Genomic DNA, 72089 nt, shown 5'->3' on the forward strand with positions numbered 1-72089 from the left:
TTGGATTACACTACACCACACGACAGCAATGATCATACTTTCTGTAGATACCTAAGAACACACTGTCAATCCACCTTGGCGCAGTCCGTACGATGTTTGTCGGTATTAGTATAAAACCAATGCGATTGCCGACATGTTTTGTATAGAGCAATTTCTACAAATTTGTAAAAACTGTCCATAGTACTCTGGTGTGGGATTGGGACTGAGTTATTTCCCGCCTCTTACCCAGAGAACTTGATTCCAAAATATAAAACAATCCAACAATACAGGGCTTTAACTTTTTACCTGCATGGCAAATTTCACCAGTTTACATGGCATTTGTTTAGCCAAAAAGGTGACAAGAGACAGACAGGATTACTTTCACCATTATAATAATAGTAAAGTTGTAATGTGATTTATAGACATAAAGCTGATTATTTTTGACCGGTATTGTTACTATTTGTCTTGGTACCGACTTCAAACATATCAGTTGGTAACGCATAATTATACTTAAATACGGATAATACTTATTTTATTTTATCCTTTTTGAAGTCGGTTTTCTTTTTTTTTGTAAAAGTTTTTATTTTTCCATTTTTAGTTTTAAGGCATTGTTAAAAGCTTATGAGTGACGTGTGACGCATGAATGAAAAGCATAATAATGCGTATCACTAAATTCGAAATAATTCCTGTCACTACACAAACACAAAATCCATCCTCCGCCCCGCCACTGACCCAATCCCTCAACCCCCCGATCACTCAACCTCACAGCACATCAACCCCTGATTACGGAACCCCTCGACCCTGAACCCTGAACCACCAACCTTTCAACCGCCATTTCCCGATTCCTCAGTAGCCATACCATAAGTCTAACACTGACATATTCGCTAGCGTGTGCGTAACATACTTTCTATGCGTCTGGCTCGTACTGGCATCCTATTAGTGCGAGCGAGATGTATAGAAAGTAAGTTACGAAGACGTTAGCGAATATTATGTAGTAGTGTCAAACTCGTGGTAGGGCTACAGTTGTACTTCATCAAATTGGTGATTTTCGGAGGGAAATGCTTAAGTTACTATAGAAAACAACAAGGTCGCCATCCTCGTGCCTTTAAAAATTGAGGAGTTCCCTCATTTCCTAATGAATTCCGTCATCAGATTAGAACCAACAATATTGTGGGAACACCTGTAACTTCGTTCAAACGAAAAAAGAATTACTCAAATCGGACCACGGGTTCCGGAGTAATCTACATTTATAAAATCACCATCAATCATCATCATCAGGTCAACTCCATCAAATTAGTGGTTTTCAAGAGGAAATGCTTGATTTGCTTAAGACAATACCCAAATCACCATACATGTGCCTTTAAAAATTGAGGAGTTTCCTCAATTCTTCATGGATTCCATCATCAGAACAGCGCCAGATTAATGTGGGACGCCCTTGGAGGCAGTTCCCTTCAAACAAAAAAAAATTTGCTCAAGTCGGACCACGGGTCTCGGAGTAATCGCTACGTCCTACATTTTAAGAAATCGTCATGACTATCATTAAAACAATCATCATCATCAGGTCCACTTCATAAAATTGGTGGTTTTCGAGAGAAAATGCTCGAGTTGCTTAAGAAAACACCCAAATCACCATACATGTGCTTTGAAAAATTGAGGAGTTCCCTCAATTCCTCATGGATCCCAACATCAGAACAGCACCAGATTAATGTGGGACCACCTTGAAAGTACCTTGTTTCGAACAAAAAAAGAATTACTAAAATCGGCCCACGGGTCTCGGTGAACATACATAAAAAAAAAGCAACATAGCCACAACCGAATACAGAACCTCCTCTTTCTCTGAAATTGAAGTCGGTTAAAAAAGGAGTTATAGCTGCATTCAACTTAAAGTGCAGATTCAGAAAACGGATTTAAAAAAGTCGTAGTGCTTTTTAGGGGCCCGTACCCAAAGCCTAAAAACGGGGCCCTATTACTAAGACTCGTCTGTCCGTCTGTCTGTCACCAGGCTGTATCTCATGAGGCGTTATAGCTAGACAGTTGAAATTTTCACAGATGGTGTATTTCTGTTGCCGCTATAACAATAAATACTAAAAACAGAATAAAATAAATATTTAAGTGGGGCTTCCATACAATAAACGTGATTTTTTTTGCCGTTTTTTGCGTAATGGTACGGAACCCTTCGTGCAGATTTTTAGATCACAATACGATTGCCTAAAATTTAATTAGCAATCTGGAGGCCTTTCTCTAGGGGCTTCCGCGATTCCAATCCTGAGTTTTTGACTTTCGCTCGACAGAAAAAAGCAAGAATGTAGGTATAAAATGCTCTTTAATAAATTATAATACATTCTGCACATATACTAAAAATATGAAAGTTATTTCTAAAAATGATCAATTTTATGCTTGAGGGAACACCGCGATTACTTTTTTATTATTAAAATAAACAAAAAAAATAAATTAAAAAACATGATAACCGCGGTCCCGAACACACACATCCATCTCCCTCACGCTTACGCTCAGTGCATGAGAGTGAGAGAAGAACACGAACCTACTGGGCCTTAAAAAACAGAAGTATGTAGTGTATTTTGCTTTATGAAAATGCATAGTAGATGTGTTTACATTGTGAGAAAAAAAAATATATTATCGTGAGACCACATGTATCGGAACAACGACACAAAATGCGGCAGGCAACAGAAAACCTTTTTCAGCAATAAAAGAGTTTTTTTACTGAACTAAGATGTATACCGAAATAGATGTCGTTGTTCCTAAGGGTAGTATTCCATCTGTACAATATCTTTGTCCAATGTGTATTTGCGTCTCACATTTTGCTTAATGAGAGAGTGAGATGCAATGCACATTGGACAGGTGGAATACCACCCTAAGATTGAAATTGCCTATCTCGTAGAGTTTTTCATTTATCCTCGCTGCTCCATTTGGATTGATCATTTTGTATCCTAGTTTCTTTTTTCCTTGTCATATTAAGGTACCTATGTACCTATGTCTATATGTTTGATCACTCATCTTATAACAAGTCGCATCTAACACTGTAATTTGTGTCTTTTGAACTGATTTACTTAATTAGAAGGAAGTAATAGTCTTCTTCGTTTTGAATTAATTCCTTCTCGATTTGTCTTAAAAATGCTTTACTAGAACAAACAGGACATTGATGTGAGTTGTCAAGATATGTGCGTACCGATAAAATGTACTATGTATTTACTGTTTGCTTGGCATTTGGAATAGGTTTTGGTGCATTTACCTTGTATTAGTGAAGTCTTGTACTTGTGTGAAATGATTACTGCATCATTCTTACAGCGTCATGCTGACTGGAATTAATAAGTTTTATCTCTAACAATAAGGCCCCAATTGAACACACCAGATATAAATCTACCTATTCATCCTTGATAAATAATTTACTTTTCATTTCTCATGCTCTGAAAGAGGGTAATTGTTGTTCTAAAAGGTATGCAGAAAATGATACGTTTCTGCACTAGAGCATTTATATATTTTTTTACGATAAGCAATTGAAATTTGGGTATAAATGAATTTGTTATACAATTTCCATTCTGTTATTTAACTCCCCATTCCATAAATAACGATACTTTTGCCTAAATTGTTAATTGAAAGTACCATCAAAAAATACTATAAAAATTTATACTTAGTCATGTTTAGTGTCCGGAGTAGCGGTGGCAAATTTGACACAGAGGGTAATGGAGTCGTTTTTACAATTTTTTTTAAGATTGAATAAATAAATTATTCATTTATCTAAAGTACTTAGTATGATACTCGTAAATTGGAAGTAAGTAATTAAAACTTAGTGTTACGAAATTATATCAGAATCGATAGAAAAATTAGAATGCACTAAAATTTCGATAAAAGAAGAAGTTTTCTGGTAATAGATATAGTTAGGAGTATTTTAAGCCTCCAAGGAAGTGAAACCGTGTGAAATAAACTCGAATTGGTTCTAGATAGAAACCCAGATGTTGACGAATTAAGGAATATGATTTCAATGGAAAATTATAAACAAGTCCTAAAACATGCAACTCGGTAGATGTAGAGCGATCATTTTCCACTCATAAATGGATCTTGAATAAATTAAGAAACCGATTCACTCCGAAAAACCAGGAACAAGTGGCCATAGTCCACTCATTTTATAACATGGATACGCACTTAACTGTTGACTGCTTAGAGGATATAACCAACGGAGACGCCATGTCTAAAATTTTCGGTACAAAATAGTCTGCCGTTTTTTGCGGGGGAGGGGCACATCAAATGTATAGGTACGTCATGTCAGATAAACGTCAGTCCATACATATGGTTGACATGTGGTTGACCATTGGCCGCCTATTTTCGACAGAGGGGAACGCCTGTTAATGGCGGCTCCATTGTTAATTACTCCGAGGTTGACGGTGAGGAGGACCTCGAACACATAATTCCAGTCCTCAATTGTAGTTCAATGGCCTAGAAAATAATATATCATATGAGTCATATAGTAACAAAGTCAGCAACATCCACTTCAACTAAATTTATTTATTAGACTTTATAAGTTATACATTAAGATTGTTATTTGTTCTTCAGTTTATGTGGATGTTGCTGACTTTGCTTCTATATGACTCATATGGCAGGTATTACTTCTTAGTCTAGTAATTAGTAGTGACTAATATTTTGATAAAAAAACGTATTATCTATGTATGCTCGCAAGATAATTTATAGCAATTATTATGCAAAATTAATCATTTAATCTATTCGTTTAATCATAAAAATACTTAGGTGACTCCATTACCTTCTGTGTGAAAGCCACCGCTACTCCGGACACTAGTCATGTTTTAAAAAAAACACATGCATTTTACTTTCCTCGTATTCGAAATGAAAAATAGTGTTTAACTCGGGTGAAAGGCATCATTTCAGCCTCGGACTATTGACCAAACTACCTCAGCAGAAATAAGTGTGCCTTTCATTTCATCCCTTGGTTAAAAATCTACTATTGATAAATGTACGAGTATCCTCTTAGAATTGTATTAAGATAAAATAATAACAGCCTTGATTAAGCAAGAACAAAGCAAAATGGACCGCCTTTGTTAATTAGGCAATTATGCATATCATAAAAAATAAGATCAATATTGTACTATTACGTCAAAACGTTTTAAAATTGAACGACTGTGTTATACTTATTCTTATACAATTCAACCTACAAATATACAAACTTTCAAATACGTGTATTTGCTTATACAAACAAGAAAGTTAGCGAACAATATAAAAGTAATGGGATAGAGTGAGACGGCGTGCAAGTCGTTGTGAGTGCGAGAGGGACGTAGTTATTCAAATTGAGGGTACATATTTCTACATAGGTAACAAATAGCTAGTAAAGATTTGTATGGACATTCTTGATTGAATATTTGAGATAAAATTTTCCATTATATTTATCGCATAATTATCTTTAGTTGTTACAATGCACAACTTAATGTTTAAAGAAGTGTCAGAACGTGGCGTAATAGGAGGATTCGTATGCATGATTTATTCGTATCCTTTGAGTGACCTTTTTACGTTTATAGGTATGTAATATTTGGGCCATTTTATTTAAAGTTGTCCCCTACACTTTTTTACAAAATTTGTATTTTTTATGTTATTTCTACTCAGAATCACGAGCTCTTTCTATCCTAAAAGGATAGGAGAAAAAAAGAGTCCCAAGGTTTTTTTTTCCACTCCGTTACCATTTTTTCATAGAATTTGTATGGCGGTTTCGGAATGGAAAGATCGAAAAATTTATGGAAATCTTGGGACACTTTTGTTCTCCTATTAGGATCAAAAGAGCTCATGATTCTGAGTAGAAATAACATAAAGAATCCCAATTTTGAAAAAAAAGTGTAGGGGACAACTTTAAATAAAATGGCCCATTTATGCATTTTTGGATTTAGCACTCTTGCAAGAAGTATCGTATTTATAAGAGGTTTTTAAGTAGGTAGCTTAATTATTATTAGGTATGATATGACTATACGACTAAATCACAGGGTAGGTACTATTTTATTTTATCAAAAAAACAATTATAAATGTTATACCTATACTTACTTGTATTTTTAAATTATAACCAAGATTTTTTTATGCTCATTTTCTATCAATTATTTAAAGATATAAGACCTGAAATGTCTAAATAAATCAATATGTTTCAAAATCCCTGTTAGGTAAAATCATACTTCTTCAACCTAGAGCGCTATTACATTTCGGCGTTGAGCGAGTTTAGGTATTTTACGTGCTGCGGCAGGCCGTGCGAGCTCAGTATGCCGATCCCTTCTACCACACTCGCACTACAATGATGGATTAAACATTCTTGATCCTTCGCGAAGCATATTGAAATCAACCATAACAACACTAACTGTGCTTAACTTTTAAAGTCCTAAAACTGTTATTTGGTAAGTACGAAAATACTAAATGCAGTGCAAATGTAAGTGTGTGCAGTGTTCATAAATTACGTCATCTATTTTTGACCCCCCCACCCCTCAAATCATCCAAAAATCATGCTTCGGATGACTCTGTTTCCTCCTACGTCATACTACCATCATCCGATGTCCAGACCCCCCCCCCTCCTTCCATTTGAACTCGTACTTATGAAGGTATAAGTATTACTCGAAATAAATTATAGGTACTCGCTTATTTACATGTTTCGTCATAGCATTTGGTACCTATAGGTTGTAAAGTTTGTATCAACGAGGGTTTAAAAACGAACTAGTATTGAGGATCTGATGATAATGATGATGATTAAGGTGGTCATGGATACCAATCAACCATGTAGTAACATGATTAGGCTCGTTTGATTCGTCTCAACAAGATCTTTGACACTGAAGATACACAGGGTCTGATGATGGAGCTGGAAGGTGGCCACGGGTACCAGTCTATCGTGTAACTAAACAACTTCGTGTTTGGGCTCGTTTGATTCGTCTCAACACGATCTTTGACACAAGACAGTACTCAGGGTCTGATGATGGAGCTGGAAGGTGGTCACCATTACCAATCAACCATGCAACTAAACCACATCGTGTTTAGGCTCGTTTGATTCGTCTCAACAAGATCTTTGACACTAGGTGATACACCAAACACGAAGCCCAAACACGATGCCCAAACACGAAGCCCAAACACGTAGCCCAAACACGAAGTGGTTCAGTTACGTGATAGACTGGTACCCGTCGCCACCTTCGAGCTCCATCATCAGACCCTGAGTAGTATCTTGTGTCAAAGATCTTGTTGCGACGAATCAAACGAGCCCAAACACGAAGTGGTTCAGTTACATGGTAGACTGGTACCCGTGGCCACAGTCCAGCTCCATCATCAGACCATGAGTACTATCTTGTGTCAAAGATCTTGTTGAGACGAATAAAACGAGCCTAAACACGAAGTGGTTTAGTTGCATGGTTGATTGGTACTGGTGACCACCTTCCGGCTCCATCATCAGACCCTGAGTACTATCTTAAGTCAAAGATCTTGTTGAGCCGAATCAAACGATCCCAAACACGAAGTGGTTTAGTTGCATGGTTGATTGGTACCGGTGACCACCTTCCGGCGCCATCATCAGACCCTGAGTACTATCTTGTGTCAAAGATCTTGTTGAGATGAATAAAACGAGCCTAAACACGAAGTGGTTTAGTTGCATGGTTGATTGGTACCGGTGACCACCTTCCGGCTCCATCATCAGACCCTGGGTACTATCTTGAGTCAAAATTAATACATATAGAATGTCAGGTCGCTTCAAATATTTTTAATCCTGTCCGGTAGTTTATTAAACTGTACCATTATAAATTATAATACTATAAAAACAGTGCTAGGATCAAAGTGTCTCGTTGCGGTTTACACGCACACAGTATAGCGTTTTACACGGCGCCCGCCGCACACAATGATAAAAAATCTCGTTGTCGCCGTTGAAAATGTGCGGAGCCGACCGACACACGTCCTGCCTCTACAAGCTCTGCCGCGGCACTGAGCTTAGCGATGTTACGATTCGACTTCACAAATCGGTTCAAACCGATTTAGGTCTGAAGTCGACTAAATCGACTTGAGTGTTCCGTAAATCGACTTAAGATACGATCACCCGCTCTAAGCGCACCCTTTCCGATTTGTTGCTGCGTCACTTTCGTCGGACATATTGAGGCATAAAATGTACACAAATCGACTTCAAACCACGAAGAAAAATGTTGGCATGCACTTTGCCGTCATTATTGAGTCGAGTCAAGTCAAAACTTGGTATCTACAGGTAAAGTAAAATGAAACTTATGGTTCAAGTAGTAAGGTTCAATTTCGCATAGGCTTAAAGAGATCAATTTGGCGGTTTACTTGGATCGGTTTGCCAGTTTTGCGCCGCGTCGATTTGCTAACTGAACGAATTCGCGGCAATGACTCACGGAATCGCACGAGACCGCACGCTCTTTCCAGCTTGCTCGTATAGTGCTTTCCCGTTTTATCTTTAGCAATTAATGACATTTTGATCTACCGCGTAACGGAAAGTAAAAAAATATTACAAAAGTTTTAAGTCAAAAGTTTTTGCTGTCGTGTTATTCTAAGAATTCTAAGGGTCGAACAAACCGTAAAATTTACAATTCGATTTCTTCAACTCAAAACCAAGCGACTACGGAGCGGTTAGAACTACTGATAATTAAAAAATAGAAGTTAAATCGACTTGGCCAAATCGGTTTGCAAACCGATTTGGGTTTAAATCGGAGTCGACTTATTCGGTTTGAAAATTTTTCGATTTGACCCATCACTAACTGAGCTGGCGCAGCGCGCGTCATCGGTAATATAGAGTAGTTTTCAAAAAATTGCCAAAAAATTATAGTAGAATTTCATAAACACTAATGTATACCAACAGTATAAGCAAACGTTGCAGATTGCTTGAGTATGAAAATGACTTCGATATTAAGTAGATTTTCGTAGGAATTGACACTTGTTTCGGAGAGAAAATTGAGTTCGTTTTACTTTGATTTTCTCTTTCTCAAAGGTGTGTAGGAAAAATATCGTTTGATATGCCTAAAGTACAGGGTATTAGTAATACAAAATAGCCAGGTTTAGCAGAGTAAACTTCTCAACATTTCCAAATAAGAGCTTGCCATTCAGTGCTTCACGGGGTTTTTCGGAAACGACCATCAGAAAAAAAATCATTACTAATTTAATAAGTCCTTTTTCTAATATTTACAACGATATTTAAAAAGATAAGAAGAGACTTTTACTGGAACAAGTACTCATTGTTTCTAATAATGAGCACAAAGTCCTGAATTTCGTCGACTAGTATCATCAATTTCGCGTTATTTCGACTTTTCTTGTAAGAGCGCTCTTAAGTGGTCGGGTAGACATATATGTACAGTTGTACACAAGTAAGGATATTATTTGTAACATACCTAATACTTTAGGTATACTTACAAATAATAGTACATTTCAATGCAAGTGTGGAAAGTGTGTTATTATTTACGAGTCTTGAGATGAGCCGTAGGCGAATAAAAGACACGGGACAAGTAAATAATAACACTTCCACACGTACATTGATCGACGTTTTTTAATACATTAGCGAAAAAATCAAAATAAAACAAATATTGGTTACATGAGTATTACACTTACAGTTACGAATTTTCCCTTGAACTTGAATGATATTATAATTATACAGCACTATAAACTACGTTCAGCGTTGATTTACATTGCAAAAATTAATTACATTAACTCATTTCATACAAAAACACTGTTACAGTTGCAATTAAAGTTAATTATTTTGATACAACAAAATTTTAAGTGAAAATGGCGGGCGCCGGTTTGACTTTTTAATTTTTCTTTTTTTCTATTAACGACAGCCAACGTGGCAATGATAGTTCCATTCAGCCAAATAATATAAAAGTTTTTTTGTGAAACATCGTATTATACAACGTTATATTTATATAATAACTAATAAATATTGACTTTATATCTTGTAATAATACTTTTTGTAAGTAATAAATGTTTAATAGCAAAATTTAAATTATACAAAGTTTTTGAACATTCAAACTCTTTGGTATGGACGTATCGATTACGGTCAGAATTAAATTTAAAAAAGCTGGAAAAGTAAAAAGCACTAGTTCGCAAAAAACAACTTTGGTAACGCTAAACAGCTACGAAAAGTAGCACTTTTTGAGCAACTGTATTAAAAATAAGTTTTTTATTCACACTTAAATGGCGCTGACGCAAAGAAAGGCATTCCCATGTTATGATTATTGAACAAAAAGTAGAAAAGTTGAAGAGAGTTGCTTGCAGGAGCAACTTCAAGAACAGGTATTTACACTGTTTGAATATGTAGGTTGTGCAGGTCGTTTTAGATTATTTTCTGTTAATTTAATGTATGTATGTCAGGAATGGGAAAAGCAAACCATTAATTATGAAACTTTGTGTCTATAGAGCTTTGTGTCGACAATTGTTACGCTTAATGGCTTCTTGTATTGGTAGTCTAGTTGTATACTAACTTCAAAGTTCCTCATTAGTTAAGGATACAGTACTATTATAAGCAAACATACTATAATTATTTTGGGCTAATTTACTAAAATAAATGCCTATACAAATTAATATATAGGTATTGTTTATTTTTTAGATTTCTTGTTCAATTATATTCATCTTTTCATCTTTAAAAAGTGTGTAAGCTGCGCCATCTATCGCTAGTGTCCTGAAATGTTTCATCCGCTCCGTAAGAAGGTGCCTCCTTTGTAACCTATCCTTGGTTCATTCGAACCCTGTTTTTGGGAACAGTGGTATCTTGATTTACCACTAGATGGGGTAGTAGGGTTATTAATAAATAAATTACATACAATGTTCGCATATGGGGATTAAGTTAATAATAAAATAGAAGTGATCATCATCATTGGCCCTTTCGTCTACTGCGGACGATTTTACACTAGTTATTGTCCCAAAACTTGTACCTACTATGTAGTAGAAAATGACGGCGCAATACAACTTTATCAACCGCTAAGTATATACGGTTATCACGCCATCACCACTTTGTTACAAGCTTTTATTTAACTTGCCCTGTTAGTATTGTAAGTTTGTTAGTTAGTGTGGGCCAAATCTTGGAAGCTAAATTAGACCCACTTCCCGATTTCCGATTGAGCTGAAACTTTGCTTTCATACATATGTAAATCGGGAGACAATGCAATATAATGGTACCATCGAGCTGATCTGATGATGCAGACAGGAGATGGCCGTAGAAACTCTGTGATGTAACAACGCAACCTACTTATGTCTGGGGTTTTTTAAATTGTCTCGATGAGTATTAGTTGCTTGTGGTAAGAAATAGTACAGTCAGCGAGAAAAGCTTGTACCAAAAATGAAATTTTTGCCAAAAACTTATTAGTTGTCCTCGCTGTATAAAAGCTAACTGTGAAACTTTCGAAACGTTTGATTGCTATTGTTTGTTTGCAGGCGCAGCTAATTGTAAGTCAGCACCTCTATGATCTATGAAGAACCATCTCTTTCGCCTGAGTGTTTACCAAGGTACAATTATTATTATCGCCTGTTATAGGAAATGCGTTAGATAGTGTAGAGTGCCATAGCCCCTTACCTACCGTATTTAAAATCATAAATAAGAATACCGTATTTAGGGAGGTACTTATACCGAAGCAGTTTAAATTACATTATATAGGAACACACACACATTACACATACTACTTGTAATAGTTTTCCTAAGTTTACCTATTGTCGTGATTATTTTTATTCCGTATGATACCGTTATTTATCTCCCATCGCAAGTTTCGCGCGCGCGGCGCGCTGTGTATTTTGTTCCCTTATTATTAACTGCTGTATTTTTTTGCTAGCTTTCCTCCCCTTAAGGTTATATTAAGACTATAGTAGACGGCCGCTTTTCCATACAAAAGTAGTCCCCATTTTCCTCCCTGGATATGGAGATTATGGAAAATATTTTTACACCATTTCACATGCGTACATAAATCAGACTGATGTATGTACCTCCCTAACTTAAATGCAACTTTTACTTGTTGTTATTTTAGTTGTTTTAATAAAATAAAAGAAATTTATTATTTATTGTATATTACCTAACAATATCTTTACGATTTTTTAGGGTTCCGTACCCAGAGGGTAAAACGGGACCCTATTGCTAAGACTCCGCTGTCCGTCCGTCCATCCGTCCGTCCGTCTGTCACCAGGCTGTATCTCACGAACCGTGATAGCTAGACCGTTGAAATCAGTGTTGCCAGATCTACTGATTAAGCAGTAGATCTATCTGATTTAAAAAATATCTACTGATCTACTGCTTTTTGCTGCTGAGCTACTGATTTTTCGAAAACGAATGATTATTCGTCGTGACCGGATCATCTAGTTACTTTATACCGTCGTATCGTGTCGTCTAGCCTTTATGACATACGAAATTTTCAGAGGGGCTACCGCGAAAACCGAAATTCGCAAATTGCGGGGATCTTACTCTTTTACTCCAATGAAGGCGTAATTAGAGTGACAGAGAAAAATGCCCGCAATTGACGATTTTCGGTATTGGCGGTAGCCCTACTGAAACCGCGGTTATTTTTTATCTATAGTGTGATTAGGCTTCATTTTACTATATCTGTGTTAGGTAGGTAGGTTGGTATTTTTTTATAGTATTGGTCGGCGTCGTCGCCACTATAGCCTGGCAAATGAATGGTATAGTAATACTAGTAATAGTAGAAAAAAAAACTTCGGACATACAGGAGGAGGCACCTTAGTGTATGCTTTTCGCTGATCATATTGTGCTTGTGGGTGAAGACGGATTCGAGGTACAGAGCAGACTTGAGAAATGGCGGCGAAAACTGGAGAATGTTGGCCTGAAGATCAGTAGATCTAAAACTGAACATATGTTCTGCGATTTCGGCGGTCTCGGTCTCTCCGGCAGTTTCGCTGCCACGGAACTCGATGGCGTTACGTTGCCGGTCTGCTCCGACTTCAAGTACCTCGGTTCGCTACGCTGGTTCAGTAAGATGGCGATATTGACCGTGACGTGAAAAACCGGATTAGCACAGGATGGATGAAATGGCGACAAGTCACGGGAACCATTTGTGACGCTTGTATGCCTCTTCGATTGAAGGGTAAAATGTATAAAACCATCATAAGACCTGTCGTCATGTATGGATCAGAGTGTTGGGTGACGGATGAGGAGAGATTGCATGTAGCGGAAATGAGAAGGTTAAGATGGATGTGGAGTGTGACAAGAATGGATAGGATAAGGAATGAGTATATAAGAGGAAGCCTGAAAGTTACACGCATAGTAGAAAATGTAAGAGCGAATCGCCTAGCGTCTTATGGGCATGTGATGGGGAGGGATGAAGTCATGTGACGAGAAAGGTATTATGAATGAATGTGGAGGGAAGTAACGGGAGAGGAAAACCGAGGAAACGGTGGATGGACTGTGTGAGAGATGATATGAAACGAACGCAAGTGAATGATGAGATGATGGGCGAGAGAGAGGTATGGAAGAAAGAAACATGCTGCGCCGACGCCAAATGAATGGGATAAGGGCAAGCGGATGATGAGTAGAAAAAAAACTTTTGCTCATTTATTAATTATAATAACAGAAGTAAGAGACAGAATGATACTCTTCATTTTACTGTTACTGACAATTTGATTTGCCAGCTATACTCAATCACAGCCAGTATGTCAGCCGAAAAAGGAAAAAAAAAAACAAATTTTCTATGGGACGTTGGTGTCAGGTCAAAGAATAAAATATTTTTTTTCAATTTTACCTATTGCAGACATCACTTTTTAAATCTACTGCTTTTTTCTCCTATCTACTGCTAAAACGATTTTATTCCTACTGAATATTTCAGATTTCATCTGGCAACACTGAGTTGAAATTTTCACAGATGATGTATTTCTGTAGCCGCTATAACAACAAATACTAAAAACATAATAAAATAAAGATTTAAGTGGGGCTCCCATACAACAAACGTGATTTTTGACCGAAGTTAAGCAATGTCGGGCGGGGTCAGTACTTGGATGGGTGACCGTTTTTATAGATAATGGTACGGAACCCTTCGTGTGCGAGTCCGACTCGCACTTGGCCGGTTTTTTTATTATTATAAGAGTTAGGAGTGAAAAAACGATCCATCCAAATTTGGATAGCTCCTAATTCTTATAATAATTAAACGAATCGAAAAAATCAAACGGCCCTTTCGTATTATAAAGCGGTGGTTAATTACATCAAATTATAAAAACATATTGTCTATAATTTTAATATCCAGAGAGAAAAGTGAGTTCTACGTTTGTATGGAAAAGCAGTTGTGTTGTTTCTTAAGAGCCAAAAATGCGTCCAAAGTTAAAACGGCCGTTTTTGTTTTGAGTTCATAGATCTACGAATTCAGCAACATAAAAACTAGTCTGATGTATTCAAAAGGTACTTAAATACAAAATACAGTACGTAGCGGCCCACTTTTTTTAAATATCTTTCGTTAAATTTAAATAATCACGATTATTTAGCAGTGGCGCTAGTGTGCACGTTGATGGGCTCTTAAATTACATTTTCGACGATGGTTTCGACACTTTCGACGACGCATGGTTTGCGTGTAAACGATTTGCGACAAGACACAGTAGGGCAGATAAGTACCGTTTATGGCCCCCTTCTTGGCTATTTATTGTTGTAATATATGATAAAATAAATGTATTTATGATATACCATTACAAACTCAAATTGTTACAGTTATAAAGCTTTGAAAACTTGATTTAATATAACAATTTTCTATTATTGATTCAAACTTCCACTGGACAAAAACGGTGTAAAGGTAGCTAAAAACCACCAGCGTTGACTAATTACGCGTGAAAATAATGAGTTTAGAAAATAATAGGAACCACACATTCACAATATGAAAAAAATTAACACACAAATACAACTAAGCAAATATTTTCGACAAAATTTTGAATATGATCGGTTTTATTGCTTTCGAGGTTTCGGCCAAATAAACTACCCTTTTACATACTTTAGCTACAGTGGAAAGTGCTTCTAGTTTAGTAGATATTTGCCATTTTCTAAATTATCCCGCTTATCAAGTTACCCCCATGCACCTGAAGTAAAGTAAGTACCTACGTGAGTTTTTTGTATGTTGTCTTTTTGGTAGCGCAAGAAGGTAAGGAACCTTTATCATGCGTGATCCGACATGAACTATGCCGGTCTTTTAGGTTTGGTAAGGAAAACACATAAATTCACTTGAAATATTTTATTTAAACTCTCTTGCACAGTAGCACAGACAGATAGATTGTAGCTTGGTAATAACTAATTAAACAAATAAAATAGAGTTGAAATAAAATTATCTATTTTCCTGAAAACCTGAATATATTTTTTTATAAAAGAAAATTAATATTGTCTCGTATTGACAACCTATCTCATCATGATATACAACCAAAACTACAACTTTAAATAAATAAGAAGAAATATAACTACAACTTACATACACAGAAGAAGGTTTGTACGAATTAATGCGATCGTTATTTACATCTCTACATATAAGTAATATCATTCCAAAAACGATCGCAAAGTCTGATCAACTTTCGTACCCGTCTTGATCTGTTACACATGAAAGGTCATGTATTTAAGTCTACCAGCACTTTAATATCAAAAGTTACAAAAGATCCTACAATATGCTCATTAACATCATATTGCAAAAAGTTCTTTACAAAACACTTTTAAAAATATTGGTCACTATTACTAAATAAGTGCTAGTAAAAACTGTGCACCTTCACGAATTAGAGAAAACAAGATCAGTCGTGATGTCACTTTCTGTCAGACGTGGAGGCAGGAAAAGCGCTCGCCAAGGCTGCGCCGGCGCGTGTGCCCCGCTCGCGTCGACGGACGCTTTTCGCCCTATCAACATGAAGTGGCTTCCTTTTTCTAACTTCTAAATTATAATAGTCACTGGTCTTAAAACATGGCTTAAGTACTATACACCTAACATATATAAATTATTACAAATTAAGTAAGGCATTTACATCAGGGATCCTTATGGGTTACTTCATATTTACACGATACTAGATCGCTTATTATAACATCGTGTAAAAACAAAGATTTTGACTAAACTTAACTATTTCGGTAAATTAAGTGTACAATAAGTAAAAATGGTCAAGATTTCGGCGATCTAGTGACCAACGACACGAAGCTGGAAGTGTTTTGTCGTTTCAATAAGTATAATTATTATCGACATCGAATAGCTTCGCTTTGGTCAGTTTCACTTTAAAGTGTTAATAAATTTTGAAACTCTTGTTATCATAAAGGCTTAGTCGATTACAACTTAGCACTATCGTTTGGCACTGACTTTTGTTAATGAAAAGATAAATAATAATAATAATAAATTAGCCTTAATAATGAAGACCCAAAAACACTAACAATTCAGATTTAGAAAAATCTAATTTAATATTTTAATCACAGTCAAGTATTATTGAGTTGTGCGTGCCATGACTTTATGAAAGTTAAAAAAAATTACCATATATGACACGAAATCTTACACTACTCCTTCCTTCGGGATAATTTGAGCATTATTCTTGTGCATAAAAGAGTAGATGGAAGTATTATCACATAGGTCCTTTACCCTAGTGACGTCGCAGGCAAATGAGTCATCTCTCGGGGGGTATTTCACCTTCGTCGCTTCGCGGATACCGCAGCGGCGATCATTTGTCTGAGCATGGGCTCTGGCGTACACACCTTGGGGTCGCACTTCATTTGACCGTCTCCTCCACATCTGAAAAATCGATACAAGTTTATTAAACAAAAGTGGACCTGGTCAACCAGGTTAATTAACGGTTGAAGTAGGTGCTTAAACCTGAATTAAACACCCTACTATTCATTTGAGCGAGAAATGTCTTACTAAGAAAAACTTCTTTTACTTTTATGTAAGTTTTTGGCATAAATTTAATTTTTGGTACAAGCTATTATGGCTGACTGTACTTTTCTTTCCACAGGCAACTAATACTAATCGAGAAAATTCTAAAAACCCCAGATAAAATTAGGTTGCGTTGTTTTATCTCAGAGTTCCTATGGCCACCCCCTGTCTCCATCATAAGCTCAGCTCGATGGTACTATAAATATTGCATTGTCATCCGACTTACATATGTATGCAAATTTTCAATGTAAGGCTGATTATTTAACTCAACTTTTCGATAACTACATAACTTATTGTAGTAGAGATTAATACTTACGTGCAATGTAAACATGGTCCTGATGATGCTCGCACGACTTCTCCCACTTTGTAGGTGTGTCCCTTTATTTGACAGCCTCTTCTCTGCGCAGCGCCCTTGTAGGCGTGAGGTAGGAAGTGTGGCGGCAACGTTGTCGTCGTCGTTGTCGTTGTTGTCGTAACGTTGAGAGTAGTCGCCATGGACACTGGGCATTCATATCGAGGACAACAGAATCCTTGGATAGGTTCTTCATGACAGCCATGAATTGGAGGAGGACAACTTTGTTGAAGGCAAATAATGTCACTTCTAAAGCAGAAGCAGAAATCGCAAGGATCTTCTCTTGGTATTTGTTGTGCAGATACGTATACTTTTCCACCATATCGACAAGTACCAGGACCGAAGGAATCTTCTTCTCCGTAATCAGGCTCTTGTCCGTAACCACTAGTTCCGCTCGGTGGGAAATGGCTTTCTTCTTCTGGTGGTAATGCCTCTTCTGTGGGTTGCACTTCGTTGGCTCCAGGTTTCGGTAATTCTTCAGTAACATCAGGTTGTGATTTTTCAGGTTCAGCTGCCGGTTTTTGTGCTTCATCATCAGGTTTTCCGAATTTATCAAGTAACGGTGAAAGTGTCGTGGATTGTTCTTCTGCTTTTATAGTTGTGGCTTTGGTGGTTGCTAAAATATACTCTTCTTCAGGTGCATTCGTTTCTACCACAAGTGGTTTCTCTGATTCTGCCTCAATGCTTGGTACTAAAGGCTTCTCAGTTTCTGTTGGTTCTTCAGCTGTCGTCGGTGGGGACGTAGAAATTTCATTAGAATCTACAATATGTGGTTTTTCAGTATCTAGAGATTCAGGCAAAGGAGATATCGTGGCGATCTCCTCAGACACAGGCAAAGGTTCCGTTGATTTTTCAGGTGCCGTGGTTTCTGTCAGTTCTGGTACACCTTGATCCTTGTCGGATACCACGTCTTCTTGCGGTGACTTTTCTGATTCCGTACTCGGGGTCGGGACAGACTCTGTTACCTTCTCTATAGATATTTCAGGTGTCGATGGTTCATATTCCTTTAATGGTATGTCGGAAGGACTAGTACTTGTTTCTAAATCAGGGGATACAGTCTTATGCGTATGTTCCTCTAATAATACTAAGTCTGGCGTTGTTTCTGGGTATTCTTCTTTTGTCGTTTGCTCAGGTTCTTCGGATATGATTGTTGTTTTCTCTGGCGTTTCTAAAGTTTCTGGAGCTTTGGTAACATCTTCTTCAACTGGAGCACTTGTTGGTTCAGTTCGCCTTGAATCTTGCTTTTCTGTCACAGGCAATTCTTGTGGTACTGTTGCACCCAATTCAGGTGCTTTCGTTTCGGATTCAATGGATCCAGAAACGGATGATTCAGTCTGTGCGGGTTCCACAGACGGCATTTCCGTCTCAATTTCTACTCCCTCGTGGGGCTTCTCTGTTTCAGAATCTGAATCTGCTATCTTGACCGGATATTCAGTTGCCTGTGACTCGATCTTTTTATCTGCTTCAGTTGATGATCCGACTTCTGTAGTTAGTGGTTTTTCTGTTTCGGGTTTCGATGATTCAGTGGGAGTAACAAAGTCTTGCGGTTCAGATTTAGTTTGATCATCAAATTTAGTTGTTATTTTTAACGGTGAGTCTGTGACTGACTCGTCCTTTTCTGTGATTGAAGATTTTTCTGGCTCTGGCTCAGTCTCTAACGGTTCTGGTGTCTTAGTTGTGAATTCTTGCTCCGGCGCTTCGGTTATATCCTTATCAGATTTTGTTGCTAACATTTCTGGAGCATTTGTAGCCAACTCAGGTGAAATTTCAGGTAATTCGGTCGCTGGTTTTTGAGATTCTAATACATCTGATATTTCTGTAGGTATATTCTGTGGCTCTGTTACGGTTTTTTCTGATGATTCTGGTGTTTCTGGCACTTCAGTTTCCGAAACAGCTGGTACTTGTGGAGCATTCGTTGCTACTGTTTGTGTTTCTGGGGCCTTTGTTACTTTCTCTGGAGACATGGCGTCAGATGTTTCAGGAGTTTTAGTATCAGATGACATTTCTGGTGCCTCTGTAATGCCTTGGCTTTCTGGTAGTTCTGTAATCTCCTTCTTCGGTTCAGTTTCAGGAGCCTTAGTATCAGCAGAAATTTCTGGCGCATCTGTTATTCCTTGGGTTTCTGGTAGTTCTGTAGTCTCCTTCTTCGGTTCAGTTTCAGGAGCTTTAGTATCAGCAGAAATTTCTGGCGCATCTGTTATTCCTTGGGTTTCTGGTAGCTCTGTAATCTCCTTCTTCGGTTCAGTTTCAGGAGCATTAGTATCAGCTGTAATTTCAGGTGCATCTGTAATTCCTTGGGTTTCTGGTAGCTCTGTAATCTCCTTCTTCGGTTCAGTTTCAGGAGCTTTAGTGTCAGCTGAAATTTCTGGTGAATCTGTAATTCCTTGGGTTTCTGGTAGTTTTGTAATCTCCTTCTTCGATTCAGTTTCAGGAGCTTTAGTATCAGCTGAAATTTCTGGCGCATCTGTAATTCCTTGGGTTTCTGGTAGCTCTGTAATCTCCTTCTTTGGTTCAGTCTCAGGAGCTTTAGTATCAGCTAAAATTTCTGGCTCATCTGTAATTCCTTGGGTTTCTGGTAGCTCTGTAATCTCCTTCTTAGGTTCAGTTTCAGGAGCTTTAGTGTCAGCTGAAATTTCTGGCGCATCTGTAATTCCTTGGGTTTCAGGTAGCTCTGTAATCTCCTTCTTAGGTTCAGTTGGTGATGTTTCGGGAATGGTTGAACTAGTTTGTTGTGACTCAGGAGCTTCAGTTGATTCCTTCTTTAGTTCAGTTTCTGGTAATTCAGGGGAGCTTGTCGCAATATCCTGAGATTCAGGTGCTTGTGTATCTTGGTGGGACTCCGTAGTTGAAGTCTCTGGAACTTTCGTTACTGTATCTTCTGTTGCTGGAGCTTCAGTTACTTCTTTTTGAGGTTCAGTTGCGTGTACTTCTGGAACGTCACTTGAAGAATCATCATGCGTTGGAGCTTCAGTACCCTCTGTTGAAGGTACAGTTCCAGATATTTCGGGAATACCGGTTACCTTTTCTCCTATCATAGGAATCTTTGTATCCTCTATAGGTACTGTTTCTGTAATAGCTCGCTCGGGAAGGGTTGTTGTTAGATCCTGTACCACAGAAGCTTCGGTTGTTTTGTCTTTAGGTTCTGTTTCTAGTATCTCAGGTACATTGGTGGTCACATCTGTTACCTCTGGAGCTTTCGTAATTTCTCCTTGTTGTTCAGTTTCAGATAATTCTGGTACGCTGGTCACCGCATCTTGAGGCTTAGGTTCTTTTGGAGTTTCCTTATCTAATTTGTCCGGAGATATATCTACCACCTTTGTTACAGTATCTTGTGATTCTGGAATTTCTGTAGATTCTTTTTGTGACTCAGTTAAAGATATTTCTGGTGCAGTAGTTGTAACATCTTGTGGTTTTGTTGTTTCCGTGTGGGATTGTATTTCCGGTTCTTCAGGCATAGCTGGAGATTCTTTTTGTGATTCCGGGGCAGTTTCAGAAGCATCGGAGGGCTTGGTAACCATATCGGTTGATTCTGGGGCTTCTGTAGTATCTTTGTGAGGTTGAGTTACGAACATGTCTGTTTCTGTTAAGGAAGGTTGCGACTCTGTTATTGTTTCTTGCGGTTCTGTTTCCGATATCTTAGGAGCACTAGTAACGGTAACTTGGGTCGCTGGTGTTTCTATTTCTTCCTTCTGGACATCTCCAACTGTTACTTCTGGAGTATCCGTCGAGACTTGTAACTCTGGGCCTTCTGTTACTTCTTTTTGTGCTCCAGTAGAGGATGATTCAGGGATGTGAGGCAGTTCCTCATCTAGCTTAGATTCTGTAGTTTCAGGTTGGGAGATTTCCGGTGCTTTTGTAATAGATTCTTGATCTGGTTTCCGAGATGGTGATTCGCCGTCTAGTATTTCTGGAGTAGTAGTCAGAGCATCCTGTGGTAGGGGTATATCAGACGTTACCGTTTCCGGTATAAGTTCTTGTGGTTTCTTAGTAGCAGCCTCTTCGGTCACAGGTTGCTCAGATTCTTTTTCAATTGAAGACGGTTCCGTCGGGTGTTCATGAACTATTAATTCCGGTAGTTCCGTAACATCTTCATTATCATTCGATTGTTCCTGAGAAGGAGTAATGATTTCTCCTCCTTCAGTGGTTGATTGTAATGAGCTCTCCGGGATGGAGGTAGGCGATTTGGTTTCTGTATTGTCACTTGTTTCTTCTTGTGGGGCACTAGACTCTTGGAGATTAGCTTCTGTCACAGAAGGTTCCGAGCTTATTGGTTCAGTGACAATTGTTACTGACACTGGCGAAGAACCTGTGCTAGTTTCCGTTTCTGGAGCCGTTTTATCTGAATCATCCACAGGTTTTTCTGTTGGGAATACATCTTCCGCGACAGCTGATGTTCCCAACTTTTCTGCAGGTAATTCTGTTGGCGTAGCCGCATTATCTTCATCACTAACACTAGGCATTTTTCCAATATCGGATACTGACTCTTCCGATGGTATTTTAGCAGGCATGCTTGTTGGCTGCGGTGATTGTGCGGAGTCCGGTGATTCTGATTCCGATGTACTACGCTCAGTGGTTATTGCTGGCTCAGGTGTAACTGTGCTGCCAAATTCATCGTCACCGTGATCTTTCACAATGGACATTGGAGTTTGCGTTTGAATGTCAACTATAACAGGTGGCGGTGTTTCTGCGTTTTTGTCTTCGTCAGGTTCTTCAGCAGACGTTTCTTGAGGTAATGTTATAAACGGTTTAGGCGTTATTTCATCATCACCTGGAGTAACGTTTTCAGAGAGATCAAGGTCTTCTGGTTTAGACGTAGCTTCATCAACAACTAACTCTGGGGCTTGAGTTTCAGCTATTTCCGTAGTATCTGGTAATGACATATCACCGGCAGTCTGCTTAGTATCGTCAGGTTTACTGGTGACAAGCTCAAGCTCAGGTGTTGATGTAGACACTGGCAGTTTTGGTATTTTTTTGTCTTCATCTTGTGCTGAAGTACTTTGCGGCTCAGGAGATGCTGTTACGAGAACCTCCGGAGCAGCTGTTTGATCTTCATAAGATTTTGGTGTCGTTGGCGTACCCTGTGATTCTTCTTCTTGGATTGGTTCTACCTCTACCTTTTCAGTTGTTTGTTCAGGTGCAGATGTATAACGTTCAGTAGGTTCAGTTATTTTTTCTTCAGTGTCTTGCACATATTCTGGTTCCTTCGTTGGTTTTTCGTGGCCATCTCTGTCTAGAGATTCAGGAGCTAGAGTTAACATCTCTGGTGATTTAGTGGTTACCTCAGTTATCTTGGGAGAGCTACTTTGAGTTGCTCCCTCAGTTGTGGTAATATCAGCGGTGTCCTTATCTTTAGCAGCATCTTCTGGAACTTCAGACTCTGTATCACTGATTGGTTTTAATGTTGGTTCTGGCAACTCAGTTCCAGTAAAGCTTGGCAATTCTGTAATTGTTTCTTTAGTATCCTTATCAGATAAGCTTGGTATTTCTGTCGTTGGAACTTCTGAGAATGCTGGTGTTACTTCTGGTAATATTTCTTTTACCTCGGTGACATCTAATGGAACCATTGTTGTTTCTTTGTTGGCACTTTCAGTAATGCTCTCTTCCTGTTCACCCTTTGTTGCCTGGGTTACTATTTCAGGGCTCTTAGAAATAGTTGAAGGAGTTCCTTTTTCTTTGTCATTATCAATTTCTTCGTATTGTGGAGTTGTACTTGTTTCCTCGCCCCTTTCTGGTATGGAAGCTTTGGTGGTTGCACTGGGTTCAATTTCTTTTTCGATATCAGTTGTCTTTGGTAACTCGGTAACTGGTTCCTCAGATTTTGTTCCCAGTTCTTCAGGTAATTCAGTTACTCTTGGGGTAGAATCTGTACTAAACTCTGGTATACCAGTTATGTGTGGTACATGACCTTGTTGTTGTGTGCATTTATTGCCAATGCAATCACTAGGATGTTTATTAATTTCTGGAACTTGTTTTATTTTACATTCTTCTTCGTTGCATTCTTCAGTAGTTGGAGTCTGATTACTTTGATCACAATCACTGCCATCCTTACAATCTTGAGGTTCTTGTGGTACCTGAGATGGCAATTCCGATACGCATGATTCATCTGTGCAAGGTGGTGCTTTTTCTGGAATTTGGACATCTTTACAGCCATCTGGATTATCACAATGTGTGGAACCATCCTTAGAAGCAGTGATATCAGGTTGAATTGCGCAATCATCGCCTTGACATGTTGGAACAACAGGAATGTCACAACCATTTTCATTATTACACGTTTGATCTTTACAGCCATTTGGATTATCACAAGGTGTGAAAGCTTCCTTAGGACCAGTAACGTCAGGTTGAGTTGCGCAATCATCGCCTTGGCATGTTTGAATGACAGGAACTTCACAACCATTTTCATCATTACACGTTTGATCTTTACAGCCATTTGGATTATCACAAGGTGTGAAAGCTTCCTTAGGACCAGTAACGTCAGGTTGAGTTGCGCAATCATCGCCTTGGCATGTTTGAATGACAGGAATTTCACAACCATGTTCATCATTACACGTTTGATCTTTTGGAAGTTCTGTTTCACATTTACCCGAGGCACAATGATCTGGTGATGAGGAACATCTATCGCCGTTACACTCTTCGGTAGGTATAGCTGGATGTGCTTCTTCTGGCTTAATGGCAACTTCGCCGCACCCTTGAGATCCACATTCGTCAGGCTTCTTATTTGAATCATCGGCACAATCCTCAGAGGTGCACGGTACTGATGGTGTAGTTTCTTTCTTATCCTCATCGGTTTTACATTGGTCCCCATCACATTCGATTGCAGGTGTAGGAATAGGACTTTCTGTACCTGCCATCTGACTATGTGATTGAGGTGGAACTGTTTCTCTTGGATGATCACATACATAAGTAGGACAGCAAGATTCAGGAGAATCATACATTGGTTGACAGTTATCCATATAGTCTGGCGGTGGGCTACAAATGATTGGTTCACATTTGACAATGCTACTGATGCACCTACAACTGGTGTGACAATGACTGCTACTGGGTACAATACTCTCGTGACTATAAGTGACACCATCAAGTAAGCAATCGCCTTCACCGGGTATTCTACCTGGTGCCAATGTGGGGAATGATTCTTCATCAATTTCGTTTTCAATAGGATTTGCTGATGTAGTATAAGAAAGGTCAACTTTGCTGACAGTAGTAAACTCAGTAGCAATTTCAGGTTGTATAGTCGTAGCAGTTTGGGGATCTGTCTTAATAACATCAGTTTCTGTAGTTGATTCTTTAACTTCTATTTCTTTTTCAATTAACTGTGAAGTTGTAGTTTCAACTTCTTGGTCTATGGATGAAGAAGTAGTGCTTTCCGTTTCAGCAACGTCCGGAGCTATGATGTCACTTGCTTTAGTGGTAGATTCTTCCAAATGTTTCAGTGTTGTTGTTTCCTTGGGCATCATTTCATCTTCTTCTTTCCTTCTGGTGGGTATCGTAGTTTCAGCCACTTGGTCTTCTGAAGTAACTGTGCCATCTGGGGATGTATGTAACTTATGATCAGCAATAGTTGATTCCGCAATGACGGCAGGTTCGGTAGCTGTTATTTCTTCATGAGGAGTAGTTTTGTCTTTTAGGGAAGACTCATCTTCAGGTAATGCAGTTGTTTTCGTGCCGTAAGAGGACTCTTTTTCTGTTTCTAGTTTAATAGTTGTTGTTTCAGGTGAAGTTTTATCTGAACTATCTTCTTCGAAATCTCCACTCGGCACGGTATTTTCTCCCTTATCAGCCTCAGTTGTTGTTTTTTCAGTAATTTTAGGTTCCGTTTCGGGTATTTCAGTAGTGCCTGGGCTATAATGGTCTGGAATTTCATCTTGATCAGTTACAATTAACGGATGAGAGGTTTCGCTTTCCGGAAGAAGCATTTCATTGGCGTCGGTTGGTTTGAAAGGTTGTTCTTCCCCACTACCTTCAGTGTCGGGCTCCAATGGTGGAACTTCGGTCGATGGCTCATCTGTTTCACTTCTATATCCACTGCCTTCTACACTTACTCTTCTCGGTGGAGATAATGTAGTTATATCCTCGAAGGGGGTTACAGTTGCAATATCAGGTTTCGTTTCAGTAGTCATTTCATCGCCTTCACAGATGTAGGTATCGGGGCAGCATTGGCCTTCACGTGGAGGCATGGAAGTGCAATTTTTGCCTTCATTTTCCATAGGAGTACCACATTCTTGCACTACACATACAATGTCACCTTTCATGCAATAACAATGTTCGCAAGCCTTTTCTGTTTTTATTGATGCACCATCAGCAAATATTTTGTCATCGTGCACACAATCTTGTGTCATTTGTGTTACTGGTGCAAGAGTTGTGGTGGTCAGAAGGAATCCTGGCGTAGGTCGCACCGTGGTGGTCATATCGTCCAAGAGTGGTATTTCATCCTCGGGGTGATCTGAAAATGTATAATTGTTATAATTAGCAAAGTGTTCAAAATAGGCAGAAGCGATTCATATTTAAATTAAAGGGCAGATGAGAGGAAATAAAGAAATGAATTGGTTTATGTAAAAAAATCTATTCATATTTTACCCGTTTTGATTAGTCCTTGAACTAATTATGGTAAAAAAATAATTATGGTATCTTATGTCAATATAATATTGATCATATGTCAGAAGCCCACTAATTAGTAGATAGAGACATTTCTCCAGCACTATGTGATGCTTATTATAGTAGGCATAGTAGGTAAAGTCAAGGTCAAAAATATCATTATTTAGATTCTGTCCCATTCAGCACTATGTGATCATGAACGGCACTGTTAAGGCGTTTGGGCTTTTACATATTTTTTATCGCTTCGGCAACATATAAGTGTCGCAGATATAGGCTTAGGGATTTTAGGTTGGCGAATGAAATTGGAATAATAACACTGAGCACCTACTGATGTTATTTCTTACACGATTTTGTTCAATACGAAAAAAGAAAACAGTAACTTTAAATCTCGCTGTCAATACCGACTTTACACTGGTAGGTCCTACAAGGGTATTAGGTGCAATATTTTTTTTAAATGTAAAAACTTACCACACGAGTAGCGAACAGGGCAACACACGTCTTTACGATAAATCGGAGTGCAGCCGTCCACGTGAAGAGTACATTCTTGCATAACACAAGTCGTCATATTTCGTATGCAGTAGCAATGTTCGCACGGTTTGTTCGGTGAAGGCGGCACCTTGGAGCCCTCGGGGAAGTATTTCCCGTTAATGCTGCAGCCGTATCTGTCCAACTTGCCGAGTCCAGTCTCGCCATATTCAGACGGAGATGACGTCGAAGTCGAGGTGAGTAGGTCAACTGGAACTGAAAATAGGGATCGTGAATAGATTTGTCCATTTCTATCTATTCTGAATAGATGTGGCTGGATCATACACAAACTTAGGTTTTAAGTAGTATTTTTAATTAGCTAAAGCCTCGCCGTTGTGGTCTTGAGAGACATAGACATGTTTTAAAATGTAATTGTGATTCAGGCCAATATTTATATCATATCGCTACCCATATATTATACAGATTTACCTAACGTTAGGCAATATGAGGGGATTTTTTTTCAGTGTATTGATTATAATTTTTAATACATAATAATATTGCGTTCATTCATGAAACTAATAATATGTAAAAGTTACCATCAGGGCAAGTGACGATGGGGCAGCACTGGTCAGCGCGCTTTTCAACCGAGCAGTCTTGACCAATAGGTTTGGTGAAGGGGCAGACCCTCAGATAACACATTAGCATTCGATTGTGGCATGTGCAGTTGAGGCAGGGCTCGTTTGTCATGATACGATCACCTTCCCCGTAGTGCTGGAAGTTGTAGTAACATCCTTCCGAAGGTCCTGAAATTAGAGTTTTGAACATAACATACATAATTTCAGTAAATTATCTCAGTAGAGTAGAGTAGAGTTTAACACTACATATGTTTAAAGGAGGGGGATACATTAAGTAGTGTTAATTATGCCAAGTTCAGGTATTTTAAAACTTACCTTCATATAAATCTAATGCAGTTTGGTTGCTGGCTGTAGGTGCTGAAAAGATAAAAGATAACAGTGTGTTAGTTTTAGTAGGAAATATTATAAGATATTTTACATTACATATAATACTACTTTACCGCACTTGAGTAATGTAAAAGTAATGAAAGGGAAATGATTCTGGGAAACCGAAAAGTAATTACAATTATCATACGATAAACACGAGTGTTCATGGTATGATAATTGAGAACTTGCATTATTTTTTCTAGTCTTGTTAAAACAGCTATTTTACTTTGTTTTGGTCTCATAGCATTACATTAGTTTTTCTTATCAGTGCACGAGTTAAGTTAGTTACGAAGTGTATCAAATGACGGTGCTGAGTAACTACTTAGTACCTACACAGATTAATGATGTATTTACGGTGATGGATTTTCATGGGTTCGACAATGTTTTAAAATTACAAGTGACACGACTAAACCTGACGTACGAATAATCTTTAACCAAAAAGTGAAATAAAAGCGGGACATAAAGTTGGTCATACTACAATAGTACGTAACAGGTAAATTAGGCAAAAAAGTCTAGCTGATTGAGTTAGTTGTTTTTGGTAATAGTTGTTGGTCAATTTGCACTTGAAGAACCTCTCTGACTGTGAGAAGTGTCTGACATGGCCAGGACTGTAAATATTCGGAAGGCGAAATCTGTTTTATTACATGTAATGACTGGAGCGGCCAAACTCGACAAAGCTGTAATTAAAGTAACGGAGCCTCGTTTGAACGCGAGCCGACATTTAGGCCACTTGCATACACTCAATAATATTGACTACGACTATTATGTAACTAATCAATTAAGTAAATGCTCTACTAAACTTGGGAAAATTCCGCATTTTGCAAGCCGGAAAAGGGTGTTCACAGTGTTGGGACAGTTGGACGACTTCTTCGCGGATGGAGTTACGGTCAAATGCTAATAGTGAATACATATTAAACTATCATTCACGTCTTCTTAATATTTAAGCGTTCTAATACCGTTAGTGTTGTCTCAATAAGTCCTTTTAGTAACGTGTGACTTGTGAGTGTGTGCTCGTATCGGAATGCGCGTGGAAAATTGCTCGATGGCAATTTAATTGATCACGTAAGTTATGCGAGGCGGTGGCTTATCAGCTGTGGCCGACGAACCGTTAGGGCTCTCTTGTCTGGCTCTATAAGGCGGGTGCACGCTGCCTCTGCGCAGATCGTCCAGCTAACGGTCGCCAGGAATGTCGTCAGCATCCAGTTTTTGCGGGGCATGATTTCGACCCTAACACACTTCTACGCGTGGTCATAAAACTGAAATAATTAGGACTGGCAAGCGGAAATTGTTACCTGTTTACTCAAACTTATAGGATGATGACCTTTCCTGTCACCTTAATTATTGGGCTAATCTTATCTTAATACTTAATTCGTAATAAAAGATAACATGAAAATCTGGCCTTATACATATAAAGTACCCAAGCACATATCGTTTAGGAAAAAAAAAATTTTGTACAGCAAAAAATATAAATTTTTTTGCAGATGGCAAAATTTGAATGACTATTTAATACCTGCCTAAAATTTATCTAGTTATTAAAAAGTAATATTTATCTTTATCTCTGGAAACCTTGGCATTCCAAAGCTACCACGTGAACTAACAACTAATGTCATTAGATATTTATAAATTCAAATATTATGCCAAGGAGTGCTAATAAGAAAGTCTCTATCAAAAATTCCAAAGTTCTCGTGACGTAGCCCCTCGTTCAACGAGCCCCATACTAATGAATTGCTTTTGCGTCCGCATGTACCACTGTGACGTTTATAAAAGGCCCTGCACGAACAAAAAACCACTTAATGCAAAATCGTGCGCTTAGGAACATGGCCCAAGTCAATCGAAATCAGGAGCCGGCTTGAATTTGAAATTTGCACTACATTAATATGGATTGTTGTTTCAATGAATGAATGTCGCCGTGGTCGCCATGCGTGATGAAGTTCACACGGTACACCTAAACATTGTAGGCCGCATTTAAATATACTTCCTATGTAACATAAATTGAATGCGAATTCTTTGAAATGACCGTGCTGCGGATACTAAATCTGTGACTGCAGACCGAAATAGCATCATTTAATAACATGCATCGCGAAACACACGCACAGCCTGTACAGTTAGGCGCAGGGCGCGACCGTTCACCTACGAGTAGACTATCCAGAGACGGCGCCGAAGGATCCTCCTGGCTCTGGGTGGTATTCCACCTGTCTAATTTCTTTGTTCAATATGTATTTGCGTCTCACATTTTGCTTAGTGATAGAGTGAGACGCACTGCACATTGGACCAAGAAATTGGACAGGTGTAATATCTACTTCAGTTATACTTTCGAATAAATACCCTTGAAATTTTTTAAATAACTTTCTAGTGGTTTTCGCCTTTATAGGCTTAAAAAAGCTATACCTACTAGCTTGTCTATTTAATTTTGAATGTTTAGGTAGTAGAGTCGTTGTTTGTTAATACTCGTATTAATTGAATTACTCTCTATAAACAAGTGTACGGAATCCTATAAAATGCAGGTTTTTCAACATTTAATCATAATATTTATGATTTAAGCGAACCGTTACGAAAATAAACATAAAGAAATCACCATAAAACAAACGGTGCATCTGGGATTATAATTATATATAATATGTATATCAATAAAAGTCAATGCCCCAGAAACCTGTTTGATAATATAATAAAATTAAAGCTACAACTCTAGCGGTAACAAGTTTATGTGGATCTGCGAAAATTGAGAAATTACACGTTCGAGCGGAAGCCGAGCGCAGCGCCGTTACTCTTGGCTCCTGGCGGACAGCGGAAATTAATGACGGTGACAGCCTCATCTACAACTTCATTAGATCATTACCGTAACTTCACATGTTGTTACATCAACTCATTCACTACGCTGAGAAAAGCTCCAATTATACTAATCTATTAACATATCGGAATAATCAATCGTACGTGTCAATTCGTGCCACACTGCCTATAAAGCCTACGCTATAACGCCTTCTTTTTTATATATGTTCTACATGACCCATTTCGCACATTTTTCGGTCAATGGGTCAACTAATGTGAAACGATGATACTCGTATTTATTGTTTGCTGTAGGTACCTACTTATACTTAACATATAAAAGAACATAATAAACGATTTATATTGAATGAATATTGAAATGATTTATATTTATATCTAAAGTGAAACATAGGTACACGTAGCTGCAGTCTGTTTCACAGAAATATAAACTATTTATAAAGATTTTCACTGGAAATACCACCGAACCATAATTCATTGTTACGACAATAATATTAGCATTTTATACTTATGACACTTGTTAAGCGGTATATACCGTCTAGCATATCGTCATCGATACATTATTCATGGTCGTATCTTATTCCAATAAATACTTATTTTAAAAACGTTTTGCATACATATTGTTAATGTTTATCATGTGTTTTTAATCATTGCGTGTACCATCATAAGAAGGTAATATATTTAAGGGTTAAAATTAATTTAGACTGACAGGATACATATTATATTATGTAAGATTACAAGTTCAATCCTATCGGGATAAGCACGCGACGAATTGTATTTATTATGATATTTATGATACAGTATGTATTAGTATGGTTTTGATATTGTAGTATTAAATTAAATTAATGAAGTCTTTTTAATTTTGATCCAATATTTTAATTTCCTCTATTAGAAACTTGTGTCAGTGATAACGCGATTTTCCTTCGATAACAACGAATTGCATTACAAATAAATTTTGGCCAATGTTTCAATAAACCGGTGTGTTAATTACTGGGATTAATTATGGGACAAAAACGATATATTCAATAAAATCTATTAAAATTTACTAGATTTTTAATTTAAGCAATTGGATTTGGTTATACTTTTTTTAATGTAGGTATCATTTTATTTTGCATAACGACGTCGACATCACATCATGTTTGACGTTATTACAACGCGGCTTGTATTTAATAATTCGGTATTAATTACACGGATGTAGACAGTAGATATTACGGCAATGTAATTTTCATTCATAGCTCCCACAGGAAATACAGTTTTTTTGTGTTAGTTTTACCGTTTTACTTAATGCATGTTTGATAGTAAGATTTATATTTAATATTTGAAACATGCATGTGAAAGTGTATATTATATTAAATATTACATATACAATAAATATTTTTTTATCGATTTAGTTTCAGAATTTTTTCAATATGTCGGAGCCATACGTTTATTCAGTTTTAAGTTAGATATGCTCGCGAGGCCTACGCCTTACATAGCCACTAGTCAACAACATCATAATTTACATAAGTACATGGCCAAGTTCGGCACGGTGTAGTGCAAGTCCTATATTTTGAATGGAAAAAAAGCAGTGTAAGTGTGATATGCTTGTTATTAGTGTTGTCGATTGTCGAATGACTCACCCGCCGCCGTGGTCGCGATGCAGGCGGCCAGCGCGAGCAGCGCCCCCGCCGCGCACCGCCGATCCATCTGCCGTCGCCTGCAACAATCACAATCGAATCAATTACCCTGCCTCACCACTTCGCTCCACTCCGACTCAAGGGCATTGGGGATCGAACACACCGGTAATGGGTAACCGTCACCCTTTACGATGCCAAATGACGTTTTAGGAGCGCGCAAAATCTTAGGAAACCAATGTTTACTTGCTTTACTCTTATTAGTTCAAAGAATGTACTATGCACATTTTCTTTTTAATATTTATTATACAGTATTTATGACTTTGATAGTGGAACGAGTAAGTACCTACACATTCTTGTGTGAATTTCAAAAAACTCAAATGTAAATTCATAATTACCTAAACAAAAATGTTGAAGAATTTCGTAATATTTAAATCTCGGCCATATACGAGTAAGATCAAAGCGATAAGTACCTACACATAAATTAACCCAGGTAGAAAATGTACCAAAGATTGAGAGAGTTCCATCTTAAACAAGATAATAAATATATCTGGCGGCATGTCCAACTTTAAAAATCGAGAGCCTCACTTGGGTGTAAAATAAATAAAATAATATATGTTGATACACTTAGAGCAGGGTCTCTTTTTTTTTAATTTATTTATTAATAAAAGAGAAATTACAAAACAGTGTTCTTATTTATTGAGATCAAGATGTATTTTAAATGCCTGGATTTTTTTTATAGTGATATAATTCATAAAAGTGCTGGAAATTACACACTTTTATTTACGATTTTTCTCATATATACAATTCAAAAGTTACACGGTTAGATAAGTTGGTTAACTCACTCTTCTTTGTAGTTTCGTTAAGTCCTAATAAGTAAAATAAACATACACACACTTGAAGAGGGGATAAATACGCAACAGAAACAGAAAAACGTGCTGGAGTGGGCCCCTCGGCCGAGGGAGTGCACTTCTTGGTGTGAATGTGCACACATCAACGTTGCCAACAATACTAATTACTTAAAGTAGGCACCCACGATGATGAAGCTACTGTGACGAGCATAGACCTAGGATTCGCTTGCGCTTGACAGACAGCTGAAGTGTGCGAAAGGGAAGCCATCACGTATATGAACATCCCATGAGTGCGAAAGAGTCAGATTACCAAAGAGAAAACGTAACCACTTTTGAGTTTGACGACGGCCGCGGACGGCCAAGAGCTTATCACGGTAATTTTCAAATTGAAAAATATACACGGATTAGGACGAAAAGTATTAAATAAAGTAATTCAGTGAAGATGGTGTCTTGTAGTGTGCCGGATTGCAGTGTCACAGGGCCAAATAGTCCAAGCAAATACTCATTTCAGAGGATTTATGATATTCCGAGCGAAATTTTCATAACGATATTTTGTCAAATTAACAGCGTAAAAAGTGTAAGAAGCCGGTTTATACAGTTCATTATAAGTTTTTCTTCCTTTGTGTGCTAATATTTTATCATATTAGTCTATAATTTAAAATATTTTGTGTAAAAACATAATCTGTTACTTTACGCTAGGGCTTGACAAAATGTTCACATGACAGTATCGATAACTTGTCGGTATATTAATAGCTATGTAATTATTTCTTCACAAGACATCATTAAGATATTAGCTTTTATAACCGACTTCAAATAATAACGATTGTTATACCTTTTTGAAGCTGTTCATGTATAGCGGTAAACTTAAACTTCACTTTCCAACACAGTAAGAGTTACATTAAGATAAGTCTGCAACGATTTTGATGGCAAACGCAGTGCAAGTGTTATTTATACGTCATAATGTCGTAGAATTTTAACGTTTAAAATAACACATTTGAAAAAGTAGTCGATAAAGCAATCAAACATCGACAGATTATTAATATGTTGTAACATGACATCACTATTTTTGATCTCACATAGACAAATTACGCACACACTTGCATTTCATTTTTGGTCACACTTTCGAAGATTGACAGTTGTTCTTTGTCATATAATTCTTTGGTGACGAGCGTGTTTTCAATATAAATTGCAGGAAGTTACAAAAATCATACGAATGAAGTTCGTATTTGCGATGCTCGGTTTAGTAAAAATTAACTAATGTTATGTTTTCTTAGTGCTCTTATATTCGGGAACTGCTTAATTTAAAATTAAATTACCTAAACCGATATACTAAAGTTTCAAGCAATTCATTAGTCAATTCATAAACTTTTATAGTACATCTGGTGCCACATTACGACACCAGGTGCTATAAAAAGCTCATTACGTAACTATTTACGTCGAAATTTTAAAGGGCCATATGTACTGTAAAACGTTGTGCGATACATGTGTGAATTGGTAATTCGCAACTCGTGACGATTTAAAATACTCCCTTCGTTGCGAATTTCCTATTTTTCGCACTTGTATCGTAAATAACCATTAAGTACTTCTTTCTGTTGTGTACGAATTAAAGAGCCAGGCTTTCTAAACGTCATTTCCATTTTTATTTCAAGCAACTTTGTTTGAGCTGCTTATAGCATATGGGTGCGGAACGCGGAAACGAGGGTCAAAGGCAAAAATCTAGGCAACCGTTTAGTCCTGAGTGAATGCCAATTTAACTGTCCATTCACCGCCGGCGCACGGACAATAGCCAACTATGTGGTTCGAGGGAATTCAATAAATTTCAGTATTTCTGTCAATGGCAGTTTAAGTTATGCTACGAACGACTACACGGTTCCCGTAACGTCAGCTATTTTTTTCCTTGCGCTTTAGTATTTTACTTCAGCGCAAGGGCTTAGAGTTATTTTATACCTACTTTACATGTTTGTTGAATCCTTATAGATAATTTACATATACAGTACTGAATATAACAATATGAGGTGTCCTCTATTAATACCTATCAAGTCTCGACGCTAAGTTGATTTTAATTCAGCACTTAACTTAATCTTATCGTCGTATGAGATTCAATTTGAATGTGATTCATGTTAATCATGCGCGCGTCCGGTTTTCTTGGCAGGAGGGAAATTTTATTTAAAGTCTTAACTGAAAGAGTTTCAAGCTCTGGTGAGCAAATGATCGTAACTCCGGCTTATTCGCGGGGCTCTGGCTGTTACCGTGGGAACGCATCCGTCCGTTCGGCCTGTTGTTCGCACACACGCGCACTCCGCACCTACGCCACCTGTAGTATTTATGTCTACTTACTTAACTGTACTTGACCATCATATATTGCACACAATTCTGCTTGTTACTAAAATTGGCAGTGTGGTACCTACTAAAGTGGTCTGAAACGGTCGTAAATAATTACCATGGTAAATGCTAATTACCGTTCTCGTCTAGGTATCGTGTTCAAGTGCAAGTTTCAACGCGAATTTAGTTGACAGCTTATTTTACATCATGTTCATAATTTGCATGAGTAGAGAACAAGTGAATTCTCCGTCTCGTAATATTTATGTAGGTACTTTTACCGTAACATTATATGTAATTGTAAAAGTTGAAATTCTAATTAAAATTAATTTATGGCTTTCAGGACTACGAAGTGAAAATTATATTTTGTTTGTGTCCGTTATTATTATCTATATTATACTTATTTTCTACAATGTTCAACATAAACAACAACCAATGTCTTGATTTTGACATGCACCTGTGAATAAAGTAGCGCACACCCAACGCGACAAGTTGGTCCCGATACCGATCTCTTTATACTAACCTCATTATATTGCTATAAATATAAATAAGCGCGTACAGATGACAGCAGGGGTCCTCCGGCCTCCGTCTAGACGCTCTCGGCGAGCCTCGGGCGTAGGGTGAGGGTAGGTTCGTCACTATTTGCTTTACTAAGATACCACGTGCTCCGGACGTGAAGAGCTATTCACGTCACGTGTTTATGCCGCTTTCGTGCTATCTTTCTTTTCCCGGGATTGTGTAAAAATACAGTTCAGACTACATTTTCCGCTACAATTTGTTCCTTCCTACCATATACATGTCGAGTATGTCGATGTGATATGAATTCAATCCGAAATTGAAGTGGAACCGAAAGTAATGGTTTTTTTTTATCTATGATGTCATGGCAGGAACGTGTCATGTAGATGGTAATTGAAAATGGCAGTGCATAAAATGTGATTTGATTGCCTGCACTTTGAGCATTGTTGAATTGTAAACATGTTAACGCAATAGCTAGAATATTCATATACTCGTATTTTTTACTGTGAATTTAAGCAGTAACGCCGTCATTCTCGTAAAATGTATTTTTTGGTTCATTGCTGTTTCAAAATACATATATGTAGGTCAACGGCGACTAGACTTTTTTTATTTACCAATAAACTTTTTAATACAACTAGGTACCGTAACTAATTGTACTTATTTCGTAATCGTAAAATAAGTAATTTCCTAACTCAAAGCTTCGAAAAGATTGTGTTAATATTACCTACAAAAAACAAAACAAGATAGAAGGCAGGTAACCAAAATTAAATATAGCTTAGGGATAATGTTTTGATTAGCTAACCTCCTCCGCGCCGCGCTCCGATTACTTCCATGTATACAATAGAAGCCCACTTCCCAAGCTTAATTTGGCATACCGTTTACTCCAGCGGTGGTTGCGCCGGAAAGTAACAGTTAATCCGATTAAATAAACTCAAATTTGAAAAGCATGGAGATGAAAGCCGCAAATGTGTGGCGCTCTTAATTGGTTTCCCGAGCATGTAACTGTAGATGGGTGCTCTCTGTTATTGATCACGGGCTTATCTACGCGCTGAGCGGAGTGCTACGACGATGCGCTACGCACGCAACGCAACCTCAGTGATTGCTGCCTATCATTTTCACCGGCGATTCTTTTACTTTTATGCGCTTTGAGAAAAAAGATCCCGAACGAAATTTTGTTTTAATTTTCCCGAGAATAAAAATGTATGAATAAAATGTAAAGTTATATGTAGATATTTATATGTAAGATGTTAGTTTAGGTGCGTAGCGAGCTAAATGATCCGATCGGATGGTCGCCGGGAATTGGGCGATCGGACGCGGCGGGTCGGTGTCGGTGGCCTGCCGGCGTGCTCGAGATGTTGCCCAACACATAATTTCAGAGCACTGCAACCACAGCGAGCATTGACACCAATTTATCGAATATTAAACAATGGCTAAGATCAGAGAGCTTTAGTGTCTGTTTTCACTGCCCTCCCCAAAGTAATAAACATTACATCATAAATGGCTTGATTTCCTTTAAACCAAGCGGCAAGCGTGAATATTCTATTCTTAATTTATTAATTTTTAGATCTAGATTTTAAGCTTATTATTTACATGTAGTACGCGGGATAATTTTCAATAATTTAACGAAATGCAAATGATTATGTTTTATCCTGAACACAGTGGAATCTCCCATATACTTAGTTACTTTTTAAACGTTTACTTACATGTTTCGGTAATACATAAATAAGTATTTACATAGTACTTAAGTTAAAACATGTGCGGAGATCATATTTTTTTATTCAAATTACTTTCTCAACAGATCTGTCTTACAATGTCAGTAGGTACGGTCAGATGCGGCGTTCTAGATTGTTGCGCGATGACCGCCGGGCCGGGTCAGTGAGCACCGGCGCGGGCGGCGCTCGCGTCGGCTCGCGAATGCTACGCGAGCGCGGAAACTTTTATGTTCTTTAAGGCCGTCCCGCCGAGATCCCGATAACGATAGACAGCTCGTTTATCAGTCTCGATCTTAATTGTAGGTACTAGTGAGACTGAACGTGTAAGTTCGATTAATAGATGCATACGTGACTATAGAGCTTCGGAGCTTGTCTACTTCGATGCGTCTACGATCGAACAATGCGGTCACGTACAGTGTCGCGATTATCAATCGTCGTAAATTACAAGTGATTAGCATATAAGTCGTGAACACGGCAACTGCGAGTCGTTACAGTTTGGGCTACAACCTACATGGCATCGTTATTAGGCGATAATTGTCATCGAAGTGTAGCGGTCGATTAACGGCAGACGGACGCAATTGTGTACATACTAAGTAGCCGACGCGTGCAGCGTGCCAGCAAATCCAGATGTATGTCGAATGGATGTTTAAATGAATCCACTTCCTAAATTGGACTGCTATGCTGTCATATTACGTAAATGATATTCCTGATTTATATTAAAATATACATATTTAATACTTACTTTTTTAATTATTATCATACGTTTTCTTTTTGTTTTTTCTTTACAAAGGTATTTCTTGAGATTTTGAATTAAATGTAGGTAAATAATACGAAAAAGTTAGGAATAATATGTATAAATTCGTGAGATTATCTATGTTTCTTATTCCTAAAGATTTTAAGACATAAAAAAATGCCCTTATCGGTTTAAATTACTTTCTCTTCTTTAAAATGAAGTTAATCCGGAAAATAAAATCATTGGAATCCAACATATACCTACGGCTGCTGTAAACTATATCCGAGCTGCAAAAAAATAGGTATAATGTATGTAAAGTGGTAAGTCTGTTATCGAACTGTCTGTAGATATACTATATACCTATTAGGTAGAGCGGTATTTGAGAAGTGAGTGAGGATATACATTCGCGTGGAAGTAACTCGTGGTGGCAGACCCGTGCCCGTGCCCGTGTCCCTCAGGGAATCGGTAGGAACATAGCAAATATTAGTTTCCTTCATGAGATATCTGCTTTCGGTTCGGTTCGATGACCTGTGCAAATTTTGTGTCAGAGGATTAAAGTGAAAGCTATTTAGACTGTATCATCACACATAACAGTGCTTGGGTTTTTTCGTCAAAAGAGATTTGCATAGCTTATCGCTAAACGAATCTGTGTTCATGGGCTTCTACGTGAAACTGCTAGACACTATCTAGGTGCCTATTCGTCTGCACGTACTGCCCCAGATTCAGTTCAGACTAAAATAAATTCTTATTCGTAGATAAGCATAGTCATTAATATCTACAATATATTGGAAAGTTGAAAAAAATTGTTTGATAGTGTAGTTCACTATTGCTACGCACTTTCTCCGAATATATTGGATATTATTAAATTCAAATACAGATAGGTAATTTTACCGGGGAGTGTAGGAAACCCCTGACATTCTAAGGTTACCTGCGAAATTTGTTTAAATCTTTGTGTTGCAAGGGTATTAGGTAAGTACTACCTTACCTAGGACCTTAAATACCTTATGAGTCTTACTGCCGTATTCGAACTTCAAGATATTCACAAGGGACGACACGTACTAGATCCATTCTAGATACGTTATAGTTTAGATATCAACTAGTTCTCTTTTGCAGCGCAATTCGGGCAACCAATATCACTTTTACGTTAGATAAAGTAAGATATCTATTAGATGTGAATTGGATCTCTAAGTCATATCCTGTGGAAATCGTTCAACAGTATCTCCAGAATCGCGCAAATGTCAAATTTGACAGGTTAGATCTTAAACGTATCGTTATCGTATCTTGGTGATGTCTAAAAGATGTCTAATAGATGTCTATCTCAAAATCCGAATCGGGCCCTTAGTATGTACATACATATATAGGTAAGTAGTTTATAAAATTACAAGATGTGTTAGTTATCAATTGACGTCGCTTTCTTCATAACTACGGTCAAATAGACAGCATTCGCCCATGATTAAGTCATAATATAATTATATGCATATGTAATTCATGTTTTAGTAATTTAGATACTTTCCATTTTCGGAACTCAACAGATATACCTAGTGTATTTTCTAAGCTACAGACAAGTAGACGTTTGTACATACATGTAATATTATATATGCGATGAGATTTTGTTTTTAAAACTCCATAACGAGCCTCGAGGCGATATCGGATCGTACTCAGGCACGTAGCGCTAACGTAGTCCGAATAAGTTAGGTAAATGCGCTCTAGACGCTCCTATACCGTTACACACTTTAGAATTCCATTCCACAACAAAACCAAATCATCTCATTTCCACGCTATTATTTAACTTGATTCGGGTTCGTAAGATAGTTGAACCTTTAACTTTCAAAACATCTGAGAATCTAGCAGCTAAAAAGTGAGGGTAGGCCGGAGTAATTTTAACTGGAAATGTGTAACTGTAAAATTCTGTTCAATATTAAATCCAAACTTCATGACATGATTACATACTAACATTAGCTAAGTTATATGTAAGCGGGCCTAAGCATGTGTTGTAAAAGCCACCGTTAGTGGGCATGGGCACGAAGCGAGTGCAGCGTGCAGCGAAGGCTCTGTTGCTAGGCACACGCTGAATTCGCGATTGTTGCCCGGCCGCGTCGCTCACACGATGAACGTTGCCCCCGACGCCCGCTCGCATACCTATCCACTACCTACCGCGGCCTGCTGAGATCTAGGTAACATTGCACACGATCATGCTCAGCAATACCTTGAGCTTTCGAAGCATTGATAGGTAAGAACAAAAGTCAAAAAAGGTGAAACTTTTAAATACGATAGGCAGTTTCACACAAAACAACTTAGACGAATGCCCAGAATATACACTTACAATATTACCCAAACTATGAAAACCAAATGTATTTTAACATATTTAAGGACGTTGGTTGAACTGGCTCGGTTCAATCGATCTATTAGTAATGGTAATTGAATAGAATCTGTTTTCGACGAGCGTGGATCTTAAGTAATGTTCCGGGCTCACCCCTCAGCGTCAAATGAAGAGCGCCCTTGCTCTCTGTATCCCGCCCTCGCGCCGCGTGCGGTGACAATGCGACTTACACACCGCGGATACATGCGGAAATTCAAATAGACTGCATCTTTTAACGGTCGCATCTCTGGGACCTACGTAACAAGTTTTCAATACAATCCTCTAGAGAATGGCGGGCCATAAATTTGCTAAATTAGCAATTAGTCTTCCAATCCAATACAGTTAAGTTATCCCGATGCAATATGAAATCGGAGTGTCCGGGCCGGCGCGGCTGCACCCGCCTGACACCGGCTATTAGGGCGACCGCTGACCCGTGCCACTTACGCGCCCCTCTCACGTACGAACAGCTAAACCAACTATACATCGGGTACTAAATCGGTGACTTTTGAACTCTATTCCCTCGAGTACGAAATCTAATTAAGATTTAAAGCCCAGTTGATATGCTTTTGTGATGGCGGGTGGGCGTGCGAGTTGTGTTTTGTTATGTTAACTGTTAACCTTACCAGGAAGTAAGGGCTTCAGTGCGATGTCTATTGACTTGCATTCGCAGGCATGTTCGAATGCTTCGTGTCGAACTGTGTTTACGAGCGTCTGGCCGATAGCTAACCGGCCAGGCCGTCATTACGCCCATATCTCTGTGTAAGGAATGAATGGCAAGCTCTTGAAAACGTACGCTATGCATGAGCTTCAAAAGAGGTTAGGCACGTTATAGGTACCTACTATAGGATTTATTCTTCTAAAAAGTTCCTTTCAGAGATTAACATGTGTGGCGGAGAGAAACATTGGAATATTGCGTCTTGGGAACAAGTGGACCCATTATATTTACCAACCAATGTACCTACCTACATTAATAGATTACTTACTTATTGAATCGAAATACTCATCTCGTTAATTTATGATATTATTAACAGTACCAAAGAATGTTGGTTAAATTCACTTTTATGCCGTGAAAGGTGTAATAACAATGGCTTCATGGATCATGTTTTTACAGCGGGATTGCACTGGAGCGAACCAGTTTGTAAAAACTATAATATGTAGCACTATAGCCATGAAATATACATTGCATTATCATATTACACGGGAACCGTGGTCATCGCTCAGAAAATTATGCGATTCGTTTTCACTTGGAAACCACACGGGGATAAAAACGCACATAAACAAAGAAAGCCCTAGTACTAAAAAAACGATGGCGAGGGCGCAGGCCCGCTCCGGTATCCTGCACTTGAATTATTCTACCACATATTTTTGCAATCGAGAAGCAGTAATTATATCGCGTGATAGCTTAACGATGCAATTCCCATCAAGATAAGTACTAGGTTTATTGTTATTTAGGCATTATAAAGGGTGCACTATAAAAACTGACTTTTAATTAACTACTTTCAGCCATCTTCTCTATAAGTATTTATAGCGACGTAAGTTATAGCTTTTATTTAATGACGAACTATGTAGGTGCCGTCCCATTGATGATTGTTGTACACATTAAAAGTTTTTATTTGTTGTTATTTTTATGCTTAATGTAATTTATTTTACAGTGTATGTTTATATCCTAAATATATATTTTTATTTTTTATTATTATTTGATATATCTTGTGGTTTAACGATTCAGCACCATTGCGGAAACTACTTTTGTTAAGTTTTTCACTGCCGCGCCGGGCACATGTGGGCGATTTCTGTAAAGAAACCTTCCTTTTACTATACCTGTATAGTAAAAGGAAGGTTTCTTTACAGAACTCTTCACTTCAGTTTCTTGACCTTAGCCATTGGACAAACCCTGAAATCCCACGTAGGGTTACTTCTCAGAAATGCTCTAACGGTAATATTTTTTAAATTAGAACAAAAGATAAAAAAATAATTGATCAAACAAAACTTATTTCCAATAATCGACAACAAAAAGAAACATACTGTATATTAATTGGCAGTGTTTTTGACAATTTGTTTGAAAATGTGCGGCAATGATGACATTTGTCAAAAGTCAAAATCTTATTAATGTCATAAATAAAAAAGATAATCAAAACGGTCGAAGAAGGTTTCATACTATTTATTATCTCAGGAGCTACTAACACATACAGGTTGCTCCAAAGTAAAAAAATCGTAATTGGTTAATTTCTTCGTAACCGCTACACCGATTGTTATGATACTTTGTATACTGGTTCTAAATACCCTAATGCATATGTACATTTCGGCTTTGTCCAATGGCTAGGGAGAAAACACTATATAGAAATTATTAAATTGCACAACGGGACTTAATCGTGTATTTAAGTTTTAAGATTTACCTCCGACGCAATGTTTAAATCAGTAGGTACTTATTTTAATTTTTTAACAAGTAGAAACGTCTGCGAACGATGCTATTAACCTTAGAATAAATTTAAAAGTGGAAAAAATACTGTCTTGGGTGAGACTTGAACTCACGGCCTCTGGATCGATACTCCAGCGTGTCACGCGTTCAAGCGTTCAAGTCTCACCCAAGACAGTATTTTTTCCACTTTTAAATTCAGTAGGTACTTACTATATAGAAAGCTATTTATTTTTAGTGTTTCCGAGAATAAACACGATTGCGAAAATAAATAAGCGCGCAATGCATAGGAACGAGGGTAGATAAAATAATAGGGATCGCGAGCTTCGGTCTGAATAAGTCGCTTCCCCCTAGAGAAGCTCGCCGGGGTCAACCTGTGCGTGCAGCATCGACCCACATTTGAAGGATTACAAGTAGCTGTTGAGAGAATTTACCGCTATCTTCGCCATATAAGCTGTATGGATATTAGGTCGCTACGAGCAAAGCATGCTCTTGCGCCGACATCTGTGCAAATATTGATTTAGTAAGTCGGAACCACAATGGCGGCGGTTGAGCCCGGGCAGCCTAATGTGCGGCCGCAAGAGCCGTCGATGCCATACGCATTAACATCAGGTTTTCGTTAAATTACTTGCCACCAAGATGACCAGACCACGTAGAATAAAATAAATATTTGACGTATATCTTTCCCACGCGTGTCTCGACCTAAAAAAAACAATCACGAACCCAAACGAGAATCAAACAATTTTTTTTAATTTAATAAACTGTTTGCCATAATTATAAGTAAAAGAGATATGTTGAATGAATTTAACAGGTTTATATTAAGTACGTAGGTACTGAATTAATACGATAGATAAGGATAACGTTACTAAAGTAAAAGAGCCGTATCGTGGGTAATCTTTCCCTCGAAATCTTAACGCCTTTCGGAAAAATGTATTATTGTTTTGACAATGGAATGAGAAACAAAAGAACGGTTTGAAATTAGTACAGCGGCCGCGCCCACTAAAGCAGTCGGTACGTCGGTACCGGTTGGTAAGTGCCATGTTTACATGCGCGTTTCTTTGCCCTCTCCAGCATAGGTGTAGGTTTATAAAAAGATTTCAATTTAAAACAAATAAACGACTCATCATCAATTGGCGATTAGTTAAGTGTTTTCGAAAAAACTATTGGCGCCTTCCGCGGATCCGCTCCTTCCGCCTAATTACACGACTCATCTACACGAGTTAACTAAAAAACGTCCATGTAAGTACCTTAATCACCTACTCTTCTATTTGTTTTGTTATGTTTTACACTTATACATGTTTGTTCAAAGCACATTTACTCGCAATGAAAACACACTCAATTATTAAGAACAGTTTTTGTCATCCAATAAACGTTAAACGAGAAACGGGAGAAGGAAATGAGCTCGTATTACTTGTCATTATGCAACATGCAATATTAATAGTGGTTTTGTACCGTTACCAACTGCGCCGCCGCAATTTTTAAGAAACCACTTACCGCATCGAAATATATGTTTACCTGCCCGTAATAATATCATACTCCGGAAACCCAACTAGCACCGTGGCCAATTTAAAATTTTCAGGGTTTTACTAATACTTAACTATAAAAAGTTGTATTTTCTCATAAAATTAAGGATATTGGATAGTTTTTTTTATTATTTATTAATTTAAGCAGGCACCTAACCTAACCTAACTCCATTCTGGATGCTTTATCATTGTTTAAATAAAAAAATGTAGGAAAGCACTGAACAAAAGAATCCTTGATCGAATTAGGTTTTTAGCAAATCCTACTTACTAACTTTTTTTTTCTAAGGAATTACCATGATGTCTAGTCGAAGTAGTTATAAGCGTATTATGTCATGCCTCGTTTAGTTTTTCTCGGATTCACAATACGGTCAAAAACAAATTTAAGTATTGAAGTTCATGAGTCCACGTCTGTCCGAACCGCACGCGCTAGAGACACTCACAATAACACTGAAAGATGGACATATTTTAAGCGTGCGAGTTAATAGTTATGGCTGCCATTTAACGGTGCGATTATAATCAATAACTCATTTCCAGAAACTGCTAGCACCGTGCACCGTCGCAAATTGTAAATATTGAAGCTCTTATATGTTTACCTTATCGATATACATACATACACCACCCAATTTGTTGGGCACTGCAATCGATTTACATCACTTCAGATAAGTACCTAACAGTGTTTTTATTTACGTGTGTTGGCCGATTCTACATCATTAAATAGGTACATGCATGTGTCAGATGTGGCTCAGCAGGTACCTATTATTTATAATTATTTTAGACATTTTGTGAAATATCAACCATTTCTAATTAGTTTGCTACTGTTTACCCGATTCAACTCAGCAGTCTGTGTTTGTTACTTAGCATAGACTTTAAGCCAAAAAATGCGACGTCAGAGCCTACTTTACGATTGTAAATTAATTGAATTCGCATCGGCTTCCAATATCTTTTGTAGTCTTTTCATATGTTCTATGTTTTTATGACTCCCTTTTATGAAGATATCTACGTGTAACTCTAAAATTATGAGCTGACGAAGTGAGCATACCGGTTCCCCTAAGACACTGAGACAACTTCGCATCGCCCCAGGTGCGACGCACAGCTCACCAAAAATATCATCAAGTGACATAAAAATTATAAATAATTCGATTTAAGTAGTTTTCTTGAAAATAAACCTTGTGTAACATAAAATGTGCTATCGCAAAAACCCGTTTTACATGTTCAAAAGTAGTTTTCCGTATAGCCTCAGTGAAAACGCGTATCTATAGTACAAATGTAGGAAATACGATTCAAAATCGACGAAAACCGCAGGTAGCCCTTTAGTTTTAACTGGTATTTTTCAGTCAAAACTAGTTGTCGAAAAGTGCCTTGGTGAAAACTAGTTTCCTTGTGTGATTTAGGTTCACCACGGCACTTTGCGAAAAATTGTTTTTTTTACTAGACGATGCACGTAAGTAACACAAAAAAAAAATCATTTTCTAAGTTATAATTATAAAATACATAATGTCGGTTCTGGCGCTCGTCGGTTGCTCGCTTCGCTCGCTAGGCTTCGCCGCTATTTGGTCACGGTTAACCTAATAAGCTCCTCGCTTCACTCGTCGTTGCACCTATCTTTCCCCTCTGGCAGAATATCATGAAAATTAGCTTTAACTAGTGAAAACGCACGAAAAGCCAGCTCTGGGAATAGATTGATTTCTTTATCCAGAAGTTTGAATAAATCCCACTGATCTATTTTATAGGTAATTTAATTATCACATAAACAGAAAAAAGAGATTATCTACAAATTCTATTAAAATTATCTAATTGAACTTATCTTTTCTATTACATTTAAACGATAATATATATTGAATCTTCATTTAATAAGTAGTGTAAGAATGGCCCATAGGTAATAATAATGTGCATCATAACATAATAAATGTTGTTTAATTAGTGTTTGTCGGGGATGATGGACACTGTAAGAGAAAGTATTAGTAGTAACTATGGAAAATCACCTATGGATTATGGATCAGGCCAATGGAGATAGTTTTTAAAAGTTATCATTTTAATTATTTGCTGCTGTCATGTCACGAGCATACCTACGTGAAAACTAGTTTATTCAAATAAACGTTATTGAAACACAAAAATGCAAAGTTGCATAATATGTAATTAAAATATTTGTATCCATAGCTGTAATAGGAATAACTTGCTGTCGTATACCTACTACAACATACTTACTCGTACATACATTTGTATACGTAAAAGAGCAGATGAGTAAGTAAGAGTCTGGCCTATTTATGCAGCAATATACAAAAAACACAAGTAAGGAAATAAATATTACATCACTTCTATAGTTATCGCATTAATAATGACCATCAAGCATACCTGTTTTTTACACCATAATATAAGAACAGAAACGATCGTGATTAGTTCCAACATCAAGATATTGAATGAATACGTATAAGAATTATATAATTATTGTTATGAAAAAACTAGTACCAAAAAATGTCTATATTATATTCATTCAAGGTGAAGATGTCGGCGCACGAATGTCTAGAACCGAATTTAGGGAAGCGCGAAGCAGGAAGTTCTGTCGCAGATTACTCGCGTGATCGTTTAACTAGCTCGATAATAGGAATTAACCCGCCGCCTCTGTCTGCCTGTGCTATAGTCCTTGAGGAGTATACTCCTCTTATTGCCTACCTGAATTTGATTATGAACTAATCTTCATTTAATCTGGAAATATTCATATATATAATTACTACCTATACCTAAAGCGAATATGTATTTATTCAAATACTAATAATCCCGTAATATACGTATCCACTTAAATATAGAAGTGTTAACGGTCTTTTTCGCCAATTTATTGATTTTCGGGCACGTTTCCTTTGAGCGTTCCTCGAGTGTGAATAATTCATGCCTGGAAGACTCAGTTGACATATTACTTTCATCGACTCTCCCCTATGGAAGAGAGAAATGTGATAAACGCAGACTTCAATGCCATGGACTGTGAAGTGCTTTCTTTGATATTACGGTGGCCACATTAAGATGAATTTTAAATCAATGGAGCCGCTATGCCTCTACTGGCTTAAATATATTTAATGTTGCAATAACAATATGCAATATTGCATATTGTTATTGCAACATTAAATTGATTTAAATAGTTCCGGGTGGTATTTGGAGACATAGAAGACGTCGGTGGCGTTACACGCAGCTTCCGAGGTGCAAGCGCCTACCTCCCAGGACAATGACATCGCGCGTTCCGCACGATAAAACACAATCTGGACATTATGGAGAGCCCAAACCATTTTACTTGCGTAAAAACTGTTAGATACTATTTATAATTGCATCATTAACAACTCTATGCTTGTTTCGCGAACAGTGACCTGTTTTTCGAGATCGTTCACTCGCCATTTTTACGTATCTACTTTATTAAATATGAATTTTGGGAGTATTTTCAAGCACGCTTTCGTGTTACGGCACATGGATGGGGCATTGTAGCAAAAAAAAGGCTAAGACTCGATTATAATTAAATACTTATGAAATGTGGTAATCATTCCAAAATTTTGTATTAACACAGATTCATGATAAACCTGCTTCCTAAAATTGTAATTCTTCTATTAAATTAACTTTAATAGGTAAAAGTTCATGTCAAATCAGTAAATGGAATATTTTGTACCTGTCCAGAAATTGCACAAGGCCCTGCAGGACATGGACTGCCATGAATGTCGTTAGCGGTGTACACTATAAGTACAATAGTACATGCAGAGGCTCGTATATTGCCGCAGACACCCCTCAGCAACGCAAACGTCGTATATCGGTATAAATACTAATTGGTAAAAGACCTACTCAAACACGGCATGAGAATTTTTACTGGGTAAATGGTAAAATGGGCATGTCTATTTGTCTTGTTACTTAGAGTGTGTGTGCCACGACCGTAGACAACGCCATTCAGTTTCCGTGGGCTGGGTAACATAACTCTCCTCGGTTGACTCTTCGTCAATAAATGCTAAGAATGTGAAGAAATGGCTTATTTTGTAGTATTTTCTTTATATAATTCTTGTTGTGAAGGAATGAATTTGAATGTTGTTTGCTGATTTGTTAGTAGGCAAGGTGATAGAGGTAAAGTTTTATTGAATTATTTGTTATTAATACAAAACTATAGTAAATGTGGCTTAGGCACCTGAAATACTTTATTTATGAATTATTTCTGTAGAAACATGCTTTCTGGAAAATCCTTCATATTCAAATTAACTAGAAAGTTCACGCGCCGGCTTATTCTTTGAATTAACTACATATTTTTAATTAAAATTAATGGTGAAGCATTATAAATAAAATATCGGCTCATTAATTAAACGAATGTGCTAGTACATACAAGTAACTCGAGTACAACTAATTCTAATTTAACTTTGTTAACTAATGTTTAAATTAATGTAGGTGAGCCCATTCCCACGTACGACAATAAGTATCTAACTTAGTTGTTAGCTCTTAATAAGCAGGTCGATCCATTGGCCAGGGGTGATATTACATTAACAAGCCGAGATTTAGCACAGTGACGTCAGTACTTTCACGCCTTATACGTTACTGATTGACATGAAAGGAGATAACTATTGTAATAAAAACTCAGACCAGCAAAAAACTCGAGCTAAATAACATCATAACCTACATTCCATTAGGCGGTACCGAGCGCCTAGCGAGCCCCGCTATTGAACGTGAATTTTAAACGGACCTCGAGTAGGGCCATATTTGTGTGTTTCTCTTTATCGGTCATTGTGACCTGCATCACAGCTCTTATTCTGATATTGATATTCAGGCGGCGACCCGTCGCGATGTTTCGTACCGGTGACTACTTACTCGCTTCTCGTTTACATTAGGGACCAATAACCATCCTACCGTAAAAGAAAATTCTTTTTCTTTGTTTCGCTAACATGGGAGAGAGTTTTTGTCCCTACTGGGGCTTATAAATATATTCCCACGCAGAATAAGCTCGCGAGATGCCTACATTTTGTATTTGCAGAATGTTTTTCATTTGTACAACAGAATTTATATATTTGCACGTCGATTGGAAAGTAAAGGTATGTAGTTAACTGCACTGAATACCTATCGAATTATATTGATGGTTATCTTTCTTCTTACAATCTTCAATTAGCAATTTAAAATGGCAATGCATATCGTGCCATTGAAGTTCTCCTGTTAAATGTGATATTTGTTTAATAAGTAGGTAAGTAAGTGAATACCATTATGAATATTATGATCCATGAATATAACCTTGGATTACTGACTAAAATAATGGAACCAAATTAAAATGTGGTTTACGATTATGATATAATTCACACTTTAGTCAATCGCGCAAGGCAAATGGTTAGTGACATACATTATGATAAGTTCGTTCATTAAATATTTTCATCAACAGCATTTCTCATAAGTAGGTACGTATAGTCCGTAAGTGATTTGGTCATAGGAGTGGTCATAGGAATTGTGTTATTCAGTCCCTGATACTTTCTATTCGAAAATTATATTATTATATATTTGACTATCGAGAATAACCCGTAAAGAAAAAAAATCCTTATTATCTTTTTAAGGAAGTGATTAATAATTATTTAGAAGTTACTAAAAGCTTTTTTGTAACGCAAATAATCATCATTTAATGATTAGCAAATAAAGACTATTTATAGTTTTAATAAATTCTATAATGATTGTCACGATACTATGATTAGATTATCACGACGTGCACGCTTTGATACTTATATAATAATAATAGTACGCGAATATCTCAATGAATATACCATGAAATCAAAGTCACGTCACGACATTACGACCGGGCCCCTGCGCATTTCGGGTCTACCCCACTTGACTCAATCCGGCCGTGATTACAATATGGCAAGGGAAACAGAAACGGTTTTCGAGGTTTTTTGCGACATTCTTGTGGTCTGGTAACGGTGCCCGTTCCTAGAGCATCGGCCCGGCCGCGCGGGCGCAGCGTCGTGCACTTACACTTCTACTGCACTACTAGGAGCCTCTCTTCCGATGAGTACGGAAAACCTCATTTTCATTACTACTAATATACACACTTGAAACATTCTTGATACAATCGATGAGATTTCCAATCTCAATTTGAAAACAATTTTCAGTATTAATTCTCTATTATCGGAATATGTGCAATTCACAGCACTCTTTAAGAATACTGGTTAATCCAATTGTGGAGTGTTGTGGAGAGTTTTATTATTTTGAGACCATAAACCTACATGGAACTTATGTAGGTAAAAAATAAACGTGAATGGCAACACATGTGCTTCGAGTGTGGAAGGTTGTGGAGGTCAATGGCACCGCCGCAGATTCAGTTCCCCATAAGTTGCCATTTTCCCAGGAAGCGGGCGGCGACGGCGGCGGCGCGTGGCACCGCGGAGCGCGCCCGCGCATTCTGTCACGCTGGGGCTTGCGCGCGCATATTGACGTGCACACATTAATGCGGAGTCAGCAGATCTTCGCCACGTTTTGAGGGCATTTCATTTTATAGCTGCCGATTAAATTATGGCTGTCTCAACATGGATGACATGATTTTACCTATAAGGAATTCGCAACATGAACATATCGCGCGAGTGACTAAAAATACGTGAGTTAATCTTTGAATTCGATTATACTGTATAGGTATTCGTATTTAGTAAAGCGTCTAACGAAAGAAAACTTTTCGCTAATGTCGTCTCGGATATGGGTGAATATGGTATCGATGAATTCAGTGTAATGCCCTGAACACAAATATATGAGATGACAAGCGCGAAAGTGGTGGGGGTAGTTGCTGTGACGTCATAAAGTCGCCAGTACAAACTTTATTTTTATTTGCTTTTAAACATACCATGTGGGGTACCAAATGAAAGGGCTTTGTGAGTAGATCACAAATATATAACATACTGTACTTTTTTCAATACTTGGTCTAAATAGGTAATTATTAGAAAACGTTCAAAAATTTCACAATCTACAGTTGACTTCGAACTGCTCTAAATTAAAAATGGCTGAATAAATTAGTCCAAAATATGTGACTGTGAGCCACATATACCAAGTGACTGTGAATATCCTCTATACAGGGTGATTCAGGAGACGTGAGCAGGACTAACACTGCGCTGTAACAAAATAGTATTTGAAAATGGCGCTCGCTAATAAAAAAATGGAGGGGGGGGGATTGATTTTTTCTTACTATAGCAATATGGGTACCAAATGAAAGCTAGTGAAAAGGTCATTTCAAAAATATATGGATACAGTAAAATTGCCATTTCAAAAATAAATATATGTATATAGGCATCGATACCATATTCACCTATATCCGAGACGACATGAACGAGAACTAATCTAAAGCCTGAACGCTCTACTAATTGTTTTCTTCGCCCTCTCTAAAAGGGATCTTAAACCATGTACTTAGATGTTGCAAGCATTACCTATTCGTTAAAACATTTCCAATGTAGGTAGGCCTACTTATAAAGTGTTTGACCCTGAGGACATGTCAAATTATGTAATACGAATGTTTAGTTAGTCAACTTATTGTACGTAAATCTGTGTAGAAGGAAGAAGGTAATCTAGTCATTTAACTCTCATCAACAAGGCGTGTATCCGCAGCCTAAATGCTTAAAACAAAAGAATCGGAAGCTTTGCCACAACGAGTCGGCCTTGTTACTCTGCCGTCATCGATGGCTAATATTTACTTATACGTGACTTCGATTAAATTATTCAAGTTGGTCATGCTTTTAACATAAAAAAAGTAACGGATTAATCAATTTCTAAAATTCAACATTGCAAAGTTAGGAGTCCCATCGTTTTAACTGGTCCTCCGTAATATGAAGGTGAAGCTCTGTTTTTTCGTTCGTTGAACAAGAATTTCAATTAAGTAATTTAAGCCTTCAAGCGAGCAAAAAATATGCTAGCTAGGTTTCGTTAAAATGTGGCGCCCGCCCCACAATTTTATGGCGCTATTTTATGTAACCTTTGCGTTTTCTTTGGTATGTTGTTAATGATTTACTCACGAATTAAAATTAAATAACCCCAATTCCAGCTGAAGCAGAATTACCTAATTTTAATAAATGCGACGAAATTCCGATCGATACATTGTTAATCGTATCCATCGGATGCGACAGAAAGTAGTACACATATTCAAATTGAAAAACAATAACTAGTTTGACTGGTGGGATAAATTATTGCGACTGGGTAATTTTTCACGGTTATATAATTCTTACGATCACTAAAAAAATATATAATACATCGCGGTTTATTGTAGGGTCGGGGACAGTGGAGAGGTCCTCAAAATGCATCGTGAAGGCGTGTGGCCGCGGCGTGGAACCTTCACCCTGCACTTGAACTCGCCCGCCGCGCCGCCGGCTCCCACCGCGAGTCGCGACGCGACGCCAATACTAGCGACGCAATCATCCGGATACATCGCGAATTTTTACAATTAACGCATTCATTCAAGCGTATTAGATTCATTTTCAATGCATTTTTTTATAAACTACCTACCTACTATTTAAATGTCGATTTATTTCACATTTATATTATTAACGTCAACGGGATTTAATCGCGTATTGAATTGACCATGACAATTATTCGTGGCCCTGAAAAAACTTCTTGTAATTATTAAAATATTGTGTAGAATACGTATCACGGTTACACTAATTTTTATTTTATTTACGTTAGCAATTTATATTACTAGGTCCCTGCTAATTAGATAAGTCAATATTTTTAATGAGTGTGCATTAAATGGGTGAATCGACTTTTTCTTGTCACTAGTTGCCATGGTAACGGTCTCCTGGGTCACTCTTAAAATACTAGTTATTACGTATTTAAATGAACCAAACTTGAATTTTTTGGTAGTTATAAGTTCTTTCCATAATGGGACATCTACCAAGCACTTTTGTAGAACATGGTACAGCAGTGCTTCTAAGAAACTATGCTACTATTGTCTCCTGGCTGATGGGACAGAATAAGAACAAGAAATAGTTGATCGACCCAAATACATTAAACTATTCCCCGTTAGGCAATTATAAATATTCGATTCATGACAATTTGAAATTTCACACTTATTAGAAGCCTCTATTATCTTTACTACTTATACTTAGGTATGTAAAGAATATCGTTACCAGAGTTCATTCGTTTCTTTAGAGTTAGACGATTAAGCTTGTTAGTTCACATGGATATTTACAAGTAAAAGTAGGCACTTAAACAACTTCATACATTTTTGTTTTTCGCGATAGCTTGATATTATCTATTAATTACCTCACCTGCCCCGTGTGCCCTTAGCTTATTACAGTAGGTAGGTAGTGTCCATTCGAGCGTCTATACTTTGGACGAAATATCAGTCCCAAGTATTAGAAAGGAGCGAAAATGTATAAGTATTGGTTGTTATGTGGCTTCAATATTAAAATCATCATCATTTTAAATTTTCTCGAGGCAGAGGTGTAGGGTTGGAGCCGGTATAGCTTTATTTGACGTTCATAAGCGCATTGTAATATGCATACTTGAATAAACAATTTTTTTTTTCTTTTTTATCTTATCTTTTATCAATTAATATTCGAAAAAAGGTCGTCTCGAACAAGACGGGAGTCCTTCAAAACGTGTAGTAGATCGAGTATTTCACTCCAACCAAACCTACCTTTATAGTATTTTTTACAAACATGGTGCATACAATTTAAATAAATAATATCAAAGATAGTTTCAATTATAATTATTTTATTTTCATTGTGTTGGAATTTGAAACAAATTATGTTACAACGGTTGTGTTACAAGGTGACCTGAGTCCTTTAATATAGACTTTACCCAGGGCTGCCTACGTCTTATTTTATTATTTTTATAATGTTTAAAGGAAAATTTAATCGCGTAATCGTATCTACATGGGTAAAAATTAAAGTTTCTAAATATAATGATCCAGTTATTAATCATGCAGTGACAGAAGACGTTTATTGTTTGAAAATATAACTCTTAATTTTTTAGTCTTTATTGTATATAATACAAGAAAGTAGAGGTACAAATGTTTATTTTTGAAGTACAATTTTATTTCGGTCCGGTGGGATTTGTATTTAAGGAATGCTCGCAGTTAAAAATTGTATGTGTAGCGTTATTATAATGTTACCCGAGTAAGTTTTAGGGTTAGAATTTTACTTTCAATGGGCCTTCCGTCGACAATAAATTTACATTAGGCTTCGGGTATCGTTTTAGAAGCCCATTTCTCGTGCAACTACTAGCAGCAGGTTTTATAAATTTAGTAGCTTTCGTTTTTAATCTTACGGATGATAATCAAGAAAAATATCTTACAGCGCGACGCCCTAAACTAAAATCGCAGTTGTGTGCTCAATGATAAAAAGTTACCAAAAAATCGCATATCTGCAGATTCAAACAACCTTGGGTATCCTAGTAGGTGAAGTAAAAAAATGCTTCATGCAGATGTATAAAACAGAAAACATGAATCTGAATAGATATCCCACAACCGCCATATAAAACCACCGAGCGGGGGCATAAGTTTTCACAAATAAAATTAAATTTTGCACATATACTAAAGTTTCTGAGATTATAGGACCTTCCAGTATGACGTAAGTATATCCCGATGATGATACCTAACATTTTTTAATATATATGTCTATAAAATGCATTTGAGTTTCATATACTGATGCTTAAGTGTCTTCCCATTGCGTTTACGTCACATGATTGAGGACATTTTGTCAATTTGTGCACCTCCGCGCGGCTAACGAGCATTACATGATAAACGTTTTGCTTGAAGGTCGTCACCGAACACTCCTAAACAAAAATTCATACACTTACACGTCTTAATTACTTCTATCTCATCATGACTTTTACAATACACAACATAAATATCGACATACTTTGAAATATTTATTATGAACCGAACACAACTTTATTACGCTGATGTTATATTTAATTTGAATAAAAAAAAAACTTTGGGGATATCTTATAATGGATTTCAATAATTAATTTTTAAAACCATCTATTAACCACATGTTAATATGTATTTTTAATTTTAATCTGACTTTGTTATTTTATATTTTATAAACATTTCGACTGATTAATTGATATATTATATCATTTTGATTTGTACCATAATATAACACCACTGAAAGTATAAAGAGCCGATTTGTTACAAAACTAACAAATTAATGTAACCGCCTAAAAGCTTCATTACAAGCAGAGCGCGCCAAGCTCGTGAGTGCTATTAATCACGTCTTGTTTCTTTCATTGTTTTCAGTCACATTGAACACGCCTGTAATAAACTCCGATAGTTTAAATTACCTTGTTTCAGCTGAATGGATTGTTCAGGATTAAGTAGAGGAATTAATTTTGTTGTACTTTGTAAAGTACAATCGAGAATGATTAGTGGTTGGCGGTGTGAAATATTGGATCCGACACGCCGCGAGCGCGCAGCACGGGCCGATCGGATCCACTCACGAAAACCTATTCAAACCTTTATTCACTTCTCCGATTCGCCGATCCTCTATTTCTTTTATTGCAGGAGTAGGTAATTATATGTTTAATGTGTAAAGCGAGACTAATAATTAAGTTAAAGTATGAAATTATGATTCCATAGGCGTTCGTGTGGAAAATTTGCAATATTTTTTTTATTATAATTCAGTTTATGGTGCGTGAGACTTTTATTGCACTTGTAATTAACTTTTGCAGTTTATACTATTTCTTTATTTAAATATTAAATAAGTTGACTGGATTTTATACAATATTTCTTTCAATAAAGTTTTATTAAGCAAACAATGAGATTATACTGCTCTTTTTAAACAAATAACCATGCAAGATCTGAAATAGTTTCATTAAATAACCTAAGAAACGAAAGAAAAAAGAATATTCTTGCTCGATTCCTACTGACTGAAGAGGATACGTAATCTTGTCAACTCGGCGGAAAAGCTCGCCGGCCGGCTCGTAGCCGCTTCAGCTACAACTCGCTTTCAGGTAACTATTCACTGTTTATGTAGGTACTTACCACTCGTGCGCAACTCTATTTTAACTTTTTTATACATTATTAAGTGCTTTTGTAAAAGTAATTGTATACCTAATAAAAATAGTTGTACCGGGAATATTTGGAAGTGATTACAAGACTTACCTCTATAACTGAGTGTCAGTGCGAATGTCGAGGTCGTCAACTGCAGGTCGCTAAAATGTTTATGTCACTAGAGTCCAGCTGGGCTGAGGAGCGTCTCGTGAAGCCCGGAGCGTGGTGTCTGCGGCGCGGCCGGCCCGGCACTGACGCGAGGCGGTCGGCGGAGGCGGGCGCTCGCGCGGTGCCGCCGCTCTCGGGAGCTGGAGGCTTCGCGGCGAGCTTTCAGCTACACAAGACTCGACCCGTACGCACTGCACACTGCACTCGCCCTTGTCTACCCACGCGGTGCGAATCGCTTCTCAATCGTCTACTGTTCTGAGCGCCCGACGCACGTTTGAACTCTTCGCAATGCCCGCTTTAGCGTATAAATATGAGGGCCGGTGGCGGGGGCGCCGGACCGCGACGCATCACGAATCCACATACACATAAATTGAAGATGCAGCTGTTGTCCTCCCCATTGATTTTATAACTTATCTCTCTGTTACACCCAATTAGTAAACCCTCAACTTCCGAACGATGTCACGACTGCCGCTGCATGCGCGGCGCGTACATATGTTATGTTCCGATAATTACAGGTACGAGTTCACATAACAATTGTGTCATAAGCGGAGTGCATTGTTACTGCAGTTAAGACATTACAAGATTCCTTCCGTTCGTGTTTGTAACCTGATCACGGGGCTGAAAAAGCTCGAAGCTTATTATTGAGTAATCCATACTTACTTAATATTTTAAATGCGAAAGTGTGTCTGTCTGTTACCTCTTCACGCATAAACCACCGATTTAGTTGAAATTTGGTATAGAGATCGTTTGAGTCCCGGAAAAGGATATATAGGATAGTTTTTATTTCACTGTTTGCTCATCCGTTAAGGGGGTGAAATGGGGGGTGCAAGTGTGTATGGAGAAATAATAAAAAGCAGATGGAAAAAATAAGCGACCCAAATTACTAATTCCACGCAGAATAATAAATAAATAAATATTAATTTTAATTCGAATTAATTACCTACGATTCAGGATGATCGATCATTCATAATATCGAAATTAACTTTCATGAGACATATTAATTTAAAAATATTCCAAAAACTGAATCGACTAGCCTGCTCACAATATTTCACAAAAATCGGTTGAGAATTGCGACCTGTAGAGGAGAACATTCGGACATACGAAAGCATTTTTGCCCAAGCTGAAAGGGAGACCTTGGCTAACGCTCGGTCAATAATAAATCATATGTGTATGTGTGATAAATCGTACAATGAACAAGTTTGAAACTCGCTTCATATTAAATACCTACATAAGCACTTTATGCTACTTTATTTCTATTTACGAGTAGTAGTTATTTTAAAATCAATATCAAGATAAGATTTTTAAAGCTTGAATAGGTAGCAGGCCTATGAGATTAGACAACAGTCTACGAAGCTAATGATCTTGGATTCAAACTCTGACAAGAGAAGATCTTTAATAAAAGGACTCTTAGATTATATTTCTTCTTTATTTCTTTCAAGCTTTTAGCATTAGGTACAACCCTCCTGATGGTATGCCGAAGACGAATGGTAAGCCGGCTACGGCTACGCCATAATCGACGCTTTCAACGACAATAATGTCACGCATTTTTATAGTCAGCTATATCTACAGGTTACACATAAAGGGACAAATGCAAGTCCTTCATCGCCAACATAGTATAGTAACGGCACCAATCATGAGACATTTAAGAGACAAGATGGAGTATTGTTGACATTTTACTGATCCTATTTGTATTTTATGTTTTTGATGTATAGGTATAATGAAAGATACTGCTATTGGTTTCAACATAATTAACAAACTAAAACTGTGTTTTTTTTAATACGTGAAAAACATTTTCATGCCTCTGTTTGGACCGATGGTTGACTGGTAGAGAATGCCATTAGGCATTAAGTCCGCCATTTTTACATATTTTTTTTAATGTTTTGTGCAATAAAGTTTAAATAATTAAATACGTAAATAACATTTTCGGCTTGATTTCTATTTAAACGTCCGTCCGTCCGTCTGTCTGTCTGTCTGTCTGTCCGTCTGTCTGTCTGTCCGTCCGTCCGTCCGTCCGTCCGTCTGTCTATCTGTCTGTCTGTCTGTTTGTCACCAGGCTGTATCTCATGAACCGTGATATCTGTTGACGCTATAACAACAAATACTAAAAACAAAATAAAATAAATATTTTAGTGGGGTTCCCATACAACAAACGTGATATTTTGCGTCATGGTACGGAACCCTTCGTGCGCGAGTCGATCTCGCACTTGTTTGCATTAGGTGTAGTTTTATAAAAAAATAGGCAAATCAATAGGAGAGCTGTTAATGTCGGAAATGATTAATGGTAAATTTATTTATTTATTTATTACATATTTATTAGGCTCTATCAACAATAACATTTCAACAGTCTTAAAAGCTATAACCGTGGAATATCGGGAGCTTTTAGATTAACAACTTATATGCAGATAGGTATAATTACGGTTTACCCTTTTGAGGTACGGATACCGTACCGAGTTATACAGTGGATTAGTTTTAATAGAAAGTAATACTGTCGCCTGCGCTTAGTTATGCCATTATTTATGTGACACCCTAATGCGTCGGGAAAGGCGGCATCCTTATAGCGGAGGCAACCAGAGAACTCTACTTTATACTAAATAAAATTACGACTTTAATCTCATTAAAACCGAACTGTAGATTTAATTGCTTAGGATTATCATATTTGGGTTCAAATCAATTTAGGATAAAAAAAAATTAAATCACCGTTACCCAAGCTAATGCGTGGATCTTTCCGGAAGGACATTGTATATTCATTAATTCAAATCAAAAGGCATCAAAATAACTGGTCCGGTTTAAACGATAAAGCTTACAACCATAACTGATGCCGTCATTTCTTAAATCAACAGTTTGCTAATATTAAAAATAATCGAATTTTAATTATATGTAAATAAATATGGTAAAGGTATATAATACGAGTATAATCTGATAGAGGATGGACTAGGATTGTAATATGTGACGTTCCACGGGAAAAGGTACACGGGTAAAGGTAAAGGCTGGCGCCTACGTCGCGTCGCATAGCACCGCAATAATATTGGAGCGGCGTTAATAATAGCATAAGCGCCAACCGCCATAAGGTACCTTTAACCGTGGGACGTCACATATGAGCCATGCAAATGTTTAGCTATATGCCGATTATGCCGTTACTATCTTAGTGAATTTGGAGACGACTCATTCCCGAAACATTGACTGCCCGCTACCGCATCGCAGCAAAGCTACATCAGCGCATGAATCTGTTATTACAATTGAGAGTTCGTCTCGATGCATTTTTGAAATACCTACTCGTAGAAATACTACCTAAATTATAACTGTTATTTAGTTTCAGTGATATGTCCATTAGTTTATAACTATAATTTTAAAGAAGATGCTCCTTGACTCCACCAGGGATCCTAGGGCTGGCTCATTCCTTGGCCAAAGAATTGGAGTTGCGATTCAGCGGGGGAATGTAGCCAGCATTATGGGCACCCTTCCGCAGGGATCGGATCTGGGGGACTATTTGTGTTAGTTGTAATTTAGTTTTTAATTAATTGTAAGTTATATTATAAGGTTAAATTTAGATGTGTTGAAATGCATTTGTATTTGTAGGTATTTTGTGATTTGACAATTTAATTGATTAATAATTTTATTATTTATGTATATCTTTCCCATCACGGAACAATGGTGTTCCGGACCTTTGGGAGGCGTGCGCGGAGCCGAAGCCAACACGTAGAGACCCTTTTGACACTTTAATGAAATGTAAGGTGTACACCCAGTGGCGTAGCTAGGGGGGGGCGGCGGGGGCGGTCCGCCCCGGGTGTCACACATTTGGGGGGTGACACCCGACCGTGAACATCAGTAGTGCCATCTATAAAAATTCGTAAAACTGTGGCAGATTGCACAACCGCCATCAAGGAAATAATATACAACATGCCGATGAGGAACCCGAGAGATTTTGACAGAATATTCCTGATCATATTTAAAGACTAAAATATCCTATAAACTGTTTTGGAATTCGCCTAGTTTCATAGTCCAGCAACAAATCCACCAGCCCCCCACCACCACCAAATCCACCAGCAAATTGCAGAACATTCCCAAAAAGCGGAAACGTTCTCGAGAATGTTCTCAGAACATTCCTGCAACATGCAAATGATTGTACGGCCATCTTGGATTTTTTCCATAAAAAAAATTTTTGTCATAGGAATCTAGAGGCCTCTATCTCCCGCCATGCCAAATCTCAGCGCGCTCGGACCAACTTGAAAAAATTAAAATAAAAAGTCGACCATTTCGTTTTTTTTTATGCAGTTTGTTTTGTCTCGGGGCCCTCTATGACATTTGGTCGAGCACCCCCCACCTATCACGCACCGTTTAAAAGTTGCCATACAAAATAATAGTGGCCAGTTTTCCAACAATTGTAGCATTTTTCCAAAAAAAAATTTTTCATGGGTATTTAGGGGACTCCGAGATTCCGTGACCAAAATCCCAACAAAAACATAAATGTGAAATGAGAGCCAAGTTCAATATTAAGAAGACTGACAAAAGAATTGAGATCTATATGGGTGCCAAGTTCTGTGCTGTGTAGAAAATCCTGAAATTATAAAGGATTTGTCTTGGCTAGTTTTTACGTATAGGTTATTTATTATATTTGACTAGGTACGTTACTTTTCTAAAATTTGGTTTGTTGGTAAAAACTAGCCAAGACAAATCCTTTATAATTTCAGGATTTTCTACACAGCACAGAACTTGGCACCCATATAGATCTCAATTCTTTTGTCAGTCTTCTTAATATTGAACTTGGCTCTCATTTCACATTTATGTTTTTGTTGGGATATCATTACTTTTTGTACAGAAATTACTATAGTAAGTATTCTATTCATCATGAAAGCAGTTTGCCTAAGCTGAAAAGGAGACCCTCGCTAACGCGCGGTCAATTGTCAAAAAGTTTCAGTTTTCAGATTTTTTCTTTTGTATGCGCCTAATAATCTACCTTGATGCCAAATATCAAGTTTCTAAGTCATCTAGAAGTGGGTTTTGGTCTATAAGTATAAATTTTTTTTTCTATCGAAATATCAATAATTTCGAGTTTTCAGATTTTTCCCTTTATATACACCTAATAGTCTACCTTGATACCAAATATCAAGTTTCTAAGTCATCTAGAAGTGGGTTAGGTTTTTGGTGTATAAGTATTAATTATTATTTTTCCATCGAAATATCAATAATTTCCAGTTTTCAGATTTTTTCCTTTATGTACACCTAATAGTCTATCTTGATGCCAAATATCAAGTTTCTAAGTCATCTAGAAGTGGGTTAGGTTTTTGGTCTATAAGTATTAATTATTATTTTTTCCATCGAAATATCAATAATTTCCAGTTTTCAGATTTTTCCCTTTATATACACCTAACAGTCTACCTTGATGCCAAATATCAAGTTTCTAAGTCATCTAGAAGTGGGTTAGGTTTTTGGTCTATAAGTATTAATTATTATTTTTTCCATCGAAATATCAATAATTTCCAGTTTTCAGATTTTTCCCTTTACATACACCTAACAGTCTACCTTGATGCCAAATATCAAGTTTCTAAGTCATCTAGAAGTGGGTTAGGTTTTTGGTCTATAAGTATTAATTATTTTTTTTCCATCGAAATATCAATAATTTCCTGTATTCAGATTTTTCCCTTTATAAACACCTAATAGTCTACCTTCATGCCAAATATCAAGTTTCTAAGTAATCTAGAAGTGGGTTAGGATTTTGGTCTATAAGTATTAATAATTTTTTTTCCATCGAAATATCAATAATTTCCAGTTTTCAGATTTTTCCCTCTATATACACCTAATAGTCTACCTTGATGCCAAATATCAAGTTTCTAGGTCATCTGGAAGTGGGTTAGGTTTTTTGATCTATATGTCAGTCAGTCACAAAAATGCCGGTTTTTACACGTTGATTTATCAATAACTGTATGAGCTATTTTTATGAAATTTTGTATTTTGGACAAGCTAAGGGGCTTGAATACATGTGCCAAATTTCATTTGTGTAGGTTAAGTAGGTTTCAAGTTGTGAAGGGGTCAAAAGTAGCTCGAAATGGTTCGTGTAATATTACACACGGTTGCTGCGTCGCCAGTTCCTTTTTCTTTGAACTTGGCTGGACACGCTACCGCGTGTCTAGATTTCAGCGCGCTAGGACAAACTTGAAAAAATAAAAAAAAAGTCGGCCGTATTGAAAAAAACATGGCGGCGTCAAAAACTGCCAGGGTCCCTCTATGACATTTGGTCGAGCACCCCCCACCTGGGGTCTGACCGTTTGGCCGGGCCGTCATACATTTTTCTGACCGGAAGCGGTAGACCAAAAGTCGGAATTTTCTGGGGGTAAGGGTACTACACCTAAACTATCGTGAATATTCATGGTATAAACTACGATAAATAAATAAATTCTCGTTCTCGAGAACATTCTCAGAAGTTACCAAGAAATTCACATGTGGAAAGTTTCGCAACTTTGGAAAGTTTTTTTTTAAATTATGTGATTATTTCTGTAATTGATAAAAAAAGTTAAAATTATTTTTGGGTGACAGTTTTACAAATTTACATACATTTACATTTTATGTACAAAAAATCGAAAAACAATTTTATTTTGGCGAAATTGACGTAAACTCTTTTAGTATATTTTCCTTATTTTGGCCTCAGAAATGCATGGTTAAAATCTCTCGGGGTTCCTGGTATGTAACAATAATAATATATGTTGGCGCCTCGTAGGTTTTTTTATTCAGAAAGGTTTTTTTTTATTATGTGATTATTTCTGTAATTGAGAAGCTATGTCACTGTTTCTAATTGGGTGACTCTGGACTATTTGAAATTCATTGTGAAATGGGATTTTACAGAATCTCTTTCAAATCGCGCACTTGTCAATTTTTTTTTTATTAACGTAAATTATTTGTATATCTTTCACGGGACAATGATGACTCGGACCTTTGGGAGGCGTGCGCGGAGCCCAAGCCAACATGTAGATGCCCTTATGACACTTATGAAATGTGGGTTACACCGAGCGGATGCTGTCCTTGCCCGTGTCATAGAACGCGCGCAGAGGCAACACCCGCCAGGGTGTAGACTATTGAGAGTTCATGGAATCTAAAATGAAAGCGATGGAGTAAATTGTGAGCTATGGAATATTAAACGTAATTTTATAATTGTAAAATATGTTATATTAAACATATTTTACAATTTTGATTGAATTTTGGGGTGACACCCACAATTTCCGCCCCGGGTGCCACCCATGCTAGCTACGCCACTGTGTACACCGAGAGGATGCTGCCCTTGCCCGTGTCAGGGGAGGCACGCAGAGGCAGCACCCGCCAGGGTGTAAGGACTATTGAGAGTTGATGGGATCTAAATTGATTGGGTGAAAGCGATGGACTAAGTACTGAGCTATGGGATGAAAAAACACACGTTTAGACATTTTTTTATGTTATGTAATTATTATTTATTTTAAATTCAAGAAACCACATAATCCACCAAAACTCCCTGTAGATACTATACAGGGTGATCAATCCAAATGGGTCAGTATGGATTTTTTTTTTAATCTATCATATCCGGGATTCGAACCTGGTAGTGATAGGTGGGGGGGTGTTCGACCAAATATCATAAAGGGCCCCGAGACAAAACAAACTACCGACATGAAAAAAAATTCAAAATGGCCGACTTTTTTTTTATTTTTTCAGGTTGGTCCGAGCGCGCTGAGATTTGGCATGCGGCAAGCCTGGGGGCCCAAAATTACCATGTCAATTTTTTTTTTGAAAAATCTAAAATGGCGGCGGGGACGGCAAAGTCAAATTTCCAAGTAGGTTAAGCGAGTCCGAAGGGCGAGCTTCAGGGCGGGAGGCCGAAGGCGGACCCCGGCGGAAGGCCGAAGGCCCGGAGCCTCCACCCCGACTCCCCAAACGCGAGGCCGAAGGCCGAGCTGCGTGAACGCGGTGCTTCCAAGCGTTCGACCAAGTCAACTGTCTTGATGAGCGAAGCCGGCGGGCGGAATGCCCGACGGCGAAGCGTCGAGGCTTGCGAAGGCCGAAGGCCGAGTTCCGCGTAGGGCCGAAGGCCCGAAGCGTCACACGAGAGGGGGAAGTTGGAGCTTTAACACGACCCAACACTTTTCCTATTGGGAGTCGCGTTTTGGGAGTCGGGGTGGAGGCTCCGGGCCTTCGGCCCTCCGGCGGTGTCGGCCTCCCGGCCTGAAGTTCGCCCTTCGGGCTCGCTTAATCTACTTGGAAATTTGACTTTGCCCGTGTCCGCCGCCATTTTCGATTTTTCCAAATTTTTTTTTTGACATGGTAATCTTGGGCCCTCAGGCTCGCCGCATGCCAAATCTCAGCGCGCTCGGACCAACTTGAAAAAATAAAAAAAAGTCGGCCATTTTGATTTTTTTTTAATGTAGTTTGTTTTGTCTCGGGGCCCTCTATGATATTTGGTTGAGCACCACCCACCTATCACGCATCGTTCAAAGGTTGCCATACAAACAAATACTACACGCGATTACATAAATAATATTGACCAGGTTCGAATCCCGGTTATGTATGATAGATAAAAAAAAAAATTAATGCCATTATGACTGAATCTAAAATCGACGCCATGGTTCCTAAGAACAGATTTCGCTATCTCTTATAGTTTCTGACTTCTCCATACTGACCCATTTGGATTGATCACCCTGTATAGTAGTGTAACAAGAACATATTCACCACAAAATCGGGCCTAGTTATGTTCAATGGTATTATATAACTACTAGCTTTTGCCCGCGACTTCGTCTGCGTGGAATTAGGAATTTGGGTAGCTTATTTTTTAACTCACTTATATTTAATTGATTCCCTTTACAAACTTAACCTAAGCAAATGAGTATGAAATGAGCATGAAATATTTAATTGTAGTCTAAAATACACATATTTAGATAGAATAGTCTAGATGTTGAGTGTATTAATTTTGATTGCATTGCGATTTTTTGTGTTAAGGATGAAGTGGCTACAATCTTATGTTGCACCCTATAATGTGCATACATCAAGTCTGCAGATTGCCACATTGAGACTTTTTGTAGTAATCAGGTATCCAGGATCAGGAGCTATAATTATGATGTGAAGATGTGGCAAGTATGAGTACCTACTGGCAATCTAGGCGGGGGCAATGCCTCGTAGTGGTTGCCGGGTTATGACTGGAGTTCTCGCAGCAGGTCTCCTGTGTCATTTCTTACTAAAAAGTAAAAAGTAAGAACGTACCTACACCCTATGAGTTACTATACTTTTCTATTCGTAGATACACACAAAGAGATACATAACTAGATTATATATGTGAAGGTACTTGCTTAAAGTAAAAATAAATATTTCTTAACCCTTTACGTAAAATACGAAGCCATATATGGCGGATTCAACTCTATTGACAGCTGTCAAAGTTCAAATATAATCAAATATTTTGTATTACATGCAGTAAGTGGTTAAAAAATAGAGTTAGAGTTACAATATCGTTGAGTTTTCACTTCTGTCGGCACTCCCGGAGTGCAACCCGTTTTTTTTTTCTTATTGTTCATATTTATATATTTTAATTAAAAGATAATTTTCTCTTGTTTCTGATTATGTATAAAGCAGAGCTGTTTCTTTAAGAATTCAGTGAATTTGACGAAATAAATTCACCAGCCCAACTCTGCCCTGTCACCTGGACCACTATCCAAAAATATTTTTAAACAAACTAGACATCAATTATTGTTTAAACAATTATTTTACTTATATTAATTAAACAATGCAGTATAATTTTTTTCCTTTACATATGGCATAGTTGTCCCCTGGACAACTCTTATTTCATATAATCGGATTTTTTAAATTAAAACGCGAAATAGTTATAGTAATGTAACAAAATTGCTCCTGCTACTTTGTTTTATATTGTGTTATTGTATCTTTAAAAAAATATGAACTGCTCTTGAATTTAAAACGAGAAAAATAAAGATACTTATGTGTTTTTCAATTTAGGGACAACTTAGTTGTCCATAGACATATCTGGTTGTCCAATGGAAATATTAATAATCAAGCTTATAGAGGGTACTAAATGAAACAAATTTAATAAAACTTCAGAAAGCACTAAAATATATATGAATGTTAGTGCTTTCTGATACTTTATTGAATTTGTTTCAGACCCTATAAAAAATTATTGCATCGTTTTTGTCCAAGGGACAACCAAAATGTCCTACGGACAACCACTTCCGTTGTCCAAGTGACTAATTGTCCGAGGGACTTATCTAAAACTTTGAGCCGTATAATAAATACTAAATATTTTTTGTGTTTATATCACCCTTACGGTAAAATATATGTGAAATAGTATCTGGTACAATACAATTTATTGTAATATTATGTTAAGTATTTATGTATTTATGCCAGTGGTCCGATGTACATATAATAAAGCCACCTACACTCTCCAACAGTACTCGACCGACTGACGTGACGCCACGAGTTTCGTGTAATCAAAATGGCGAGTAGGCCTATCTGCTTACCAGAAACTTGAACTTGTCGTCAAGTATCTTGCTACGTTATCTATATTTAGATTTCATAACTAATTTATGGTTGTCCAAATGTCCAGTTGACCTGCATGGCGTGGATAATTCAAGGGACAAAATTAAAACGCAAAAAATTCATAATCCGTTTCATGCAAATATAACATTAAACATATTGGTATGTTTTATTGATGATACATATCCATAAAAATCATTATGTGTTTAAATATCAATTCCGCAACAGTATTTTTTCATAATACAAAGGTTTATGGTACACTGTTGCAAGGGAACTATCTGTCCTACTATGGAAAACCAACTTTTGGTCTTTTGGACAACCAATAAAGAACGGGTAAATTGAAAACAAAATGAAATGTTTTGTAATAAAATGTTAGAAAATTTGGAAAATATTAATAGAAACATAACGGAATACTAAAAAAGCTCATACTTTTATATACTTATATTTGTATTATCGATCAGGGTCTCTGTACGTGTGATGTTGAACACATAAAAGTTGATTCACCCAAATTTACATTAAAGAGGAAAAAAATTAAAAAAATGATTAAGTTCAGTATTACTATAGGTATATGGAAGACAACTAACTATACAACTATGTTTTTTACGTTACGTAAGTGTGAGAGTTAGGTATGTGTAATGAAGGGAAGGGGTTAGGGATAAACACCCTAACTAATTTCAATAAGTATGTATTTCAAACCTTGTTTGCTACGTGTTGCTATGAATAAAGATTGCAGATGTCAACTAGGGTAGTGCTGACATAAGACATTTGACATGTTGAAATTTTGTTAGTGAAATCACAACTGATATCATATTGTCAATTGTTTCCATAATTTAGCTATCTTGTCTAGCCCTCCCCATTAAAACGATTGTATATCTAATTTTACATGACGGTGAAAGAGAGCGGGAATATTAATATTAATATTTTGCGGAACCGTAAGATATGGATAGATTTTTAATTATTTGTTGGGTGTTATCGTTTTCTAGAACCACTATTTATTCCTAAAGGCCAGTGACACTTCTATCTGCTTGCTATTTTTTTATACTGATCAAAGTGGACTCAATCCTAACATAACGGCTGCAAACATTACTATGCTAATTTATTATTAGGGTATTTTCTTGGCATCCGCAATGTGACACACATTTTATAGACTTAACTGTAGCGGAAATATGATTGATAGTTGACCGTAAAAGTATGCTTCAGTTGTTGTTTGTATCTACTAGTCGGGCCGAGCACTAATAGATGAACATGCTCAACTGGTTTCTATTCGTTTTGCCAATGGTCATGCTACCTATTGGCCTGTTCCACACTCCGATTAATCTAGCTTAATACTCCTATGCAGTACCTAATTGCGCTCACTCGCAATGGCATTCAATATGTTAACGATTTTTTTTTGTTCTTAAATACCTATATAAAAGTTTGTTACGTTAAAGGTGTTCTGTCGTTCCTGAGAAGATTATCATAAAGCGTAGCAGGCAACGCCACCTGCGCCGAGCCCTGAAGACAATTTCGGGCGAACGTGCGGCCGCGGCCGGATCGGATATAAGCCAAATAAAGAATCCCAATGTGTGCAGATTCCGTGGCTGTGTTAGTAGCTATTCGTAGGTAGCGACTATTGATTTTGTCCACCCCAGACCGAACGCTCGCCGAACTGCATCGCTTCCGCGGCCTAAAACTATTGTCCATTTATTATTATCAAATTAGCAGCATGACACCCAACAAGAGTGTCAATTCAATATAAAATATTGATGAATAATTAATTAATGAGTTAGCAATAAAATCAATATAAATCAATTCATTTTATATCATCAATGGTGACATGAAATAAACAAGGTTTGAATAACTGTCGGTTACCGACTCGCAGCCCGATTCGAACTTTAAGATACGTCAATTAATAGATAGAAACGATATGGATTAGACGTGTCAGTGTCAAAAGTGACTTTTTTGTTTGAAGAAACGTCACATTTGACACTGACACATCTAATCCATATCGTTTCTAGACCTATTAATTGACGTATCTTAAAGTTCGAATCGGGCAGACTGGCTAATCGCGCCTACGCATTTCATAGTAGCATAATTAGGTAACCATAAAAAATATCCTGTTAATCAGATATTACCCAATACCTAAGCTTGTACGAAGTTTTCTTAAGTGTATGATAAGACACTGAGAATTTGAGAAGTGTGTCCAGCCAGGCTGTGCCTTCCACGAATTTCCAGATTAAACCGGTCAAGTCTGGGAACCGCGCACCCGACACCTTTTCAAAACGTGATAGGTGTTCGAACTTCGCATGAAAACCAATTGGAATGTTTAGTTTAGGCAAATTATGCACAACTTGTAAGTATTACTTGGCGAGCGCCAGAACCGCATATTATAGAATGTTGATTTAGAAAAAAAGCATTTAAGTATGTGTTATGTTATGTGTATCGTCTAGTTTAAATTTGTTTTCACCAAGGCACTTTGTGAAACTGAAAACTAGTTTTGATTAAAAAATCCTAGTTAAAACTAGTTTTCACAGAGGGCTTACTGAAAACTTAGTTATCTAGTCAAAACGCGTTTTCATTGTGCGATACGGAAAACTAGTTTTATTTTAACTAGGGAAAACTCGTCTTTATTAAAAAACGCGTTTTTACGATAACACATACATAATTATAGATACGTGCGTAATCTTCACTTAAATCACCTGATCATGATAATTTATATTTCTTCGTAGATATGATAAAAAAAATACTGCTGGTTAGTTTTTTAAAATCGAAATAGTAATTATGTATTATTGAGCGAAATTTTTAAGCCACAAATTTAAAATTTAATGTTACAATAGGTACAACCAAATTTCGCTGTTTATGACCTTTAGTCCTATTTATACTATACGCCCGTTTCTTATTTTTTTAAAGTTCGATAAACTAGAGAATTTGCATGCAAGATAAAATGGTTTTCAAATAAATTTTAATTATTGTTTGCGCATGAACTCTAACAGATATATTTGAAAAAATTAAGTAAGCGTTACCGTATCTAAATAACGTTTCCTTGAAGATACCGGACAGACACAAAACCTGTATAATAATGATTGGGCCATAATACTTACATACCTTATTTAGTTGACATTTATATACCTATAAGTACCTACATATTTACATTTTAACCTTTACAAGGCGAATTTGTTATGTCTTAAACAAGGAGCTCTCTTTAAAGTAGGAAACTATAATCATTATTGTCAATCGTAGTTTAGGTAAGTGACAAGTAAGTGATTTGGATTTTATTTAACGATTGATAAAGCTTTGTTAGGTTGCTACGATTATAGAACTGTTTATCAAACTGCACAACGGGACTTAATCGCGTATTTAAGTTTTAAGATTTACCTCCGACGTTTCGCGGACGGCGTTGTCCCCGTGGTCTCGGAGAAGACTGGCTCAAGTTGACATCAACATCTTCTAGCCGCGCGAGTTTTTTTTTAGAAGATGTTGATGTCAACTTGAGCCAGTCTTCTCCGAGACCACGGGGACAACGCCGCCCTCGAAACGTCGGAGGTAAATCTTAAAACTTAAATACGCGATTAAGTCCCGTTGTGCAGTTTGATAATGTTTAATAATCGTGAAAGTTTAAATCAGTGTTATACGAGGGGCGTTCAAAATATTCTCGGTATTTATATCTTACAACCTCTTCTAAAATTTCTTTTGTTACTGGCCGCTAAGGTTTATTCATTGACATTAAAAAAAAGTATAATTCGAACCGAGATGTTCTTTTGTTTTTCTGCAATTGCTGAACAAACATGAACATCATGTGCGAATTGACAATGTTAACTAAATCAGAACATCAATGCGTCATAAGATTCTCGACAAAACAGGGTAAAAATAAAAAAACCATAAAAGAGGAAATGGATTGTGTTTACCGTGAGTCTGCTCCTTCTTTATCTACCATTTAAAAGTGGTCAAGCGAATTTAAGGGTGGAAGGGCTAGTATTGAAGATGACCCTAGACCTGGTCGGCCTGTAGTAGCTACTTCACAAGAAAATATTGATAAAGTGGAAAAACTTATATTGGAAGATGGTCGAGTGAAGGTAAAATCTATAGCTCAAGTAACCAATCTTTCTATTGGTATCGTACATGATATTATCCATGACCATCTTAATATGTCAAAAGTAAGTGCAAGATGGGTTCCGCGAATGCTGACTCGGCTTCAAAAAGACATGCGTGTAGCGTGTAGTTCCGATGTTATTGACCTGTGCGGTGAAAATCCTGATGAGGTGCTGCAAAGAATAGTTACTGGAGATTAAACCTGGGTTCATCATTATGACCCAGAGAGTAAACAAGAGTCCATGCAGTGGCACATTAAGGGTTCAGCTCATCCCAAGATGTTCAAGGTCGTCCCTTCAGCTGGCAAGGTCATGGCCACGATATTTTGGGATTCTGAAGGAATATTACTAATCGATTATAAAGAAAAAGGTGTAAATATCACAGGACAGTACTACGCTAACATTCAACGTCAATTAAAGGATGCTATCAAAGAAAAGAGGCGAGCAAAGATAACCAAAGGTGTTCTGCTTCTGCGTGACAACGCCCCCGTCCATACTGCTCATATTGCCAAGGCAGCTATTGTTGAATGTGGGTTTGAAACTGTTACTCACCCACCGTATAGTCCGGTCTTAGCCCCCAGCGTCTTCTTTTTGTTCCCCAATCTTAAAAAGGATCTGCATGGAATATTTTTTTTCTGATGATGAAGCATTGAAGGCGGCAGTGGAGGAGCATTTTTACACCAAAGACAAAAAAAATTTTTTATCGGGGATTTAAAAAAAATTGATCGATCTTTTAAGTGGATGAACATAGGGAGGGAGTATATTGAAAAATAAAAATATCAAACTTTTCGTACTTGTTTGTTTTCATTTTCATACCGAGAATATTTTGAACACCCCTCGTAGAACTGTTTGTTGTGAAACAAAAGTTTCTGCCAAAAAATAATAGTAATCTACAGTAAGCCAGATGAAAAAAATTATCAACTTACAAGACGACTGAAACGAACCCAATTTTGTTACTTTTATGAACAAGTTTTTTATGTTAAGAAGCTTCCGTGTAGAAAGTTAACCCTTAAATACATGATTTTTTCTTTTTGCCCGAAATTTATATATGTATCACATAATTGTTTGATTCTAGGAAAAATAGTAAAACAAATTATATCATCGATTTTCACTGCGAAATCAGTGTTAGAAGTTGCATAAGGTAAATTATATTTTTGTAAATATATAACTATTAGTAAGGGGTATAGGAAAATCTTACTGCCATCATAAAGGTACACTATTTGTGATATTCCTATGATAAAGTTTGTAAATATAAAATAATTACAAACCCCGAAAAATCTGCCCAAAATCACATACTAAAAATCATCAACTTCCAGGTTTTTCCAAGTTTTCCGACATTTCGTCTTTAAACAAATGTAATTTTTATAAA

General features: G+C 37.3%; 1 protein-coding gene across 1 annotated transcript; it reads right to left on the reverse strand.

Moving 5' to 3' along the window:
- Positions 1-15140: 15140 nt before the first annotated feature.
- On the reverse strand, positions 15141-56601 carry LOC134793108 (mucin-2). The gene is made up of 7 exons (XM_063764632.1): positions 56106-56601; positions 31619-31695; positions 27168-27209; positions 26814-27020; positions 26221-26493; positions 17128-25600; positions 15141-16670 (listed from the first exon to the last, which is right to left on the reverse strand). The coding sequence occupies exons 2-7, from the start codon at positions 31683-31685 to the stop codon at positions 16565-16567; spliced, it is 9168 nt and encodes a 3055-aa protein (XP_063620702.1). The 5' UTR covers positions 31686-31695; positions 56106-56601; the 3' UTR covers positions 15141-16564.
- Between the last annotated feature and the right edge of the window lie 15488 nt (positions 56602-72089).

Source organism: Cydia splendana, chromosome 8 (assembly GCF_910591565.1).
Source record: "Cydia splendana chromosome 8, ilCydSple1.2, whole genome shotgun sequence".
NCBI lineage: Eukaryota > Metazoa > Arthropoda > Insecta > Lepidoptera > Tortricidae > Cydia > Cydia splendana.

Excerpts from the sequence above, each read along its gene's own strand:
- LOC134793108 (XM_063764632.1), bottom strand. The coding sequence starts at position 31,685 with ATGGATCGGCGGTGCGCGGCGGGGGCGCTGCTCGCGCTGGCCGCCTGC. Across the intron at positions 26,494-26,813 it reads CATCGTCACTTGCCCTGATG|TTCCAGTTGACCTACTCACC; the intron begins GTAACTTTTACA and ends CCCTATTTTCAG. Across the intron at positions 25,601-26,220 it reads CCCTGTTCGCTACTCGTGTG|ATCACCCCGAGGATGAAATA; the intron begins GTAAGTTTTTAC and ends ATACATTTTCAG.